This window comes from Polypterus senegalus, chromosome 6 (assembly GCF_016835505.1).
Source record: "Polypterus senegalus isolate Bchr_013 chromosome 6, ASM1683550v1, whole genome shotgun sequence".
NCBI lineage: Eukaryota > Metazoa > Chordata > Cladistia > Polypteriformes > Polypteridae > Polypterus > Polypterus senegalus.
In genome coordinates, this window is record NC_053159.1 from 154,970,610 (window position 1) to 155,042,698 (window position 72,089).

The window sequence follows — 72,089 nt, forward strand, 5'->3', positions numbered from 1 at the left end:
TTCCGTGTTTGTCAATCGCTGTAAAGATGACAGGTTTCATTCATCGATTCGCTTCTTACTGCATCAATAAACAGCTCGCCTTCTTCTTTATCTGAGACCTGACACACTGCATGCACGGTTTTTTACACTGTCTTCCTTTAGCGGACATTGACTTTTTCCAACGTGTGCTTTGTTTTGGATTTATGAATATGCTTGTATGTATCAAACGCTTCATATTTTTTGCTGCCTTTTCAATTGTGTAATTCGGTTTTGTTCAGCTTTGGAACTGTTGCTTTTATCTGTGCACTGCGCCAGTTCACGTGAGCCGCCGCCGTGTACATGCATCGAAGTTTCCCAGCTGTGCTGGTGCCATCTCGCTATGTCCATGGCTGTATTTAATGTTACCTTAGTCCTGGCACTTAAAACTTTCTCTCGCAGTTTCGCTGAGTTTGTACCAAACACCACCCTGACCATCTCATCTTCCTCTGCATAAGCACAGTCCTTAACCCGTGAATATTTAGTGGGAGTTTGCTATTGGATTGCCGCTGACGGACGGCCTTATATGGGCAGGCACTAAATTACAAACGCCAGCGGCAGCCTGTCTATGAACTTAATTTAAAGTGTAGGTTTACATCGTGCTTTGTTTCCGAAGTAGCAGAAGTCATGAATATGGTTGTATATGTCACTCGCTCGCTTCTTATTGTTTCGCTGCCTTCTCAATTATATAATGCATGTTTTCTTCAGCGCTTTTTTAGGTCTTCCTGGTTTTCTATGTACGCGTGATTACGGGAGGCGTGATGATGTCACACGAAACTCCGCCCCACGGCGTTGAAGCTCATCTCCATTACAGTAAATGGAGAAAAACTGCTTCCAGTTATGACCATTACGCGTAGAATTTCGATATAAAACCTGCCCAACTTTTGTAAGGAAGCTGTAAGGAATGAACCTGCCAAATTTCAGCCTTCCACCCACACGGGAAGTTGGAGAATTAGTGATGAGTCAGTGAGTGAGTGAGTCAGTGAGTCAGTGAGTCAGTGAGTCAGTGAGTGAGTGAGTGAGTGAGTGAGTGAGTGAGTGAGGGCTTTGCCTTTTATTAGTATAGATTCCACCGCACAGGGGCATATTTATCATCAGGACCTTCTAGGTGTGCATCCACAAAGAAAATAAGCAAAATGATCAAGGGGACCCCCATGTTTGATGGAATGATGGAGTATCTGTGAGTCAAAATGACCAAGGAGGACCTCCTTGCTTAATGAATCAATTGAGTCTCGCACCAACATCAAAATTAGAAATACCGCTCTGCATTAAGGGACCTGAGGCCTCATGTATAAATGGTGCGTATGCACAGAAATGTTACGTAAGAACGTTTCCACGTTCAAATCATGATGTATAAAACCTAAACTTGCTGTAAAGCGACGCACATTTCCACGGTACCTCACCCTGTCGTACGCAAGTTCTCCACTCGGTTTTTCAGACTGTCGGCACCCAGCGTTAAAGCAGTGCTACTGTTCCTGTGTGGTTATCCTTTATTTCTTAGAACCACATTCCTGACGCGGCTTTATAAATACACTGAAACTAACTGCATATTGTTTATTAGTGTAATGCATCTGATTGTAATTAACTTGTAACAATATAATGGTCCAGGGAATAGCCATAGTATTCCAAATACCATAACTGCTTTAGCGTTGCTACTCTCCCTGTACCTTCTTTTTCGGCTTTCAGCTGCTCCCATTAGGGATTGCCACAGCAGATCATCTTTTTTCATATTACTCTCACTGCACCACTCAGAGTATTTATATCACTGTATCTGAGTGGGGAATCACAGCAGCAGCTGATTGGAAAGAGAATTATCGGGAAACAGCATCAAGCACACACTGCCTCAGCCACGGCAAAACGCTACAGAGTCTATCCTGTACGGACCTCGTGGTTCAGAAACAGTTTCATCCCAAGAACTTTAAACAGAGTCAATCAGTCCATCAAGTGCTCTTTGTAGAACTGTTTGTACTTATAAGTACGATTACCTCACTATAAAACATGCACTTCAGTTATAATATTGCACAACCTGAGGCACTTTATAAAGCACGTATTTACATATGATGACGATATCCTTTTTAAGATGAAATTCAGCAATATATGTTGATTATACTATACAGATAAAACTAACTTCATTTAAATAATCTGTATTGTTAATAATTAAACATGTGAGGACACGGTGCCACAACGCTAGCTAGTTAACAGATTGATCCTGATTGATTGTTATATGCTGGAAGGATAGAGGGATAGAATAATTAAACATGTACTACGAAAATATGTCAATGTTCCTTAAAAGTTTTGAAGAATCGCCATTGTAACCTTACAGATGGCCTAACATCTATTGCAGAGCTGACTGTGTGGCGATTGGGTATTTGGAGAAAGAAAAGTAAGGACAGGAATTGGGGGTTAGTACCATGTTTAATCACATGCTTTCATTCCTATTATCATGAAAAAGATATCATGTATACACCTCAGTATTTTAATTATTCAGATAGCTGTAATATCACGAATGTTCTGGAATCTGTGTCCTGTCGGAGGAAGAGAAAGCCGGTTTAAGAACACACAGAGCACAAAGAAGGTCAAATACAAAAGAAGGCATTTGACGTGTTACTTTAGTTACGATGGGATTTGAGAAACTAGTAAGTTAATCGATTTTAAGATGAAGTACTGTATATGATGTTCTACTTTAATGACAAAATAAACTAAAGTGGAAATTTTGAGATTAAAGTTGAAATTTCCTGCTTTTTTCCCCACTGTGTGCCTATTTTTTTTTTCTCTGTACCCTAATAAGCTTTCATACGACACTCAGACGTTGGGCTATGACTCGCCTTTTCACGGCGACTTGGATATGTGACAACTTCTTTTTTAGTGTGCGACTTTGTGGACTTGAGCTTTTGAGTTTCTCTGACACTCTGTCGCTGGATCAACTTCCTTTTGTTGATTATACCACTGTTTAAACCAACAAATAGTAAGTTTTTTCTTGTCTCCACTTGGTATTCAATGAAATTCTTATATTTTCCCCCGTGCTTTTCCTATTGTTTTTTCAAAGAAGGCTGAGCTTAAGGGCTATTTATATTGATTTGCATATTCATAGAGGCGTAATTCTGGGAGGAGTTGGGGCGGGACAGAAGGCGTGTGCACGAGCGTTACTTTTCACCCTGAATGGGATTTATGTAGCGGAAGAACGTGGAAGTTGGAGTACGCATAGATTCCTGCATCTAGATTTTTCTGTGCGTAAGCACATTCCGGTTTTTGAGCTTGCATCATGTTAGTGCAAATTCTACGCACAGCGTTATGCATGAGGCCCCTGGTGTCTACATGCTGCACTATTTAAAGTATGATCAGCTGTCTATTAAGGAGTGAAGTCATCCACTGTGGGGGCCTGTGCGGGGGTCCCTTAATCCAGTGGCATAAACAGAATTGATTATATAGGTGTGCGATGGATGAAATGTATTACACAGCTTCAGAAAAAAAACACACAATTAAGAAAGAGCAGGTTCGGGGCTTAAATTGGCCCAACGAACTAGCAAAGATGGGCCACTGAAAATGTTAAGAGAAACAAACATTTCTAATAAACCAAAGATTAACTACAATTTAAATATATTTCATTTTAATGCACATCAATATTAAAACCATTCAGTTGCCTGGAACTTACAGGTGCATTTAGTAATTCTTTGGGGACAATGCTTCTAGAACTCTGGCATTTTAACTGAGAAGCAAAATGTTTTACTAACTCTCTGAAAGGAGCAGTTTTACACTCGGCGCTGTGCTTAGAGGAACACCCGTGGAGTTTTGGGGTCAGTTTCCTCCATGGAGTTTTCACACTGACTTTTACAGGCAGTAGACAACCCTGACTGGACTTGTTGCTACTCAATTTGGACTGGATACCTGATTTGAAGCATGCAACAACAAAATGCGCAGAAAAGCATTCTGGGATATTACTGGAAGTTTTCAGAGCCTAGAAACACCTCTTTATACTGACAACCAGCCATAGATCTCAGAGGCCAGCATCATAAAAGGTCTCATTCAAATAAAGGCTGTTCTGTTAGTTGGCACAAAAGTTCAAAAACGTGAATGGTCCTTCCTGTTGAGGGTGCTTTGAGAAGGTTCACTCGTTAAAAATCAGCAGCAGGTTTTTTTCAAACGAACAAAGACGAAGAATAATCAATGGAGCATGTAAGAGCTTCATTTACTTTGTACAAATAACAATCACTCAATAATTAAATGGGGAAAACAGGTCAACCACTTTGCAACATGCAGGTATGCGAGATCTGTTGGGCCTGCTGCTTGACTATATATTTTTTTCAACCAACTACATATCAGTGTTTAATGGACAGACTGCTAATGCGTGAAGTAAACATTTTCCCTCCCAGTATTGTATTAAAGGAGTACTGTATGCATTTTGTTTTTCAGATTTAAGTTGCGTTTCATGGTTCACATCACCAAAACAGTCATTCACCTGAAAGGTAATTCTACACTGACACAAGCAAGCACCCATGGATATTATACAGTAACACTTTCATACGCTGAGACAAAATATTTTTCAAATTTTTATATAATTGCATAACAAAGACCACATCAGGAAGCCACTACTAAATTAACATTTTGATAATTTCTCATTCAGATCCAGAACCACTAGTGCTACCACGAACACCAGGTAAGTACTGTAGCTTGTGACTGATGTAGCCATAATAATAATAATGTCCTCTCTATGGAAATATACTGATGTATACTTTTGGGAAATTTACTTTCACTTTATTATAATCGTCAATTAACGTTTGTGATATCAATTGCTAAGATATGTATTGTGGCTTTAACAGTTTGTGGTAGGTCTGGACCATGAGGGATCCTAGCAGAACCTGCCTGAGCAGAATGCACTTGACAATTTTTTACCCATAATAAATAATAGATAGAGTAGCAATCTATTTGTACTTTAATCATTTTTGATATATTTCTTTTTTCATTACAGATTACTTCAGAACAACACTGATATTAGTGTAGAAAGGACAGGAGGAGCTTATAATTAAACTCCCTAATATCACACAGTAACTGTGCAACATAAAAATGTGCAAAACATTTACAGTATTATTAATATTATTATTACTTTTATTACTATTCATATTTTGCATTGTACATAGGACTGTAAATGAACATATTTTGTTGTATTTTTGTTTCAACCAGATTCAAAAGAAGTGATAATAACTGAGAATAACTGATCTTATTTAGTTTGCTGGTCTTTTATTTCATCCATCCATTTTCCAACCCGCTGAATCCGAACACAGGGTCACGGGGGTCTTCTGGAGCCAATCCCAGCCAACACAGGGCACAAGGCAGGAACCAATCCTGGGCAGGGTGCCAACCCACCGTAGTGGTCTTTTATTTTTCTTCTCTTATTCTGTATTCAGAAAAGTACAGCAGTATGATTTTTACATTATAAGACATTTAGAACTATTTCTGTTTCTTGCTATAGCTTTAAATGTTTAATTATTTTTGTTGTTTTCCTATTATTTTTCCTTTATTCTGTGTAGTTTGCTCCCTTCGTTGTATCCTAATAGTGACAATTAAAAACAAGCAAACAGACACCCTGGCAAACAACACTAAATAATGAAAGGCTGCCATTGCTTCAGCATCAAACTAATTAGTCAATAATTGAAAGGGAGAATGGAAATAAGGATGAACATAAATAAAAAGTTTTAAAAAATTATCTACATCCATCCATCCATTTTCTAACCCGCTGAATCCGAATACAGGGTCACGGGGGTCTGCTGGAGCCAATCCCAGACAACACAGGGCACAAGGCAGGAACCAATCCTGGGCAGGGTGCCAACCCACCGCAGGACACACACAAACACACCCACACACCAAGCACACACTAGGGCCAATTTAGAATCGCCAATCCACCTAACCTGCATGTCTTTGGATTGTGGGAGGAAACTGGAGCACCCGGAGGAAACCCACGCAGACACGGGGAGAACATGCGAACTCCATTATCTACATATAACTGCTTATTTTTTATTAAAATGTATAAACAAGCTTTACTTTTGTAATTTCATCTGTGGCACCAGCCGGGACGCCCAGGAGGACCAGAGGAGGGCTTGTACCTCCTCCAGACCGCGAGGGGGCATCCGTCCTAGTTACGCTGGTGGCCTCGGGTAGAGGGCATGGAAGCCCAGCCCTGTAGGGGCCCGTGGTCACCACCAGGCGGCGCCCCACTTCCAGACCATCATCTGCCACATCTGACCGAGGCAGGAGCCTGGCCAGGACGCCCAGGAGGACCGGAGGAGGGCCTGTACCTCCACCAGACCACGAGGTGGTGTCCGCCCTGGTTATGTTGGTGGCCTCGGGTAAGGGGCATGGAAGCCCAGCCCTGTAGGGGCCCGTGGCCACCGCCAGGCGCCGCCCCGCTGCCTGAACAGCCCTGGAGCCCAGCACTTCCGCCACACCAGGAAGTGCTGGGGAAGACGACAGGGGACACCCGGACGGCTTCCGGGTGCACAGCCGGCACTTCCGCCACACAAGGGCGTGTCTGCGGAGGAGCACCGGGAAGCAGCTGGAGCCCATCCGGGTTCCCATAAAAGGGGCCGCCTCCCAGCAGTCGTAGCGGAAGTCGGGTGGAAGAGGACGGAGCTGGAGTGAGGACTGGAGGCGGCCAGGAGAAAGAGAGGCACAGGACTGTGTGGCCTGGACATTGGGGGAATCGGTGCTGGAGGCACTGGGGTTTGTGAGTGCACTGAACTGTAAATATTGTGTACAATAAACGTGTGTTGGGTGGAACTATGTTGTCCGTCTGTGTGTGTCCGGGCCAGCGTTCACACATCATTTACCCCAAAACACTAATTAGGCTAGGAATCCAATTAAAAACAGAAGTTGGGGGTCCCCAGGACTGAGTTTGGGAACCACTGGCTTAAAACATTAATGTTAATGTCCTGGAGTGAAGTGGCTAAGTCAGAGTCCTGATCTTAATTCAGTTGAAATCTGTGGCTGGACCTGAAAAAGGCTGTTCACTCATAATCTCCATGACACCTGGCAAAGCCTGAGCAGTTTTGTAAAGCAGAATGAAGAAAAACTGCAGCAAGCAGATGTGCAAAGTTGATGCCAAAGGTGCATCTACTAAATACTGACTGGAGTGAGGGTGAATTCTTGTGTGATCAATTAATTTGTGTTTTATACCTGTAATTAATTAAGAACAGTTTGCAGAGATCTCTTTTCACTTCGACATTAAACATTCTTTTTCAGTTCATCAGTGTCAAAAAAAGCCAAATTAAATGTACTGTGTTTCAATATAGTTTAATAATAAAATGTGTAACTTTTAGTACTATAGTTATATATAACTATACAATGTATATAAACATAAATTGCATATTTTATATAAATAAATATAAAATAAAATGAATATAAAAAGCACACCAAAATGTGTGCCAACAGAACCAAACGGTCACAAATATATGCTGGGAAAAATGTATGCATCTTGTAGTTTACTCTTTCGTTCATAGACAGTCATTGTTGAGGAAATTGTTGGAATTTAATTTAGTGGACTCTTACAAAAACCAAAAAAGCTTCTCCTGCATGTTTAAATACTATTAGTTTTAAGATTCATGCCCAGTGATGACTTGCATGCTGTTTTTGAACATTGTCCAAAGTGATGTACAATTTAACCTGATTAGTGAGTTAATCCTGGCTCCAGTCCACCATGATGGGTTTGATGATGTATGCATATTTAAAGCCAGTCATCTGAAACAGGATAAAGAACAGGAAGAGTCGTGTGTATATACAGTATACAACATGTGTACATTATACTGTATATTTTCTGTCAAGATAATCTGATTTATCTTACAGAAATTATGTATCTATCTGCTTCCTTCACAACTCTAAAGTCACCAACCCAGAGTAAGAACCATGACCCCAAACGGCTCACCCCATCTCTCTATCTTCTGTCACTCCTGCCACTTGCATTGAAAGAACAATGTGAAGAAGATCATTCTCATCACTAGTGCTGTGACACACCTCATTATTATTTTAAAACAGCTATCTCAGCAATAAATAAGGAGCATAAAGAAAACCCTTGGGACATGTAGAGGGGCTCTAGATATCTTCAAGCATGTTCTCCCAATTCTTCATGTGGGGACAGTAGAAGCAGCTTTCCCCAGGTGGGTCAAAAAGACAGGATGCTTGAATAAGAGAAAGAACTGGAAGAGGGTTGGATAGTTCCTGCTTTCAACAAAAGAGGAATTACACCTTTCACAGACTGCACAATATACTTACAGTCTGATTTATCTCACAGTCAAAAAGAGTCAAAGACATTGACTGAATGATAGACATGAGCCAGTAAAGGTTAAAAGTGACACTTAAAGAAATCTTGAAAACCATTAATAGTTGCTGGTCGTTGCCTAATTGCAATAAATGTAATCCGTTTTCCAGTGCTTGAAGTTACAAAGTCACAACTTTGAATTTCAACACAGACTACCAGCACCTTTCTATGAATCTTCATGGGAACCCCCCCTTGATCTTCAATACGACATTGATACATCCTGACAGTCTCTCGGTCCCGCTCTTCGATCAACTTTTGCTGTTTTATGACAGTAGATGTCTCATTGTCCTTGTACTTGTTTTTTGTGTATTGTGAACACCAAGTCTACAACAGCAACCCTCCCATGTCCTGGTGTTTACGAGGGACCGCCAACTCTTTAATTGAATGGCACTGTAAGGCCATAAAATGAGAACCACACTTCAAGCACTGCTTTTAATAATTTGATAATATGGCTTAGTGGTGGGGTGGTCATTATATAATAAATTAATATACTGTGTATTGCAGGGAAAATAAGACAAGATGTACTAAAGTTTTAGGGTCTCCTGGAGATTCTTGTTTATGTGACTTAGTAATAATAATACTACTAATAATAATAATAATATAACCACTGTTAGGTCTATTTTCCCAAATTAAAATTGCTCTTCCTGTAAATAACTGACTGCACCCAACCATGCCTGTACGGCAGCCAGACCTTAAACTAATTCAACAACATTTCAGTCCCTGACATAATTCAGTGGGTGGATTTCCTGATCTATTGCTAACAGCAAAATATGCTAACAAATGTGATTTTTTTTTTACTTGCTCTGTGCAACAGTACACTAATATTGTGATTTACAAGCCCCTTACATCTGTGTGCAAACAAATCTAATAATCTGATTGGCAAGCTACAACACAGAGTGTGAAACTAACATTTTGCAAAGCTGATTGCTGATACAAAATACATAAAACTGTATGAAATCGCCAGTTTCCATCGATATGTAGATGACAATTCCTAAAGTAGCATTATGGTTTTCAAATTAAATGTCTTTGAGTGACACACATCCAGTCCAAGGTTAGACCCTGATCATGGCTTACTGTATATCATCCCTGTATTAGCTTAAGCAGCTACAGAAAACAAATGGATCTCAAATATTAATAAGCTTAGACATTTGACATTTTCCTTCTGTAATTTTAGAAAACTATGACAGCAATGTACATCGTATACTGCATAAACATAACAAAGGTTGTTCCATCACATATGATTTGCACAGGACCTTTCGAACCTGTAATATAAATTAAGGTATAAAACAACTGAATTTCAAATTTCTATAGTATGTAATTTATAATTATTTGTTATGAATGCCTGGAATTTTTTGCAGTCAAAAAAATCTACATGTTAATAATGTCATAAAGCTTACAGTAAACCATTTATAAGATCATTACAGGTTTTTATTTGAGTTAATTTAGAATGCACACATTACCCATTGTATTCAATGGCATTACCTTTTCTAAAATGCAGAAACTCTTTTTGCTCTGTTTTTTGTTCAATAGATCATACAAACATAAGTCTTTTATGACAAATAATTTAAAGAGGTTAATTGGAAAATGGATGGATGGATAATATTATCTCATGTGATGGAGTGCCGCTCTGTCCAGGGTTTGTTCCTGCCTTGTGCCCTGTGTTGGGCGGCATAGACTTGGCACCCCCCACCGTGACGCTGTTCAGGACTAAGCGGGTAAGAAAACAGCTAATATTTCATCAAATGGAAAAGGAATCTCATATTTTGCTGGATATTGACTGTGCAGATTACTAACTGGACATTTTTTACACTGTCAATATTTTCAAGTTATTTTCAGAGCCATTTAACCCAGCCATGGAGCCAATCCTAGCAGCACTGAATATAAAGGAGGACCAAACTTTCGACGGGGCATCACAAGAGACCATAACTCACCGGGCCAGTTCAGAGTCACTGATTCTGCTTATGCACATACTCTACGAATATGCAAAGAACTCCAAGGCATCTGAAGAAAACCCCATTAAGATACAAGAAGAGCATTTAGTTAATTTGGTCCCAGTCCCCTGGACCTGCTATGGCAGAATATAATCTCTCCAGAGCAGACTGTATACTTCATAAGGAGACACAGCTCTTCAGATGCATACAGCAAACTGCTGAAAATGTTCTACCAGTCCATTGTACTTGCTCTGTACAACAGTGTGTTGTGCTATGCTGTGGTCTCCTGGGGAAGCAAGTCGTTTACATAAGACACACAATGCCTGAAAAAAAAATTATTAGGACAGCCTGCTCCATCACAAGGTGAATGCTGGACACGCTGGAAGCTGTTGTGGAAAAGAGAATGGTGGCCAAATTGGGTGCCATCATAAAAAAATCCCCTTCTGAAGGTGCTGTCTTGGAGCTCTTTTAGCTACAGGCTCATTCCACCATGGTGTGCAAAGAAGAGCTGTTATCAGGCAATTCAGTGCTTCATTCCAATGTCCCAAACTAAATGCTGGTCCTCTTTACATTCTTTATACAATTGCTGTATAATATACATTATTTACTTATTTGTTGATTGATTATGTTATTTGTCCTTCGCGCCTGCATCTTCGTTTTTATGTTTCTGTTACCATATGTGTCTAAATTTCCCCTTAGGATTAATAAAATGTTCTGTAATCTAATATAAATATTTTGCCACCGTGCCACTAGATTGCTATAGCATATAGAATTATCATCAAGTATTATACAATTACGAAAATATAATTAGACCTACCTACAAAAGAGAAAGAAAAGAATCTAATTTACCTTCAAGACATTAACATAATTCTACATTTTACAATAATGTCTAGCTAGTACTTAAAATGTGAAAAATGTTTTATACAATGTACCATATTTGATTTTTCACAAATCAGTTTTTTTGGCGGTGCACCACATAATAATTTGGATGAAGTGTTTGCTGGATAAACACCATTTTTGCATATGTTGTATTACTCATATTAATTATATTGAGCCCTGTTTGATTCATTAAGATAATTAGTTATATGTTTTAAAGTCATTCTTATTCAGTATAATTTATGATCATATTCTGAGAAGCTATTATATAAAGAGTTCTTTATTAAACAACACATAGATCTGTTTTTCATTAAAGGGTGTGCAGCAGCACAAAATGTTTACAGTGTTAGCCATTCGGAAGTGTCTGAAATATTTGCTGTGAAAGAAAGAAAGAAAGAAAGATTAGAGACTGTATGAATTAAGGATAGATAGATAGATAGATAGATAGATAGATAGATAGATAGATAGATAGATAGATAGATAGATAGATAGGAAAGGCACTATATATTAGATAGATAGATAGATAGATAGATAGATAGATAGATAGATAGATAGATAGATAGATAGATAGATAGATAGATAGATATCGTTGTTCATGAAATTTGCATAGGTGAAAAAATACAAAAAAATAAAACAACCTTACAGGTTTTTGAGTCAAACACATACATAAGATGTAGTTCTATGATTTACTTCTGCATATTTGGGTTTTGGAAATAACTTGCAGACAATTGGTGTACCAAACAATGTAAATGTATAAAGAACGTACACTTTACTGTGATATTATATTGGGGTGGCATTTACATTTCATGATTGTGTTTTAATAATCAATGCCTATGTCACACTTTCATTAAAAAGGTAAAATAGTGTGTGTTATAAAGTTATAAAAACCATAATTTTTCTTGTTTTATTTGCTTATTTTAATTTGTTTCTTTTTCACCTGTGTTGAAAGGTATTAGTTTGTGGTCTCTTGTTCAAGGAAAAGGGGTGTTTAAGTCAAAAAAAGTTTAAATATCCAATGCAAAAATGCCAGTTCCAAAAAAAAAACAAACAAAAAAAAAACAACAGAAATCTAAAATTGCAATATAAAGTATCACAGGCACACCACACACACACACACACACACATACATACATATATATATATATATATATACTTCATAGATGCAATTTATACATAGTTTATATATAACAGCAATCTATCTGTATATATATATATATATATATATATATATATATATATATATATATATATATATATATATATATATGTATATATATATATATATATGTATATATATATAGGATGAAAAGCATCATTTAAAAAACAATCTTTATGTTTATAAACAATGTTTATATACGTATATCGTAAGAGCACATTTAAAAAAGAAAATTATTCATAACGTGTAGCAGATTTTTTACATTATTACCGAGTTCTGCCTCATTGCTGTTAATTTGGTCATGAAGCCAGTGCTTGAGGAAGATGATAATGAACCCCATATGCAAGTTTTTCAGACAATAAAAACTGTTTACAGGTCGATATGTTTAGCTAGGAGTACTAATTCTCAGTAATTTCTTTGGAAGACCTTTTACTAAATGCTTTTAAATGAATTATTCCTTTTTGTTCTCATACATTTTAAGAAAGTGGAAATCTATAACTGACTCGGGATCAATCATGAGTTTTTGTCATAAGAAATAAGGTTACAAATAATGTAAACCTTTTATTGTGATCTTTTATTTCAACCGTCTTCTTAAAAGCTGAACACCAGAGCTCCTGCCCATCTATCCAGCCCATTACATCCAAAGTCAGAAAATTTTGCATTTGTAACTTATACTCCCCACGACTCAGTAGTTAGGATATAGCGGGTTGAATAATGGATGGATAACTTATACTCCTTATGAATAAAAATATTGGTTTATATTGTCAACAACAAAAACTTTCCAGATAGGAGAGGTGGGGAGAGGTAGGGAGCATGCACTGACCTACTTAGTTAACTAACCAACTCGGAAAGAATAAAAGTTGATCATTTTTATTAACTTAAATGGAAGTAGCCCCAATACACACTGATGCTAGTTAGTTTCATTCCAACTGAACCCCTTTATTGCTAAAATGGCTATTCCTACCGTAATCATACCTATCACGTCTTCAACAAGACAAAGAAAGCAGTTAGCAACACGGCTCTTAACGTTGAGACTTCATTTAACAAAATTTTGAATGTTCTTGTAAAACGGGAAAGAGCCAACGGAAATATCTGAAACTACGTGACAGAACTGTTGGTAAAATCTGAGCAGGTTCTTTAGAACAAGAAACAAAGCAAACTCGAATAATGTTAAATCTGTGCACATAATAATTTGATTTCGGATAGACTATGAAACAATCGAGGAATGAAATGCAGACGAAATGTTTCGAGGCCAGCATTATTAGTGTTGCCGTCTAACGGTTTGCACATTTTTTTGTTGGCTAAAAGCTGCACAATGCAACACATTGCATGTCTTTACATCTAAACATCCACACATGCATTAAATAGCTAGTTATAAAAAAAATGTTACATATGTGACGGAAAGTAAACCCAGAAATATGAACTGGCATGTGCACTGTGGCTGCTTATCTGGAGAAATCTAAAGAAGCAGGTGCTTCGAGCGCCCCACGCACGCACAGCAGGCAGCCTGTACTCACCTTCTGCGTATAATTCAGCGTAATTAACGTTAACTGTCTCGTATTTTGCCGCAGTGCTGTCTGATGACATGTATTAAGCGATCCGTCATCTTTTCAGGTATTTTTTTTCTCCTGTGAAGTAGAAATGGCCGCTAACTGCGTGACTAAGTGATCAGCTTCACAAGGAGCCTCATGGGACGGGATGAATAATACTAGTGCGGGCAATTCCCGCTAAATAACATGCAGCAACAAACACACACACAGACATATATTTGTGAACCTAGAAATTATCTTAATTGAAGCCACATGGAATCGTTCAATGTTTCTTTACCCGAGCACAAGTCATGCTTTTTTTCATGAATCATCGCTCTTACTGTTATCATTTTCAATACCAGAAGGACTGTTTGCGTGGGTTTCTGCCTCTTTTGAAAATTAGACAAACGGGTAAATCACGGCAACGGAAAGCGGCTCAGCCATGAGTAACGCTTACTGTATAATTTCGAAATTGTATAAAAGTTTTATTGCCTCTGTGTCTCTGCAGCGTTATCAGATGAAGAAGCGTTCATTTTTTTTAGATTTGTTTTTTCTTTAATTCAAGTGTGGATCCCTCAGCTTTCTAGTTTCTAATATAAGATTTCCCACACAGATCAAAAATCAACCACATCAGTCAGTCGCCGCTGTCAGTTCTCACACATCTGGCATATCACAGTAAAGTGTACAGCTTGTGGTTTCATCTGTTTCAAAGCAAATTTACTTCAAAATATTTCAGCAGTAAATGCCATAAAGCAACGAAGCACAAGACCAATTTGTACATCATACTGCTGTGCATTTTTACTCTAAATTAATAATAACAATAATGTATACTGCTTTCCAGAACAAGATCAGCATACCTGATATGAAAAGCGGACGCATGCGTGAAGATAAAAAGAAAGGTGCAAAAGGATCGCATATATCGTTCTAAAGTATTGAATCAAACTTCCTTTACTTTACATAGCGTCTTTGAAATTAGGCAAAATGCACTCTTTCCGCAGAAATAATTGTATACCGTTAGCCCAAAATGTTGGTAGTGTTAGCCAACTGAAATGTCTGTTCTGAAGGATTGGGATGGGGAGGGAGATTGGTGGAAGGTTTAACTGATTGATTGATTGATTGGGTGTGGTGATTAAGGCTTTGGACCTCATACCCTGAGTTTGTGGGTTCAAATCCCGTTACTGACACTTTATGACCATGAGCAAAACTTTTCACCTGCTTTTGATCTAATTGGAAAAACGAAATAGATGTAACCAATTGTATTTCATTAGTGCAAGTCGCCTTGGTTAAAGGCATCAGCTAAAGAAATAAATACTGAAAGACGGATTTGTGTGGCCGTTAAAAAAGACCATGACCGTACATTCTCTTTTCAAAGTCACTGAAACCTTCTGCAGTTTCCAGATGATGTAACCCGTTTCGATAAGTATATGATGACTACAAATTAGTTCACTGCATTCATTATAACCTTTACATTTACATTTTTATCAAAAGAGTCAATATTCATCTAATGAAACTAAAAATTACAAGTGCACGTACACAACTATTACCGAAACTATACCAATACTAAGCAACTCTCCCTGATTGAATGTTTACATATTTTTAGCAGATCCGTTATTTATGAATTTTGCGTCTAATTCTGTTCCTGAGTATACTTTGTATTGAAATAATTACATCCAGACAGGCATAACGATACGTATGATGGATATTATAAATTCCCGCTGTAGACGCTGCAGACGAGCTGTATTAGATAGATAGATAGATAGATAGATAGATAGATAGATAGATAGATAGATAGATAGATAGATAGATAGATAGATAGATAGACTCCGCATAACATATATGCATAAGTAAGTCAATAATCTTTTTGTGTGGATTTTTGCAGTAGAAATAGGGACGTAGAAATTATGAAAAAATGAACGAGGCTGTTAAACTGAACGGAGACTTCGCTATATTTTACTACCTTTTCTGTTCTTTTTATTAAACCAAGCAATTACAAAAAACAAACAGGTTACATCGATGCAATGTAAAGTTGAAAAGCTGACGAACAATCAAGAGATCGGAATAAATGTATGTCAGTGTTTTTTAAAGACTTGTTTTAAAGTCGTTAAAGAGTATGCATCTCATTCTAATGTCTTTAATTTTAAAACTGTTGACCTGACAGGTCTCAGGGAAAGACGGCACAGCCCACTTTCGGCAACTGTGTGGCCGCCTGAGTCCATCCAACCCAGATCTTAAGCATCTTGTGCGAATCGCTTATCTATAGCTGCTCGTACTTTTTTACTTTTTTATTTTGTAGTCGGAGTTTCCTCGGCGCGCGTGACGTCACGTGTGGGCTGGGAATCTGCTTAAACCGTGTAGTTTTCGCACAATCACTGTAAGGAAAAAAATCAGTGAGATAGGGAATCAGTTAAAGAGTGAGTGAGACAGGGCTGAACAACGTTAAACCCAGTCCGGATACAGCTGAATGTAAATACAACAGAGCGTCTCGTATCACAGAGGGGACCGAAACAGAGAGGCAGAGAGACTTTGATGAGAGGACCTACTTTCAGTTTAAAGTTTCAATGACACTGATGTGCAAAATATCTTTTCGTATTTTTAAAAGGGAAGCACTGAAATGCATTGTGTGGTTTGCTTTTAAACATCAGTACTGGAAAAATTGCAAGTTACTGTGGATCTGTACCCGTGGATTGACTTTTAATTGCAACACGTCGGTTGGTGTCCTGTGCGCTATATATAAACGGAGGTTATACTGAAAATCAAAGCATTTACGTCTTCTTGGTAAAATTTGATTTTTAGTGAATTCTACAAAATTGTCAGCCCACGAGAGTTTGTTAACAACCAAAAAAGAGGGCAAAACTAGCATATCTAAAAATGGAACTTTGGAATATACGCCTCTGTCGCTTATTGGTTGTTATTGTTCTTCTAATTCAAAGGTAAGGCGTTTGTTTTATTTGCATAGAAGACTGCACGTTAGGGTGCACATTTTAGAGAGTTGAGGGCTTTATGTAACCACTATGTGTCTTTAACGTCATGATATCAGTACATTAATTTAGTAGTAAATTCAGACACTCCAATCAAACTAGCAGCATTTTAATACATTCCTGAATGGGGTGATCTGTACTGCAGCTTAAATTGTCAATCTGCATTCAGTTTTAGTTATTTTTATTTGCAGCTTATTAATATGAACTGTTTAAAGGTTTCAATTCTATAGTAAAATCAAGATTATGAACCGATTTGCAACTGCTTTGCACAGTACAGTTCCTGTACTCCCATTAATTACAATACTTGAGAATTCCAGTGCAGCTCGATGAATTTAAGGTCTTGAATGGATATAGATGATCAATTAGTTATACAGTTTTGTAACCTGGTAATCAGGTAACCGTAAATAAAACGTACCGATTGCATTAGGTGGCTCACCCTTTAGACTGAAACGGGACAGAAGAGCAGGGAAGGCTCTGCCACATCGAACACAAAGTGATGCGCCCGGTTGTTAAGCCCAGCGAAGCACTTTCAACACGAACACAAGCAGTAGTGGGAGGCGCTGATTTTTGACATCCATTGCTTAAGTTGACTTTAAACGAGTCACAATACGGGTGATCGCATCATGGCTTAATTAGAATGAACTCTCTGTATAAAAAAACCTAAAAATAACACAAAAAAAAAACAAACAAAAAAAAAACAATACACTTGTTAGGTACTTGAAAAAGTACAGAATTGTCAAATCCGATATTGAAATTAGATTTTTAAGCCACCCGTAGGAGACGAATTCGCAGCGGATTCTTGATTTCTTTCACACTGTGCGCGCTGTACGTCTTGTAAACCGATGTTTTATTGGCTAAGATATCTGCACTTATCAGTACGGAAGTCTCGCCAGTGCCTGGTTTGAGTCGGTGTCCCTGTCCCACCTGGAGGTATGGCGCAAAAAGAATAAATGCAAAACTAGAAAGACTCTTGTATTATATTACAAAGGCGTAGAATATTGTCAACGATACCATTTTGGCGTTGATGTCCACTGAAGATTTGAGTAACTCGATTGCAGTTATACACAATATACAGGCGCAATGTGTAATGTCTGTTCATGTCTTATTTGAAATTAGTCAACTTATAATAAATATCTTAAAGAACTGCAGTCCTGTTGTTTTGGTCTGGTAAAATTGGAATATGTTTTAATATACATGTTTAATATAAATTGTACCATTGTTTATATTTCAGCATAGATTCCAATGAAATCCTAGGGCTGAAAATCCCAACGGACCCTGTACTGAACGCCAATACCGTCTGTCTGACTCTCCCCGGTTTGACACGGCGACAGCTGGAGGTCTGCATGCGAAATCCAGATGTGACGGCTTCGGCCATTCAGGGGATTCAAATTGCCATTCATGAGTGCCAGAATCAGTTCCGGGGCCACAGGTGGAACTGCTCGAGTCTAGAGACGAGGAACAAGATCCCCTATGAAAGTGTGGTGTTCAGCAGAGGTGAGCATGTTCAGCGCTCCGTCTTCCATGAAGTCACCTGTCCTTAAAGTGCTGGCTGGGGGGCAAGGCGGACATCCGATTTTAAACTCATTGCTATAGTTTACTCAAATCTGAATCTTGGACTGTCTAGAGACAAAACAATCGGCGAGGGAAAGACTAACATGTAACCCAGTAACTCTAATTTCATGGTCACTCATACACGTCTGACACGGACCAAGATGTGCACTGGCAAGTTACAGAAGGCACTTTGCATTCAGTTGACTAATGCTTTTTATTTGCTTTCAGCACTTCAAACATCTTTCTTCCAAAGATTAAAAAATCGCTTTGTAGACACCGAGTGACACATTTCTTTAAACTTTCATTCATTTTCCCACTTCCTAAGCCATCAGCTCAGCCGTGCGTGTCTCACTCTAAATAATTTCTTAGTGTGATATGTTACTGGTCTCTCTTACTCAGTCTCACATTAAATCTGAAACAGCATTTTCATGTCAGAGTCTCTCGGAGACTTCTAAGTGCCACCAGCATCCATCAGAGCTCTGAATTTAAAGTGGAGGAGCGAGTCGATTGTAACAATGCGGTGGCACATTCAGACAGACAGACAGACAGATAGATAGATAGATAGATAGATAGATAGATAGATAGATAGATAGATAGATAGATAGATAGATAGATAGATAGATGTGGAAGGCACTATATAATTAATAGATAGATAGATAGATAGATGTGGAAGGCACTATATAATTAATAAACAGGTAGAGACATAGATGTGAAAGGCACTATATAATAGATATATAGATAGATAGATAAATAGATAGATAGACAGATAAATAAACAGGTAGATACATAGATGTGAAAGGCACTATATAATAGATAGATAGATACATAGATGTGAAAGGCACTATATAATATATAGATAGATAGATAGACAGATAGATGTGAAAGGCACTATATAATAGATAGATACATAGATGTGAAAGGCACTATATAATAGATAGATAGATAGATGTGAAAGGCACTATATAATAGATAGATAGATAGATAGATAGATAGATAGATAGATAGATAGATAGATAGATAGATAGATAGACCTTTTTATAAATGTGTCAATCGGTACTTGCAAACAGAATTTTCAAAATAAATGAATACATTTACGCACATTGAGTTGTACTACTATAACCCTTTGAAATGTATATTTTGCTACAGAAATTCAGAAGTTCTAATGGAACATATATTAATATTACCATTACCTTAAGCCATTTTCTTCTCCACAATTTATTGATTTGAAATCCATTTGCACAAATTATTCAGTTGAAATTATTCTGTACTTAAAATAACTGTTTTGTGAAGCATACACTCAAGAGATGCTAAGAGATATTTCCTTAACATGATGTATTCTATCTATCTATCTATCTATCTATCTATCTATCTATCTATCTATCTATCTATCTCATTCTGCATAAAATAGAGAAAGGATTTTAAATGGTGAAAATTATTTAGATTTGTTTAAAACTGACATTAACTTGTGAAATGTGATAATACCAGAACTATGAACACATAAAACTAAATTGCTAGAAAGTATTGTTCACTTCAGACTGTGCAATCAATCAAGTCTGCAATTAACATTTTTCTTAAAAACCTTGCGTTTTATTGTAAAAGGGGCTAATTATCATCAAGACAACAACTATGCTTGAAAAAGCATAGCTAAAACTTTAAAAAAAATGTGCCGCATAAGAAAATGTTTAGCGGGCAATTTAATACACGCAGTGCACTGTAAACCACAGCTACAGTTCAAAAGGCGATGAGTAATTTGACAAATAGTGCTTGATTTTTCAGATAGGCAGCTGTAATTTAAATTTTCAGGTAAATACTGGCTTCATGGGCAATTCAGATGCTTTGGTCTTGTTTAAGGAACAACATCAGAGAGATGCAGTGACATTGTTGATTCTACAACCTAGAAGTATAACATGTAATTTTTAGTTACAGAGAAGGCAGCTGGGATTGTTACAATAAAATGTTACACCATGTGTACTGCTCGTGCAGTACTGTCCTAGGACAAACATTACAGAGATCGTAGGGTTAAAGTTCTTAGATCAACAGACTTATAAATCATGCGGAGGATTTGGGTCTTACTTCACGATACATGCATACAAAAACACCAAGTATAAGAATGGTGAGTAAATATATTGACACGAAGAAAAAAGAATGACAACTTCAAAAATTAAGCAGGCCCTAAAGTGTCCACGACACCTCAACTAGCCATTATTGTTAGCACATATTTTTGTGATTGTATCTTGCTGTGTAATAAAATTGGTCCTCAGAGGCAATATTTTTCACATATTTCCCACTACTATTCTTTCAGTAGATCATAATGTAAAACACTTTTTCCACATGCAATATGGATATCATAGACATCTGCAAAAGGAAGTCTTCAGGTTCGACTAGTGAAATCACTTTCACCTGCTGTGCATAAAGTCAGAAAGAGATCCACAGTCCCATCAGCACCAGAAAACGTACACTTCATGTATGTGATAAGGAAAAGCAGGCCAAGTGAATTCTGAAATGGATTTGCAACAGAAAGGAATTCATTTGGGCCGCTCTTCCTTATTCACATACATGAAGTGTACGTTTTAAGCCCATTTTTTCTCCAGCACTTTGTTCTCTGCAGTTGGATGTACTTGGATGCTTCCTTATGCTTACTACTGGTTGTGAATTTGAAGATAACCCAAAAATCAGAGAACTGCTCCATGTTATTATTTAAATTTGTGATCTCTAAAGTTTTTGTCACACCATTGAAAGGGATAAAAATGATATCTTTGAATTATATAAAAATATGTAGCTATTTTCATTGAAACTTATGACATATTTTTTAAAATAAATTAGATGCAATTAGGGTATACTTTTTATTGCATTTCTTTTATTTTAAATCCAAAATAATATTATTTTAAACCAAATTTAATTTCCACATTTTAGGTTTTAGGGAGAGTGCCTTTGCATATGCGATAGCAGCTGCCGGAGTGGTCCACGCTGTGTCCAACGCATGCTCTATGGGGAAACTGAAAGCTTGTGGCTGTGATGAGAAAAGAAGAGGCGACGAAGAGGCATTTCGCATCAAACTAAACCGACTTCAACTAGAAGCAATAAATAAAGGGAAAGGCATGGTGCATGGTGTCATGGAGCAAATTCCTGCTGATACTCTCGGTCCTCAGGACTCATGGGAATGGGGAGGATGTAGCCCTGATGTGGAATATGGAGAAAAGTTTTCAAGGGACTTTCTGGATTCAAGAGAAACTTACAAGGACATCCATGCAAGAATGAGACTGCATAACAACAGAGTTGGTCGGCAGGTAAGAAATTCACTATCTGTGTACGCACATTGCTTCAAGTATTTAAGTACTTCAGCCTGATTGTACTGTAATATCTATCTATCTATCTATCTATCTATCTATCTATCTATCTATCTATCTATCTATCTATCTATCTATACTGCCTGTTATATAGTGCCTTTCATATCTATCTATCTATCTATCTATCTATCTATCTATCTATCTATCTATACTGCCTATTATATAGTGCCTTTCATATCTATCTATCTATCGTGTCTATTATATAGTGCCTTTCACATCTATCTATCTATCTATCTATCTATCTATCTATCTATCTATCTATCTATCTATCTATCTATCTATCTATCTAGTGACATTCCTGTGTCTTTATCTATATCTCTGTCTGTCAGATTTCAAATGTGTGCACTTGCATGCTTTTCCAAATGTCATATAAAGCTGACGGAGTTTCTTTCTCAAACAGCCTTAACACGGCTTCATAATAAAATGAGTAAGAGCAGAGTGAACTATCACATAAAAATGAGATTCGGCAGAATTTCGTTCCAGCTCTATATTTATCCTCGGGGCTGTACACAATATTCCCAACTTTCTTCTCATACAATGGCGTATAGTAAGCCGTTTAGATGATTTTTTTTTCAGCCACTGGCAGAGTTTTGCACTACCTGACTTTTAATCACGTTTAGTCTTGTCTTCATTCCATTTGTTCCTATTCAGTAAGGATGAATACGTCTATTTTGTGACTCACAGGAAGAGTTTGCGTTGTTTTCAGAAGTCAAGTTTATATTTGTTTTGGTCCCATTAGCCAAGCCCACTTGTATACATCATTTCCTGTACTAGAATATAAGAAGAGTGGAGGCGGCTGTTGATTTTTCAGTTTCTTCATAATGGTCCGAGGCATTAAACCTGATGGAAATTTATGTGACATTAACAAAAAAACAAAAAAACAAAAAACTAAAATATTACGCTGCTTTGCTAATATCATTGTAAGGGATTATAGGCTATATTTCTTCAGAAAATGAATTTAACACACGGCCTTTGCTTGACACACACTGGTGACACTGGAGTTGCTGGCACCTGCCATTCTGGATGGATGTTGAGGTTTCACCAGGCTGTTAGCATTTTCCACGTATAATATTAACACCTTGTAAAAGGATGTTTACTACGGTACATTGACATTCCAGGGCTTTATGTAAACTCTCAAGATTGAAAGATGAACACATCACAAGGCTAGCTAAAAATAGTCACCTACAGCAAAACAGAACGCTGCTCATCATTTTCAAAAATGAGCCACAGCAGTGATAATCACAAGTTTGGTTAGCCACTAGTCTTCAGTGTAAATGTGAAGATGATGCCAGTGGGTAAATTGCTCATTGTTCACGGCTTCCTTTTGTGTACTTAAGAGTTGTATCTTTTCATCAACGTTTATTTCTGGTTTCCGTGAAAAGAAATCAGTTGGTGATTGTTTAGACAAAATAAAAATACTGACTTATTTAGTTAATTTAGGGAAGCTAAATGACAATAATGCCAATGTAAATATGCTAATCAACTAGATATGATTAAAAAAAAAAAAAACCATAAAAGCTTTGCACAGTATCATAATGCCAGCAGGCAGAGTGAATATCTGCAATACCAGACTCCTTTGCGTTTGCAAAATTCATTTTTTCGTTGCAATTGTTGCAAAGATGAGCTTATATTAAGTACTATAGCTGGTTGTTGATTTAAAGGAATGTTAAAACTCAACAGTAATTTAAGAAAGAGACGTCAAATAAGCAGAAATAGAGTATTAAACAGTGAAATATACTTGCACAAGAACAGAGTGAGTTGTCTTCCCATCGAGTAAAGAGCACCTAATAAAACCTGAAGGAAATGCTTCCTCCACTTCCACCCTTGATTTTTTTTTTTTCAGAACGGCTTACGTCACTTATGCAATATGCCTCCCTGTTAGGAACCTGCTTTTATCACCTCATGTTGAAAACCACCAGTAATTGGCGTTTCCTATTAAGGGCAGCAAAGGAGGAGACAGAAGTTACATTTTATCCTAAAGTATAGTTTCAGATCTTTCATGTAAAAAAATGTATATGCGCTGTGTCAGTGAATTTATATGTTCAAACTAAAAGTCATCAATTGAAAAAAAAAGTTTCAAATTGCTTACTTTACTTTAGTTTGTTCAGGCCACTTAAACTGCATAAAAATGATATTGCTGCCCCAAACTGAAAATTCAAGTGAAAGAAATTTAAAAAGATATATATTCCAAAAACAACAAGTATATAGATCTGTAGACTTTCTATAAATGCTGAAATGAACCACACAGGTGAGATCTGAAATTGTTTCTTGTTTTCCCCCCCAAAAAATCCCCTCTTGTACACGAGAATGTGGTGCTTTGAGAGGGGTATACATGTTTTTTCATGCCCACCCTCTCGTTCTCACGATGTCGAGTCTTGTTAAAAGCACTAATTAGTGGCTGCTGGCTGTTTGGAAACAGATGTTTAAACTGAGCACAAGATTTGAAACATCAAACAAGGCGGAAAGTAGAAAGAGATTCGCCCTTCCTTCCCTGAATTTAGCTTTAAGACTGGCTTTTCAGACTACAGTGAAAGGGATAGACAGTTAGAAAATGGGGAATTCCACCTAAAATTCATAAATGAGACTAATTTTTCAAGCTCCTATCAGCATGGAGATTTAGAATTGAAAACTAATAATGTATGGGGCCTAAACATAATAAGCCAGATATCATTAAAAGGTACGTGAGCTGTTTTGGTAGACCTCACCTCTGTACACGGTGTATCCCATCTTAGGCATAAATGACAATCTAGAGTCGACATTCAGGAAGATGCCTACTTATATTTTCAAGAAATTTTGATGTAATTCAGATTTGTAGGTAGCTGAGGGTAGAACACGACTTTGAACGTGGGTCAGGTTCATTACAGGGCCCGCTTCTGTCAACATCCGCATAGGACCACCGCTTATAACCTTTAAGTACACAGCTTTGGGGAGCACCTGCAGTAAAATCAATGTAGATACCAGGAGAACATCCAGACTCTACACAGAGAGGGGAATTTGAGCCCAGGACACGGTACATGTGAGGTGGCACTCTTGATGATCTATTGGTCATATAATAGTCGTGTTCAAACAGTTCATCAATAGACTGCCTTACAATAGAGTATCACTGACGCACTCACATAGTCTCACCTCCCCACACACACAAATAGTTTATATTATCCAAGAAATAATTTAAAGATTTGCAAAACACCACCTTCTGTCATCTGTTTCCATTTACAAAAAATGTAGATGTCTTTTGTTTCCCTCTTTCGTCAACTTGAAGGTGATAAGCGACCACCCAACTTCAGTCTCCTGAGGCTTATGCACAATCTGATAGCAGTACTTGCTTGACCAAGGTGGGGAATTTTCTGCATCTTTAGAAAAAGAAAAAAAAAAATTCTTCTTCTTCACAAGACCTGAATTTTTCTTTGCTTCTGTAACATTTCCCTCTGAAAACAATTGCACGTCTGTGCGCTTCATTCAATTAGCATTTATGTCTATTTGAGAAGGGACGAACTGTTTGTAAGCTTTACTCTGCCCAACTCTGGCAATCTGACACAGAATCTAAGACGTTCTTATCCTACTATCGATTTCAGGAGCAGGCCTGTCGCTGTTCAGGCTGGGCACAGAGGCTTTTCTTGTGAGCCCCTCTGGCGGGATTCACCGAGTGCTGCTTCTGTCATCTGAGGCGTGCTAGAATATTTATTATTTGAAAATGACAGAATGTCACTTCCTCCTTTGATTAAAATCTTGCATGGTAAAGAGGGGCACTTCATTGCCAAAAGAAACATGTCCTACAGTAATCAAAACAGAGAGGTGATGACTATCAGTTCATGCAACAGTTTATTCCAACATCTTAAATAGTCTCCAGTCCCATAAATTACCTAAAAATAATCTGCTACCAACAGGCCCGTTATGAATGTCTATTAATGTCCATTTGTTGGCTTTTGCGTTTTATAGCACTGCATCTGGAAACAACCAGATGTTGCAAATTTGTAACAGGTCCCTAAGATCTGGTTTTAAAGTAATTGCTTCAAATTATATTTGTTCCACAACTATTGGTGACCTACATACCCTAGAAGCCACATCAAACATTTTGTGCTCTTTGCCCCGCCTGGCATTGCAAAGCATTACCTCCATTTTCATTTGGAGCAAGTCACATTTCCCACATCATGCTGGGTGCATAGTGACAGCACAGGGCATGGTCAAAATAACATTTTTGCAGATTAGTTCAATAAAAAAGTCAAATATAATGAAGGAGTGGCACTGTGGCACAGTGCTTTGTGCAGGAACCGGGATTTGATTTGTATATGGAGTGTACACGTTCCCCCTTTGTCTGCATTTGTCGTGCTCCAGCGTCATTTCACAGCTCAAATATGTGTATATTAGGTTAGTGTCTCCCAGTGTGTCAGTGTACCCTGCAATGGACACACATTCAGATCAGCTTCTACCTTGTACTTAAAAGAGTTGGGACGTGTGCATGTAAAAATCAGCTTTAGAAACTTCAGGGATAAATGTGCAGATAATAGAATGCAGAATTGTATGGTCTAAATCATACAGTATTGTAAGAAGTTGCTCTATAAGTCTCCTAATCTTATAAAGTGTATGGGCTAAAAGCAAGACACATATATAATTTTTACATATGTGAATAATGTGTGAATTTTCATGTATCTCTTTTAGCATCTTTTGTAGTGATCAGAATCCTAAAGGCCTTTACATTCCCATCTCGTTTCAACACAAGAGCAGATTTAAGTAATTTGCCAAGAGCCTTTAATAAGCCAAAACTTGCATTCTGACTCAGTAGCCATTATTTGAGTTTTCTCTTTACCACTTTATGCATTTGATAAAAGCATAGGCACCATGGCGGTGCAGTGGTTGGTGCGCCTCTCTCATATTTTTAAAATCCTGGGTTTGAATTCAGACTTTGCCTGTTGTTTCTGTGGTGTTTTTCTCCAGGTATTCTGATTTTACTTCCACATTCCTAACACTTGCAGATTAGGTTAATTGGCCCAATTTGAGAGCGTATGCAAGCGTGCCCTGTGATTGACCTCCACGCCCTTCAGGGCTCTTTAGTGCCTTGCACCCTGTGTTGCTGGAGCTCAGATCTCAATAAGTGGGTCTAAGAACTGATTATTTGAGGCATTTTGTAGAGTTTCTTCTCCAAGTGTTCCTACACATTTTTCATTCTTGGAAAATCAGAGTAAGATATAACCTGTACTGATGTCGCCTTAAACTGGCAATGAAAAAGGCTCAATGTCCTCCAAAGAGAGCAGAAGGACACTCAGTTTATTCATGTTTCCACCATACTTTACTTTTGGTCATACCAATTAGCCATACACAGTACTTCATACATACTGTAAGCCAAGAACACATAGATGCCCTTTGTTACCCCTATGATTTCAGACTTTACTATCTTATATATAAACGTCTACGTCAGGCCCGGTCTTAGATATTATGGGGCCCTAGGCGAAAGGGGGGTCCAGGGCCCCCCTGGAAGCTCTGTAAAATGCGTGAAAATTACACTCTCTCTGTGGGGGCCTCAGCCTGGGCCTTCATTGCTCTCCATACTGCGACTACCACTGTTACCAGCACCAACTCTCACAAAATTGAGCAAAGCTCCTCTCTGAGACGTAATGAAAGCATCAGTATCGGCTTTTTTCTTTCGCTTAGCTGCTCCAGATTCGTATTTACGCTTTGAGGACATACTGACAGACAGGGGTTTCGTTCGTTCTCGCAACTCAGATTGCGGTTCTGCCTTCCCGCTCCCGTGCCACCTGCTGCCACTGACGAGGTGGAAGAATTTATGAGATCTTGACTTCCTCTTTCTTCTTCGACGAATGATGATGAGGGCTGATTCACTGATGTGAACGTTCGACCCATAGAGATCTTGACTCAAACCGCTCCGCTTTTATAGATAGCTGCCCACGCGGACATGCCCCCGCTGGCCCACGTGATTTAAACATGCGAGGGGAGGGGCGGGCCAGGGGCCTGGCCGCCATCGATCTGGGGCCCTCCGGATGCCGGGGCCCTAGGCGGTCGCCTACTTCGCCTATGCCTAAGGCCGGGCCTGTCTATGTCTGAAAGTGTTTGTGTCTGTCTGTCTGGCCCAGAAGTACGAGGCGGCCCAGAAGTACGAGGCTACAGCATGAAGCTGAAAGAAAGCGACTCCGTTGCCAAAGTGAAACCCGCCGACAAAAGACAAACTTGCTTAGCCGCTAATACACAAGTGAGGCGAGCACATCGGCAAAACGAAACCTTCAAGGAGAGAGAAACTCGCTTAGTCACTGATAAAGAAGGGGGGTGAGCACGTCCGCAAAATGAAGCCACCTACTCTGCATGTCAGTTTTGTTTTTTTCTGACAATTTCAATAGTTTCTAGGAGCCTGGGCTTTTTACAGCAAAGGCTTTCACAACTACTAAAGTATATGTATATATGCAACAAAATATAAGAATTAATTTAATACTATTAGGGTTGATTTAATACTGGAGATTTTACTACATATGAATCATATATAAACATATGTATATACACTATATATACACTGTATCTACTGTATCTATAGTATATCAAGTACAATATAATATACTACAGTATATCTCTATCTATAATAATGTATCTACTATAAATAAACTACTCAAAAAAATTAAGGGAACACTTAATCATCACAGTCCAACAAGTCAGTTAAGCTTCAAGGATATCAAGCTGTCCAATTAGGAAGCCTAAGTGACTGTGAATCAGCATCACCTGCTTTGGTGCAAATGAAAGTGACAACAGGTGCACTGGAGAGACACCAGCAAGACAAACCCTAAAAAGAGAGTGGTTTTGCAGGTGCCGGCCACAGATTATTCAACTCTAGTTTGTCACTACTGGTAGCATGAGGTGGTACCTACAGCCAATTCAGGTGGCAGAGGTAGTCCAGCTCCTCCAGAATGGCACATCCATACATGCCATCGCAAGAAGGTCTGCTGCGTCTCCCAGCACAGTCTCACAAGCATGGAGGAGATACCAGGACATGGACCGTTACATGAGGAGAGCTGGACAGGGCCGTAGAACGGCATCAACCCAGCAGCAGGACTGGTATCTGCTCCTTTCTGCAAGGAGGAACAGGAGGAGCTCTGTGATAATTAAGTGTTCCCTTAATTTTTTGTGCAGTGTATATTGTAATAAACAAGAAGGAACAGTTTTGGGGCACCCATGGCCAAACTCTATATAACTGATATCTCAAAAAGAGAAATAAAAAACATGGGTAAAAGCATTGAGATGTGTCTTTTCAAATGGGAGTCTGGATAGGAGTACCAAAGATGGAGGATCTTCTGGCTGTGAGGGAATCCAGCAGAAAGAGGCATGTCCAGGTGGATGGACACCAGAAGTGATGTCAGCAGTGGAAAAGCCATCAATCCTCTGGTCTGCAGAGGGTTAGAAAAAAAGATGGCATTATCTCAAAGTGCCAAACCCTGGAGCAGCGGAGAAATACCATCACCAGAACCCTTAACCGGTCCCCTATACGCACGTGTGTGTGTGCATGTCCAGTTCCTACAAACAATCTGATTGGGCAATTTGGCTTTGATGTGATTGGTCAGTTTGGCTTTGGTGATGCGTTTGAAAGAGAAAGCGCAAGTGTGAGACGCACGAGACAAGAGACGCCTTCAAAGATGGAAAGTATAAAAATGAAGAGGAGGTCAACAAGGCGCCTCAATATCACAGAGTCTGAGAAGCTGGTTTTATGGGACAGCACCCGACAGAGAGAGGGCCGGTTAAGAGAGGTTCAAACACACAAGTATATTGAAGAAAGGATCTGAAGGCACATGCTGTAGGCAAGAGATATCAAATATTTTTAAATTTATACTGTTACCTGTTTCTGTCATGTAATGCGGCTAGTGTGTCTACACTGTATAAATATTTATGTAATAATATACGTATATAGCAGGCGTATATTACCTGCCTTTGCCTGAGGTAAAAAGGAATTACAATTTATACGTAGTTAGCTGGTGATCATATTGATTTTGTTGTGAGTCTAGCAAGACATCACAGAGCTGTAGCAACCAAAGTTGGATGGGACAGCCCCCCAAATGTATAATGTTGATCCTACTGGTGAGCGGAAAATTAGTGGAAAACCTGAAAATACATAAAACGTGTATGCAGAGGAAAATTGAAAATGTGTCGGTGTATTTGTGTCTCTTAGTATGTACTTTTAAGTTACCTGTGTGTGATACATAAGCCTTCCCTTTAATAATATTACTCAAAGTGCTGTGCAGTTGATGCAAACAGGAAGTTGTGAAGAATCAAAGAGCTTTAGTGTTCTGCTTATTTGTTAGCAGTGGCAGTGAATGAGCCAAGGTGTCAAAAAAAGAAAATAGTTTTTTTTTGAAAGAAGTGTGTACCTGCTACGAATGTGTGGGGGGAAAGCTTTAGTGAATTCATGCTTATTGTCTGCCAGTGTCTGAAAGAAATTTTACTCTTTTGGTAATTAATTCTGTGAATTTTATGTCAGGGAGGCATAGTGGCACAGTGGTTAGCACTGCTGCCTCAAAACTCAGGTCACATTTTTGGGTCCAGCATGGTTGGCAGACACTTCCTTAGCCTTCTGAGACACTTAAAAAAACACTGCACCAATATCATCCAAACGTTGACTTAAATGTGTTTTGCTGAGTTGATGAGTTGAATGAGCTGCCCGAACATTTACATTCTAAATAGTTTTTCGAATAATTACTTTTTGTTGAATCTGATTCAACACTAAGATAACCAGGACATGCATAGGGAGGAGGATGACACACACTACCACGTAACCGCCACATCACCTGACCAACAACCAGTGAACAACATAACTGCTGCCATGCAAAAACACTACAAAATATTGACAAATGCCATACAGACCTATTCAAAGTGGTGCACATTTAATATAATTTCCAAAATGTTACAATTATTAAAGAATGGAAATAATTGGTATAAATTTCTGAAAAAATCAAACAAAACAATCCTGCACATATAAAAACACAATGATTCATCATAAGCATTAGAAACCTTCTTTGCAAAGAGTATTCTTCAATTTTTTTTCTGGTGCAAACCTACCCAAGCAGCAGTAATTAAATCCACAGGCAACATGACTTCACCTGCTTGAGAGCATGCAAAATAGGGAAATTCCTAAATGAAGGAAAAGTTAAATGTAAAGGATTGGGAATCAAATCAACATTTCTGGGTTAAAAGGTAAGTGTGCTAAGCATTGCACTGCACCGCCTTCACAACCTATGTAGTACCATTTCTGTGTCGACGGATCACACTGTAGTATTTCATATCACGCACTCTGACCCCACCTGCTTCGGCCATCCCTGAAGCGGCAAGCATGAAATCATATGACAAAATATTGACTTACGGTGAGAAATACCTGTGTTGTGCATGATCAGACCACATCGGACAGAGTATACAGCACAACTCTCAAACCCACTTATCCAGTTCGGAAAATTTGGTCTTGTCACATATGGCATATGGACTACTCAACTCTCTGCTGTTGGGAGTACTGGCATGTGTCACTATGCTGATGCAGATGATTTAAAATACAGAAGTACGTCTGGTGATCAACTAGCTAGACAGGCGCATGTCACTCCTCTTTTCACATGCCTACATTGGTTTGCATTAGGTTAAAAGTCTTGATGCTTATCTTCAGAGTAAGTACTGTACTGGGTTAGCACCAGCTATATATATATATTCAAGCTATGTAAGCCCGTGCTGTAAAAAGCCCGGGCTCCTAGAAACTGGAAATGTCAGAAAAAAAATTGAAATGTAGAGATGTCAGGTAATTAAAAGGAACTATTCTGGGCATCTCTCACCTAGGAGGTTTCGTTTTCCCGATGTGCTCACCTCGCTTGTGTATTAGCAGTGGGATGAAAAGTAAAAGGGATACCGTTTTTGTCGATGTGTTCGCTTTGCTTGTGTATTAGCGGCTAAGAGAGTTTTTCTTTCTTTGGAGGTTTTGTTTTTTCGAAGCGTTCGCGTCACTTGTGTATTGGAGGCTAAGCAAGTTTCTCTTTCTTCGTAGGTTTTGTTTTGTCGATGTGTTCGCCTCGCTTGTGTATTAGCAGCTAAGTGAGTTTCTCTTTCTTTGGAGGTTTTGTTTTGTTGATGTGTTCGCCTCGGTTGTGTATTAGCGGCTAAGTGAGTTTCTCTTTCTTCGTAGATTTTGTTTTGTCGATGTGTTCGCCTCCCTTGTGTATTAGCGGCTAAGCAAGTTTCTCTTTCTTCTGAGGTTTTGTTTTGTTGATGCATTTGCCTCGCTTGTGTATTTGCAGCTAAGTAAGTTTCTGTATCCTCGGAGGTGGAGCCCTTACCCCGACTCCACCTCTCACTTCCGGGCCGGACAGACAGACACATACACTTCCATGCACAGACATTTATATATAAGACAAGCTGTGTAAGTCCATGCTGTAAAAAGTCTGGGAAATTAGAAACTATTGAAATCGGCAGAAAAAAATTAGAAATGCAGAGTTGGCAGTTTCGTTTTTCAGATGTACTCGACCCCCCTTGTTTATCAACAGCTAAGCGAGTTTCTTTCCTGTTTGTCTTTCCTTGGTGGTTTCACTTTGGTGACGGAGTCACTTTCTTTGAGCTTCATGCTGTAGCCTCGTACTTCTTTCTTCTTCTGACTCATTAACTTGGGGCCACCTTGCCGGCTCTTTGAGCTTTTATGCTGTAGCCTCGCCGGACAGACAGACACACACACACACACACTTCCACGCATAAACGTTTATATATAAGGTATATATGTAGGGTCAGAATCAAAATTATGTTAATACTAATCGTACTGCTATGATTATACTTATATACAATTTTTGTGGACAATTTATGTGCCACATATGGTACATGTGTTGAACATGATGGTGAACAGGTTGAGACATTCCTGTAAATCATCTTGCACATATGAAGTATGCTTTGTGAATAAATTGTTTCCGACCACAATTGTTTCAAATGTTAACATAATTTTTACTCACCCTGTACATATATATACAGTATATATATATATATATAGTAAATATATATATATAAAGCAAACCCCAAACACACATGTAGATGTAGATAGCAACTTTCATAAGCTATCTTAGATAATTTTGGACTTATCAAAATGTAAAATAACAACCTGTTCAATAACATAGAAGTGTTTATTTCAATGACAAAACACAAAGTGATCATTTGAAGCTGGCACAGTATAGCCACTAGCTCTTGTTAAAGCATGCAATCATCTTTAAAGTTAAAATAAAATCCATTGTCCTCTCCACGGAATTTGTATGTTCTGCACTGGCCCATGAAAGTTTTGTCTTGTTATTCTTGTTTCCTCCCATATCCCAAATGTGAGTTTTTTGTTTGACTAGTAAATGTAATCAGGCGTGATTGCGGTTGCGTGCATGAGTGTGCCCTGAGACGGACTGGTGTCCCATTGACAGCTTCCACCTAGCTCTGCAATGATCAGTTATGCTTCAACTCAACTTTACAATGTAAAGATAGGTTCAGCAAATAGAAGGCCATTTTAATATTGACTTGAGCTGCACAAATGCCTTTTCTAGATGTAGTACATATTTAAAGAGAACATTATAACTTTAAAGAATTCATGTGAATTGAGCCAGTTTGAATGATTTTAAAATGTACTGTTTAGTGACAGAAAGGTTTTCACCTTCACATATTAAATAACAATGAAAGAGACATGTTGTTAAATGAGATGGCATATTGTTTATTGCTGCTGCCTTATAACTCCAGAATCCTGGGTTCGCCTCACACTTCCTGTGTGGATTTTATATGTTCTTGTGTCTGCTTGGGTTTTTGTTTGTAATTTCTTCCCACATCCTAGCGACATGTGAGTGTTAAGCTAATGGTGACTGTAAATGGGACTGGTGTGACAGAGTATGTATCAAATACATTCAGGACTTTAGGGGAAAAAAGGCATTTTGTGTAATACTAGATACTGCAAAATCTGGATTGGAGTTCAAATCTTGATCAAGAGAGTTTAGGTAGAAAATGTATTAGAGTAGAAACTCCACTGCTATATGCCTGACTTCTAATTAGCTCAGCCCCTACTAAACAGTGCAGTATCTCATACGATTCAACATCTCATTTCCATTCATAACTTAAACATTCTGACAGTTAAAAAGATTATATCTGAAAAAAAAAAAATGGAATCAGACTTATAAGAAGTATGCATTTATTCATTAGATATATGTCACTGCTGCTGTCGGAGTCATTTATGTTACTGAGCTACAAGTATTAACCTGTACTAGCTAAGCACTTACTGACTCTGATCTTTTGCAGCAAGGTAGACTCATCAGTTTCAGTTTTTCTGTGGCACTTTCGATTTAAAATTCCTTCCTTAATTTGTTCCCATAAAAATGTTAGTTGTGTCTATTAAATACCACTGCAAATGTGGCAGACATAGAGTTTTGTTTGTTTGTTTCACTGGGAGAAAAGACGACACATGGAAACAATTACTTCAGACGTATAAATGATCTCAAAACCTTGAGGCGTTCTTATAGTCCATCTCCACCCTAGTTCTGCCGTCCCACCTCTAACCATATCTATCAATTCATTCAGTTTATAGGGTAACAGGGGACCACTGCTGATTTGAGAAGCATTGGGTCTAAGTCAGGAATCTTCAGTGGGAGTTACACCAGTCAACTTATTTTTATGCCAAGTATATCATTAGTGGGACATAAGAAGACATTCCAAAATTATGTTCTGGGCATAGTATATTGTTCAGTACTCAAGCATTTACATAATTCATTAATTCAATAAAATAATTATTTATATAGTTCTAAAAATCAATACTTCACTCTATTAAATAATGAATCATTTACTCCATAAGCTGGCCAATCCATTGATCTGTTTTCTGATTCTACTTTTCATCCCATTCAGGATTTCTGAGAGCAAGAGATGATCCACATGTACATGCATTACATTTACTTATTTGGCCGACACCTTTATCCAAGGCGACTTACAACCTTTGAGATACCATTTGGTTTTCCAAGTGGAGCCCAGGCAGATCAAGTGACTTGCTCACACAGAGTCAGTAGGGGGATTTGAACCCATAACCTCAGGGTTTGAAGTCCCAAGCCTTAACTACTATGCCACACTGCCCGATTAAACAAAATGCTGGTGCAGCACACACATGATGGCCACTTTTGGGCACCAAAGGAAGTTATCAGGTTCATTAGATGAGAAGAGATGATCCAAAGTCTACAGAATCTACTCCAGTTTGGAAATAAAATAAGGATCAGGTGCAGTTTCACGTTGTTCTGCTTTTAAGCTTTCAAAGCTACCAAGTAGTGTGGTAGACAGTAAGACGTTAGGGACTTTCAAAACTCGACTTGATGTTTTCTTGAAGGAAACAAGTGGATAGGACTGGCGAGCTTTGTTGGGCTGAATGGCCTGTTCTCGTCTAGATTGTTCTAATGTTCTAATGTTCTAAAGTAAGCACTATCATAAAATTCTTTATTTAGTCATTAACATTAAAAGTAGAATTATTTGTTTACTTCACAAATCAAGTACAGTATATGGAGGATATATAGCATTCTATTTATATGTCTTGCTTCCCTGCCATGGTCATTGAGAGCTGGTACCTGCCATGATAGCATTGGGTGGAAAAGCTGGCCTATCCCACGGTATACACACTTGCACATGCATCCTCACTTATACACGTCAAACTCAGAGATAGCAACAAACCAGTCAAATCAGAGCAGCTGAGCAAAACATTGGTTGTGTATGTAAACTCACGACAAAGAGAGGGGCCAAGTGTGAATTAAAGCATTAAGGCAAGAGGACTCCAATATACCACATACACTATGTATGTGCAAAGTACAAATAAACAGCAAACATTTAGGAACTCATTTACATTCATTGTCATTCTGACCATAAACGTGTGTTTCATAAGCATGGAATCCTAGCAGACGTCCCCCCGCCCTGCCACACTTGTATTTTACCAGCATGTCTTGCATTCTGAGGTATGAAAGTCTAAAATCCTTTTTCAAGTCAAAACAGGTACAGCTGAGCTAATAATTGTAAGCTCCAGGCACCTCAACAAATCTTCCCTCTCGCTGACTTTTGTCAGTTATGTCATACAATTATCTTTCTGTGTCAAAAATAAATGATTTCATTTTCAGTAGGCCCATAACTTTGCCTCCGTGGTTGTTATACTTTTCTTTCAACTCCAAAAGGTACTTTTATATGTCATAAAATCTGATTTTAGCTGGCTGCAGAGTAATAACTACCAGTATGCAAATGCAAGCTTTTTAATTTTTTTTTTTAAAGAGGGCATTTTTTTACTGATTGAAAAATCACTAAATATGCATAATAGCTTAATAAATATTAAATATTAGTCATCCCTAATGGCATAGGGTGGAGTGGTGGCTCTGAGGCTAGGGATCTGCACTGGCAATCGGAAAGTTGTCGGTTCAAATGCCGTAAATGCCAAAAGGGACTCTGATCTGTTGGACCCTTGAGCAATACCCTTAACCTGCAATTGCTCCATCCTGGGTATGACGTTAATCTGCATTCATCCCTGCATGTAGGCCCTCCAACCTGCAGGGAAAAACTTGGGGGTTGGTGGCAGAATTGGCACTCCAGCCACCATAAAAACTTCACACTGTTCTACTCCATCTGAGCTAGTGTGGTGCTGAGGTATCACCCATTGCATGGCTGCACTTGGGTCCTAATCTGGGATCCTGAGTTGGTCAGCGTGTGCTCCTGACCTCTAATGGCATGACAAACTGATAGCCACACCAATGACAAGCAGCTTTGAAACCCCAGCTACTCCATGTAGCGAAACATTATTCAGTATTTTCTCAATCTACTGTATATATATATATATATAAAAGCCAAATACCACTGACTCACTCATCACAAAATCTCCCGAACCATGAGGACTTGGGACTTGAAATTTGGAGTGTAGGTTACCCTTGGCCCATAGGTGCTCGCTAAGAAACGGTTTTAAAAATTTCATGGTCCAAGTGCATTCTGTCTGTATGTCTGTCCGCTTTTCACGAGAGAATTACTTAATGGATTTAGATCTAGTTGTTTTCTATAAGTTGCTTCAACTTTCTGGTTAATTTTGCGACTTCTCTCATCGCGCTAAGTACCAGAGTTCGCGTGCGGTACCGATGTATTTATGCAAATCCAACAGAGTGGCTGTGGGCCGAGAGCAGGGGGGCGGGGCCTTCCTCATTCACTCGACAGCCTCTGTTGGCTAATCCAGCATCCGTTAAATAGCAATATGATGTGCGTTTCAAGTCTTACAGCACTTATCTCTTTAAAATGTCTAGGAACACTAACCTGCTGTTATTGGCTACGCAGCTAAAACTCAGCACTTAATTGAGTGAAGAGACGTTGGCCAACACCAGGAATTTGTTCGTTTATTTCTTACTTTAAACTCTTTTCAGGAATCTCGATCATTAACTCTTAAACTGGCCCGCATTTGACTGCACTCCAAAGCCACACATTTCCTACATACTCTACTCCTCCTGGTGCAACAAAACAGCCACACACAAATATTAAGGTTCTCTTTAATGCAGTTGGTCTATGTCTCACCACGTGTTGGAATGCACCTTGCCTCCACTTAGCTAGCGATACCTGTTTGTTCAACAGACATTATCATCTACAGATTGTTAAAGAGTAATGTTTGACGTTGTTTGAGAGAGAGATCAGAGCTCCATGTGTTTTAGAGGGTAGCTGCTGATTGCCAGAGATATCATGGCCATGTGCTTTTCTCCCCACACGGGGAACACTCTCCCGTCAGAGCTGAACACGATCAGATATAGTGCCAGCGTCTATTGATTTTTAAAGTTTGTCCTGTTTCATTACTATGTTGGCGCAGTGCTGCCAGAATTACCTCCAGCCCTGCAACCCAAACTAAAATAAGTGGTCTTGATAATGAATGAATGTATGGCTCTCTGAACTTCCAGTAATAAGCATTTCAAGATGTTTTAGAAGTTAAACAAATATTATCTGTTGCCAGCATGCACACCCAAAGTCCCCTTATTTCACATTTGTAACGTCTGTAAGCAGACAGGGTTTGAGAGTGAGCAAAGAGAATAATGAAAGCCAAAAAGGGGTGAAAAACTGGGAGATCAAAATGAGGGTCCAGTCCAAAGTTGTAGTATAAACATTAAAAACAAGAACAAGAAGTAGTTACCCCCCCCTCAAAAAAAAAACAAAGAAAAAGAAGGGGTATATGAGCATGAAAGAGTATGAAAGGGCGATTTGGAGGACCTTTTACCTTGTCGCATCAAGTCACGACTGCAGTGGGCAGGCCCCTAACAAACAAACGTGCTTACCCTATGACAGCAAAAGAGAAATCCCAAAATAGCAGACAAAACGATTCAGAAAATTCGAAAAAGAAAGGAAAATCTCCACTAAAAGAGGTCAGAATCAAACACAGAAAGCAGAATTGATGCAGAAACGCTTACAAAAATTCAGAAAAAGGAACCAATCCTTACAATATTGTTATTATTGAGATGAAAGGCTAAGAGTGCAACACTAACCCGTTTTCATGTGTGTATTTTGAGTTATTTAATTAATTTTTTTATTATGGAGATGTCATTGTTTTTTAACCATTTTGGTTTATTTTGATGAAATTCATTTTTATTTTTGTTACATCCAATTCTTTGCTTACACATCAAGACAAGATGCATAATGTGACCATGATGGTGACATCACTAGACCAGACAGTATAAATATCGCAGTGTTTTTCCTTTGGTAAGCTAAATAGCAAAATTTTTAGCAGTAGTTTCCTGAATAAGTAATCCTTTTTTGTCTCAGAATCAAATTTCCATTTTGCCCTCATGTTTTGGTTGCTTTATTGTCTTTTTTAACTCTGACCCAGAATTTTCTTTGAACCATGATTCATATTATGCATTGCCATCCCCTTGTTGTTCTTGGTGGTTTCTACTTGAATGTCTGTTCTTAACCCTAAACCTTGGCTTTTCATTCCAACCAATGGTTCAGTTAGTTGCCAATACATTTAGTTAATTGATTTAGTGTTTTAAAATGGTGGCTTGTTTCACCTCTCTATCTACAAATTGATAATGTAGTTTTCACTTTTTTATTAATACTCAAACTTTTTACAGCCCAGCAGTCTCTGCTCAGTCTCTTCCTCTTTGCTTACTTTTTTTAAGCTTCTAAGTCCAATGGTTTCTCTTTTTAACCAGCACCTAATGGACAAATAACAAGGTCATCAATACCAGTCATGGTATCATAGTGCCATCTACACCCGTGTCTCCATCTTAATCAAATTAGAAACAGAAAACAGAGATATATTGTTGAAGAATCTAATGGGTACTACTGCACATACTGGGACACACAATATCTCATTGAAGCGAAAAATACCTACCAGATCAGGAACAGTCCATCTCATTAAACAATAGATAGATAAATATGTTCTACTGAGTAGAAAAAGTGTCCATTAGTTAAGGAAGACCCTCAGGACTAAAAATAAAAACAACTATAGGAGATGATAAAATGAAAAGGTGCACTTAGCTTATTACTCACAATTTTCAGACACAAGTAGTTGTGAGGTGTAAGATCGAGCCTCTTCTAAGATATGCTCTTGATATAAAACATAGGTGAAGACATATCACTGGTAATAACAGGAGCGGACAGCCATAGTCCTTTAGAAAGTCAAAAGCTTGCTTTACTGAGGGATACTGTGTATGCCACCTGTGGGTCCTGCTCATCCCCAAGTCTCTGGTTTTCCATTACCTAGAGATGATTATTCTGCCATAACCTCAAGCCTATTTATGTGTTGACTGTCTGTGATTATCAATAATTGAGTTTCTGACAAATAGAAGACCTGATTAAACTAAACTCAGTATTTCTTTTTTTGCACACTTTTGATTGTTCTCATGCATTTTTCGAGTTTTTTTAGTTTTTGGCTTTGACTTTGCTGTGCCTTCATGTTTATGGTCTTTATTTTTCTTTAGAATTCTTTCCCCGATGTTGAAAATGTTTTCACATCATCCGTGATATGACCAGTTACTGACTTTATTTCCTCCTTATCTACATTCTTTAATTGTCTGACTCACGGACTAACGGTCATCTCTGTCTTCCCTGTGCTGGTCGTTTCATTCCTTTTCTGTCCTTCCTGTAGTATAAAACAAACCATCTAATGTAAAGTACATAGACGGAGCTTAGAGGTGGCTAAGATCAAACATTACTATTATTGCATTGTAAATGCATTCTTTGCTGTTTTTCCCATTTTTTTTACATTGGCAGTTTCCTAATCTTTAAATGGGGGGAAAGCTCATTTAATTGTAAGTGCAGATATTTTGGGAGTATTATCATGAAAACATACATTATACGTTATCTTTGCCATGAAGCATAAATAATATTTATGTATACAGACATAGTGAGAAGCAAAATGACACCTTTTATTGGCTAACTAGAAAGATTATAATATGCAAGCTTTAGAAGCAACTCAGGTCCCTTCTTCAGGCAAGATCTTGCCTGAGTTGCCTTCAAAGCTTGCATATTGTAATCTTTCTAGTTAGCCAATAAAAGGTGTCATTTTGCTTAACTTCTAACTACATCCATAATGGCTAACAAGGTACAACACCCTATTACTATATACAAACATATAACTATCTAAGCAATGTGGAATCAAGTTATGGTTTGTGAAGAGTCAGATGAGTTGGATGCATGACAGAAACCAAACCATGAACATTACCCTAGTCCATCACAGAACACAGTCACTTACTCATAGCAGGCAACATACAGTTGTCACTAAACTAACATGCACGTGTTTCAGAAAGGGGAGGAAAGCCCTAGTATACAGTATGGGAAAACCACACACAGCTTGCTTACTCCACCCAGACTATGACCAGGCTGAAATTTGAACCCAGCATCCTAAAAGGAGTGGGTACCAGAAGTGATGTCAGGCTTCTATGTGTGTGTGTGTCTTCCTCAGTTCTGCAGATGAATGGGAAGAAGGAATTGACCACCACACTAACTCGCCCTGGTAGGGTGTTGTAACCTCATTAGAGCCTTGTAGTTGTTCATTATATTCTTGTATGTTACTATATACTGTGGATAGGTGTGTGTGTGTGTGTGTATATATATATACATACACATATTCACAGATCAGCCACAACATTAAAACCACTGACAGGTCAAGTGAATAACATTGATAGTCTTGTTACAATGGCTCTAGTCAAAGGGTCAGATCTTGGGATCTGCCAGTTCTTGAAGGTGGTGTGTTGGAAGCAGGAAAATGAGCAGGTGTAGGGATCTGAGTGACTTTGTCAAGGGCCAAATTGTGATGGCTAGATGACTGGGCCAGAGAATTTCCAACATGTCAGATTTTGTGGGGTGTACCTGGTATGCAGTGGCTAATATCTTCCAAAAGTGGTCCTAGGAAGGACAACCAGTGAACCCAAGACTTATTGTATATGCAAGGGGAGTGAAGGCTATCCTGTCTGGTCCAAACCAACAGAAGAGCTACTGTAGCACTTAATACTGGCCATGTGAGATACAGTAGGTGTCATTACAAAAAGTGTCTTGCGAGCTTGCTGCTTGTGGGGCTCCATAGCAGCAGATTGGTCAGAGTGCCCAGGTTGACCCCTACAATGGGCACATAAGCTTTAGAACGGGACCAATGGAGCAATAGATAAAGGTGGCCTGGTCTGATGAATCACATTTTCTTATAGATCGTGTGGACAGCTGGGATTGTGTGTGTCATTTACCTGGGGAAGACATGGAAGCAGGATGTTCTATGGTAAGATGTCAAGCAGGTGGAGGCAGAGTGATGCTCTGGGAAATGTCCTGCTGAGAAACCTTTGGTTCTGGCATTTATGTGGGTGTTACTTTGACATGTACCATCTACCTAAAGGTTGTTGCAGACCACGTGTTCTCCTTCATGGCAACAATATTCCCTGATGGCAGTGGCTAATGTACCCTGCCACACTGCAAAAATTATTCAGCAATGTTTTGAGGAACATGAAAAAGAGTTCAAGGTGTTGAAAATATCCAGATCTCAATCTGATTAAACATCTGTGGGATATAAGACTGATGCATGGAGGCCCCACCTCACAACGTACAGGATTTAATGGATCTGTTGCTAACATCTTAGCAGGCAGGTAGTGTGGTGTAGTGGTTAAGTCTTTGGAATTCAAACGTTGAGGTTGTGGGTTCAAATCCCATCATTGACATTGTGTGACCTTGAGCAAATCACTTCACTTGTGGAGTCCACACCTAAATGGACCAGAGCTGCCTTGGCAGCACAAGGAGCACTGACACAATAGTAGGCAAGTGGTTTTAATGTTGTGGTTGACTGATGTATGTATATGTAAAAATATATGAGGGGGTACCCAAAAATAACCAGAATCTGTACCTGACGCACAATTTAGACTTTGCTGTGAATTTTGCCACTAGGTGTAGCATACTTACAGTATTCTGTGCCAGTCTGCCAAGTGGTGTTGCTCTGTATTGTTCATATGCCATTCCATGTTGGTTTTCCTTGGTGCTTATCCTGTGATTTTTGTGATGGGTGATCATAAAGAACAGTGTGTCTGCGTTAAATTTTGTTTTCTCTTGGGGAAAACAGCTGCTGAAACTGTAATGATGCTTTAAACTGCTTTTAAAGAGGAAGCTTTAAGTAAAACACAGGCCTACAAGTGGGTTTCGCATTTCAAATGAAAAGTCACTTGAAGACCAACCGACATCTGGCTGACTTTCCACAATTAGGAATAATGAAAATCTTCAAAAAGGTCACAATGCAATTTATGAAGATTGTCGTCAGACTATTGAAGAAATTTTTGAATTGATTTGTGTGTCTTGAAGTTCTTGCCATCTTTCCTACTCGCCTGATCTTGCACCGTGCAACTTTTTCTTGTTCCTGCATATGAAAAACGAAGAACTCAAAGGAAAACGTTTTTGTACCGTGGAGGAAGTCAAAGAAAAATTGCTGCAGACACTGGACAACGTTCCTTTTCAGCAATTCCAAAAATATTTCCATTAGTGGGAAAACCGTAGGGACAAGCGCATTCATTCACATGGGGAGTACTTTGAAGGAGACTAAAGTTTCAGTACGTAAATTATGAAAACAATTTTTTTTTTCAATTCTAGTTTTTTTAAACATATATATAAGGGACAAAGCCAAATGCCTGAGATGCCTTATTTACTTCCAACAATAAAAAATAAAACTGTAACGAAAAACACACACTTGTAGGCGCTTTTAATGAGGGGCAATTTCCGTGAATAAGTGCTCACTCTGAGTCACACTTTCTCTCCTTCGCTCTCTCTTTTAGCAATCGCTGTTGTGGTAAGATCCAAAATGAAGCACCACCTTCTGGGTGTGTCTCTCTTCTATATCATGAGAACCAGGAGGGGCGGGGCTTCCTTTCCTTTATGCCCTCAAGGGGTGGGTCTCAAGGCTGTAAGGGAAAAAGGAGACAGCACCCATCCCAGGGTGGTACCACATACCTTAAGTGAGCCTGGAAGGAGACCCTCTGGTGCGCATGCGTGGCAACATACAGAAACTGTATGCTTGTAGAATGTGAACTGCAGATTACTAAACTAAGAATAGAGAATAATGAAAGTCACTTTAGCATACTTTGTCATGGGTTGTCATGCTTTCAGTGAGCATAGCTGATGTGATCTGTTCAACTGTGTTAATGATGAATTAATTAATTATTTTAAAGGCATTCTGTGGTACCTTAGAATTTAAAATACTTTAAGTGAAAGCAGGAGGCTAGTGTTAAAAACCTAAGCATGAAGCTACTCTACAAAACACTGAAAAATACATTTGTAGTAGCACAGAAACAGAAAATAAATGTTTTACTCAGATAATGGTCAAGTTTTTCACCACTTTTTCGGCAATTAATTCTCTGCATTTCCCATTGAAAACTATTTTGCTCGCTATTTGTAAAGTTGTGCACTATGTCCAGTATGTATCAGATCTGAAGGTTTAATTTTTTTTTTTTAGTTTAGAGAAAATTATATATATATTTTTTTAATTTTCCGCTCACAACTTGTGTAATCTACTCTGACTGTTCACGAATACCAGCATGCAGCTTGTTAACGACAGTCTCCTTGTTGTTAAATATAATAAATCTCCAAAGCAAGACACCCAGTGTGGGCAATGCAGTATCCGAAGATCTGAAGTGTTTATTGCATGCTGAGGCGCATAATGTATAAGTGACAGCTTAGGTAATATGAAACTATCAGTATCTTATCAAGCAATGTTTATTTTATATGGCGCATCTGAAATATGACACAATCAAATATCAAAACAAAAGACAGAAAACGGTGGCTCCCGATTTACAGACGTGCATATGCTTGCTAATTGGAGGGCAGGCAGGTTAAATGGTTTGCTTAGGGTCAGAATGTGAGCCAGTGTGGGATATTAACCTCTGACCTGAGGATTTCAGGTCCATCTCCTTGCCTGACTTGGATGTACAGTAAAGTACAAAAGCAAAGAGTGACAAACGTAAGGTGCAAACACATAAACGGTGAACTGGTCCAAATAACAAACTGGTGATTCATTTAAGTAACAACATACATAAATTTCATATGCTTTCTTCTTCTGCATTTTATGCTCTACTATTTTAAAACAGATAAGGGAGGCAGGGCAATGCTCAGCAAAATTCAATGAAATTTAAGGCTCACTCTAAGATACAGTACATTTCCAAAGCAGTTACCCTGGAATAGATTATCCGGATGACTGTACGGTTGTTTCTAATTTCAGCATTATAATTCTTTTCACATACTTATAAATAGCATAAGCGCTCTCAAAGTATCACATAATTAAGGATAATTAAGGCACTGTTTATATTATAAAAGATAGGCCCCTTTAAAATGACCATTAAGTCACAGAGCCTCTGCACTGTGCTGTGGCGTCATGCCACAGTCTCTAAAAACTTTCTTATAAACATAGTGTTCCCTAACCGCTTTAACCGCTAGCGGGCATCTGGGAACTTAAACAACACAGCGATCGAGTGCATGGGGTTCAATTAACTAAACTGTAATCAAACAGCTCCCAGTGTTCCATAATGCTTCTCTGCTATAAGATGAAGAACTTTCTTTTTCAGTTTATCAAATATGAAACTACAGCAACAGAAGATTCCTGGTCCACTCCCTTTAGATCCTCAAATTCAAACATCATGATCACTCAGCTGTGTTTACCTGTTGCGTCTGGAACACAAGTATTTCTTTGACTACATTGAAGGTGCAAGTGTCTTTTCATTTAGTCCAAACAGTTCATTCCCACCACTGTCATCAATGACTACCTCATAATCACATTCTATAAATGTGTATAGATAGATAGATAGATAGATAGACAGACAGACAGAGAGATAGATACTTTATTAATCCCAAAAGGAAATTCACATACTCCAGCTGCAGCATACTGATAAAGAACAATATCAAATTAAAGAGTGATAACAATGAAGGTATAACAGACAGACAATAACTTTGTATAATATTAACGTTTCTTCCCCCGGCTGGAACTGAAGAGTTGCATAGTGTGGGGGATGAACGATCTCCTCAGTCTGTCAGTGGAGCAGGACCATGACAGCAGTCTGTCGCTGAAGCTTCTCCTCTGTCTGGAGATGATCCTGTTCAGTAGATGCAGTGGATTCTCCATGATTGACAGGAGCCTCCTCAGCGCCCGTCGCTCTGCCACAGATGTCAAACTGTCCAGCTCCGTGTCTACAATAGAGCCTGCCTTCCTCACCAGTTTAAATGTGTTTCACTTCACTTCTGTTGATACCTTTACTGATTTTGTCAGATATGTCATCCATTATGACTTTCTCAAACACAAAACAAAACCATACTTTGCTGGCTTTTACTCAACCAGACTCCATATGCCTGAGTGTTTTTCCTCACCTTCAAACACCTCCTCTTTTCTTCAATTGCCTTTGCTAGATCAGTGTTCTTACCAGAACACCCCCTTGTGCCCCCAGAATTCTTTTGTTCAATCACCTTCTGTTATTATTTTCAACAAGATTTTTTTTAATTTGTTTTCACCCACCATTCACTTCTTGTTGAACATTTAACTGCTCTTTCTACCAACGTCTACATTTCTCATACTTCCCGGCACTAGCTTCCAAACCGTCAGCATAGACACATAATGTTTCTGACTTCTCCTCATGGCTCAGACTGAAAAATTCCTCACCAATAAGCAATACAAGCCACTCCTTAAGAAGCGCCTTTACAGTTTCTTAGGTTGTTGACACATTAAAGTGAAATTAAGAAATGTAAGGATATTAGATGTACAGTACCTAACGTGCTTAGACTAGTGAGACTATTGGCCTTGGAGTTATACCAAAACATTTTATGGAGCAGATGTCACACATTGTATAGGCTACTTAAGAAAGATCTCCTAATCAACCAAATTACACTTTCTTTTCAAATCCATCAACATCACATAAACCAAAACTTTGTAGACCCCATGTTTTTTTAAGAAAACAGAAGAATAAATGATTGTAAATGATGGCAGCAGGTATTGCAGTAGTTACAGCTGCCTGGTTATTGTCTTGGTCACTCTGGGTGTGAAGTTTGGCCATGTTGATTTCTGCAGGCACTCACAGAGTCTGCTAGATCTGACATGTGTGCTATGGTGACTCTGATTAACCTGTATGTGCAGCTGTCCTGGCAGGATATGCTCCAACTCTCAGAACCCTGGAAAGGAACAGACCAGCATATCACCATTAGAGATCACTGTCATAAGAACATACACTTGTGAGGCTGGGTAAAGACCTTCTGTCAACTCTCAAACACTAGTCAATGGAACAGTCGAATCATCCATCCATCCATCTTCCAACTACAGGGTCACGGGGGTCTGCTGGAGCCAATCCCAGCTAACACAGGGCATAAGGCAGGAAACAAACCCTGGGCAGGGCGCCAGCCCACCGCAACAGTTGAATCATTTCACTTGAAATAATGGAGATTAGGAGGTGACCTGACTAAGTGTTTTCAATTATCAATAGAGTTAGTAGGGTGGATGCCACCCATTACCTTAAAGTGAGCTTTTTAGCTAGAAAATAGAGCAGGATTATTAAGAGACTCATTTTGCACAAATGTTAGAGAAGATTTCATCACGTAGAGTATCATTGATACGTGGAATAAGTTGTCACGTAATGTATTAGTTAGTAGGCCCTCGGGGTCCTTCAAATCTTGACAATAGTTTTGAAAAAGTTAAGGGAGTAGAGACTGGTGAGCTACTGTGTATTAAGCTAAATTGCCTCTTCGTGTCAAAACGTTTCTTAGATTCTTGTAATCCTTAAGAAGGGACATATGAAAAAGGAGAAAATGTCAATTTCATATAACTGACAACTTACATAATTAACAGATAAAAGATAAGTATCATTTATTGCTTAGTAAAAAATGCTTTACACTGCACATGACAACAATGTACAGTGCAAGATGAAAATAACTGTTTTAGTCATTTTTATTTATTATTTTTCAAAAACAACCAAAGAAATAAAGTTTTGCTCAAAGTCGGATGTAGTGTTTTGTCTACAGAGTGAGGTCAACAGTAAGTCTAATGATGAGAGTTGGAGCTGTGTCTAGTCATGCAGTCACTGGAGTGTAGTGGTACAGCGGTGGGCTCAGCCCTTACTACTCAAATGTGTGCCATTGTTAATGATCTGCCCAGAATCCCAGTGCAAAGGGTGGCACTAAATGCCTAGCTGAGGTGATTTGTGGCCAGCATTTGTTAAATGCTGAGCTGTTTTGACATAGCACTTTTTTTAATATTCAGACATGTCAGAATTACATGAAGTACAAGGAATATGGCATGCTCTGAAGGTAAGCTGAAGTATCTGGAATATCCCATTTAATCTGTTAGCAGTTCAAGCCTCTCCAAGGATTTCATCACAGTGGGAGTGAGTTCTGCTGTAATCATTGAGCACTCAAGTATTGGTTTCTTTGCCTGAGGGGTGATCGTTGTCTTTCTGAAGTGGGTGGGGACCACATATTACAGATGTCACTAAAAACACTGGCTAACTGGTCACTACAAGCTTTTCAAACCTGAAATTCTGTTGGGTTCTTATTTTCTATCTATCTATCTATCTATCTATCTATCTATCTATCTATCTATCTATCTATCTATCTATCTATCTACTTATAAATGGATGGTTTAATAATTCTCCTTACAACTTCACCAACAACAGACAAGGATGAGTTCTGATGGTTCAGGCAACCATATGTAGGGCATTTTGTAATCATGATCAAAGCAGGCTAAAAAAGCTTAGTAATTTCATCAAAGAGAAGAAAAGTAAATGAGACTGGACTGGGCTTCAGTTTCTCTTATACAAAAACGTCTACGCATGGAAGTGTGTGGTCTGTTTATCCGGCCCGGAAGTGCGAGGCTACAGCATTAAGCTCACAGAAATTGACTCTGTTGCCAAAGTGAAACCACTAGCAAAAGACAAACCAGTTTAGCTGCTAATGCACAACCGATGCGATTGATTGATTGAAGTGTTAGATTCCATGATTTCTAGGAGCCTGCACTAATTACAGCACAGGCTTACACAGCTAGTAATCTATAAGTATCTGTCAACCCTGTCATAGTTCATGTGCATCAAGATGCTGCTATACGTTCTTGGCTGCTTGTACTAGCAGTGATGGATATCAACACAAATTTCTTTCCTGGCCTCATAACACCATTTAATATGTGTTTCCATACTGCCATCCCAAAATACACTGCTGTGAATGTTCACTAAATTTCAGTGAATTTGGGGATACAAGGCATTTTATTAGGAAATGTGAGAAATTTAATACATGCTTTATTTGGAAAATTGAATGAATTTATATAAAGGTGACAATTGTTGAGCAGCGCTTATTGCTTGTACTTCACTGCTTCTGGGATCTATCTATCTATCTATCTATCTATCTATCTATCTATCTATCTATCCCCTCAGGTTAAGAGTTTGGGGGTTATCTTTGATAGTACTCTGTCTTTTGAATCTCATGTCTATAATGTTACACGGTCATCTTTTTTTCATCAGTGTAGCCTTGCATGCCTGTGACCCTCCCTTACACTAAAAGTACCACCATCCTTACTCATGCATTGTTTACCCCCCACATTGATTATTGTAATTCTGTTCTCTTTGGTCTCCCACATAAGCTTCTCCATAAACTCCAGCTTGTTCAGAATTCAGCTGCCCATATTATAACTCAGACCTCAGACACATTACCCCATTTCTTAAACAGCTTCATTGGCTTCCTGTAAAATTTGATTTTAAAATTCACTTCACAGCCTTGCTCCATTATACCTCTCTGACCTCGTACATGTTTATATACCTTTGGTCCTCTACTTCTGGTCTTCTCATCACCCCCCCTGCACACCTGATCATGATGGGTTCCAGGATATTTCTTCGTAGTGCTCCTCGTCTTCAGAACTCTCTCGGGACACAGATTCCCTACCTATTTTCAGATCTCGTCTTAAGACTTATCTATTTAGATTAGCTTACACTACATGACCTTAGGCTGTACTCTTATTGCTATATTTTCAGTTCCATAGATATACAGTAGGTATACGAGGTGTGGCACAAAAGTAATGAGACTGGCAACACTGCAAGCGATCTGGCAACGCTGCACTGTTGTCCTTGATAGAGCACGTGTATCAGTACCCTCCCATAGCTCAGTGCGAGTTTCAACTCCTTCTGTTAACTACGTGATTTTTGTGACTGCTATTACTGAAGTTTTGTTTTTGGTTGTGCGTCACGCAAAATGGAACAGCGGAATTTGGAGCAACGTTGTGCCATTAAACGGCAAGTGTGACGTTTGAAAAGTTAAAACAGGGCTATGGGGAACATTCTTTATCCTGAGCTCAAGTTTTTCGCTGGCACAAATCATTTTTGGAAGGCAGAAAACACGTTGAAGATGAACACCGTTCAGGGAGGACTTCAACTTCGAAAACCAATGAAAACATCGACCGTGTGAACACTCTTGTGAGATCAGACCGTCGTTTAACATTAAGAATGTTGAGTGAACAATTAAATTTGAACAGATTTACCGTTCATCAAATTTTGACTGAACATTTGCACATGCGAAAGGTCTGTGCCAAAATGGTGCCGAAAAACTGCCCTCTCTATAACAGAATTTTTGACCTCAAAAGGCATTCCTGTAGTTCCCCAGCCCCCTTAGTCACCTGACCTCAGTCCGTGTGACTTTTTCCTTTTTCCTAAACTGAAAAATGTCCTCAAAGGACGTCATTTCGGGACTTTAGAAAACATCCAATAGAGTGTAACGGACATGCTGAAGACCATAACGGTTGAAGACTTCCAGCGCTGCTACCAACAGTGGGAACAACGTCTCCATCGGTGTGTAGCTGCCCAAGGGAACTACTTTGAAGGGGATAACATTGATGTTTGAAAAAAATAAAAACTTTGGTAAATAAAAACTCTCTCTAATTACTTTTCTGCCACACCTCGTATGTGTATGTGGACATGCATGTTTCTGTTGGTTTTATGATTTAATTATGTGTACGGTATCCTTGGGTGTTTGGAAAGGTACCTTGAAATAAAATATACTATAATCATTATTATTATGGATTGTGTACATTTATTTGCTGTCTGTATGCATTTTCCATCTGAGTTGTCTGATTTTTTTTCCCTAAAGACATTTAAATTAGATTAACTGCCAACTCTTAATTGGCCTGATAAGACTGATTGTGGCCTGTTATAAACTGTTGCCCCATTCAGAGTTTATTCTGGTTCTACACATGATGCTGCCATGATAGGCTCTGCTTTCTCAAGAACCAGAAGAGTATTAGAAGGGTATGAAAATGGACGGATCGATACAGATCACAAATGTTTTATGACATATAAAAGAAATATCTGTTTAAACCAGGGGTCTCCAACATGTTGCTCGCAAGCTACCGGTAGCTCACAACCCTTTTCCAAGTAGCTCGCCAAAGGGTTAATGAATCCTACATAAATTTGAAAACTTGATTAGTCAAATTAGGGGTGGGTGATCTTTCCAAAAAATCATATCGTGATCCTTTTAACACAAAATCATGATCACAATCTGAATTGCAATCCATCTTTTCAATGTGGCATACACGTAAGAGAATATCCGGACTCAAATTCATTAAGACCTAAGTAACACTTTATTTTAAATATCAAACAAATTTGAATTCACGTTCGAAAACATGAATAGCTCTCGGCCATTTTCATTTTCCCTCTCAGGGGAAAAAAGGTTGGAGACCCCTGGTTTAAACCATGCAACCTTTTTGTCAAAAGGCGTTAGATCATACTCTTTAATAAAAAAAAGTATCTTAGTCTTAGTCCATCTGGTGTAGGTGTAGACTTCTTCTTTACCTTGACCTTAATAGATTAAACAGCTTTGAAAATGGACAAATACCCGAAAAGAAAATAAATAAACTTCAAGAAACTTAAAATTATGAACTGAAAACAGCTCTAAAGAACAAAAAAAAGACATTTGAAAGGTACATAAAAGACAATGAAAACATACATATGAGGAAGTAAAAGAAAAATCATTAAAGTTTTTATATTTTTCATTAGTATGTCTGTAGTAGTAGACTGTTGTACTGTGTTAGCCATTATGGATGCAATGAGAAGTCAAGCAAAATGACACCTTTTATTGGATAAATGAACTGATTACCATATGCAAGGTTTCGAGGCAACCGAGGCTCCTTTAATTCAACCATACCTGATTACAACCTGTCCAAAGAAGGGGCTTCAGTTGCCTCGATTGAGTACAACCTGTCCAAAGAAGGGGCTTCCGTTGCCTCGATTGATTACAACCAGTCTGAAGAAGGGGCTTCAGTTGTCTCGATTGATTACAACCAGTCCGAAGAAGGAGCTTCAGTTGCCTCGATTGAGTACAACCTGTCCGAAGAAGGGGCTTCCGTTGCCTCGATTGAGTACAACCTGTCCGAAGAAGGGGCTTCAGTTGCTTCGATTGATTACAACCTGTCTGAAGAAGGGGCTTCAGTTGTCTCGATTGAGTACAACCTGTCCAAAGAAGGGGCTTCCGTTGCCTCGATTGATTACAACCTGTCCGAAGAAGGGGCTTCAGTTGCCTCGATTGATTACAACCTGTCCGAAGAAGGGGCTTCAGTTGTCTCGATTGATTACAACCTGTCCGAAGAAGGGGCTTCAGTTGCTTGACTTCTCATTGATATGTGAAACAATTTCAGAAGTGGATGGATAGAATGGAAGTGGATGTGCTGTTTGGTGTTCAACAGAGGATTGAAGCATAGAAAAATAAAACACCACGGACAAGCAAGTTGGAAGTTTTTCCAATCATTTAATTTTTACTTCTGAGAATGAACTTAAAGATCAGAGTACCTCACCGTTTTACTGTAACGTTCCTGCACTCCTAAACCTGGTTATTTTTAACCATGAAAATATTAACACTGTTCAGCTCGAAACATCTTTATTAGTTCTTTTCTTGAACATGTTGATATTTATGTATATAACAAGAGTAGGAATACTTCTTTTATGTTAACAAAACTGCAGTTGCATTATGTGCTTTTGGCAGTCTTAAATCTGAGCATCTGGCTTGCAGCACATTTCGATCGCCCTGAAAGTCAGCATCTGTGTGAAAACCGTAGCCGTCAAGGTCGTGATCACTGTAAAGGAGCACTTTAAGGCTGCTGCCTCATGTATTTAAAGGGTACTTCCCCACTTAATAAGGGTGGATAAACTGTGATCTGTCAGTAGTTTGGGAGGCCCTCTTTCCCACTGGAAACAAGATCTGGAGTGTTTATTGTAGGTGCTGACAGATAGCAGTAATGTACACAGAGCTGCAGTTTTCAAGACATGTAGGAAATTTTGAGAATTTGTTGAAGCATGTCAGAAACAAAAATAAACAAGCAAAATTGATAATTCATATTTTTTGACTTCATGGCATAGAATAATTCATGTACTTAATTTTTCAAAGGAGGAATGTGCAAATAAGACTAATGAAACATAGCATAAGTTTAACAGTTAATTTCAGGAAACAGCACCTTGAAAATGAGATAAACACAAGAAGATTTCTTTCTGAGATTTACTTATACAACTGATTTTGTTTGTATGAGAAACTTAACATAAATAGAAAATTAATATAAAGCATTCTGCCATGAAAATCAAGGGATGAGGTCAAGCTCTTCTTTAGAAATGTTCTTCTTTGAACAAGAAATATCACTTACTCTTTTCCTTTTAGGAGGACAATATCTTGCATTTAACGTATTTTATTGGTTTTGCATGCAGCTTACTATGAAAGGTCCAGCCATCTAACTTCTGGCCCAGACAGGCATCCCCTCTATGAAATATAATGTAGAAAATGGAGATTATTTAAAAGACCTTTACATAATTAAATAATAATGACTATCACTAAAAATGAAATTAAGAAACAAACCACGATCAGAAGCAAGACCTATAAATAATGTAGAGTCAATATTCAACATTTGCTACAAATATTTTTGTGATCTCTTTTGTACTTTGCCACTAGCAACCTCACACATTTGCAAGGTTCATGGCTATGCACAATAGAGAAAAAAATGAGAGGAGCAAAAAATGAGAGGAGCAAAAAATGAGAGGAGCAATGTGCACAAGGTTTTGCGTATCATATTAGATGCTTCACCGGTCTTGTTCACCCTACTGTAGAGCAAAGAGCTCCCCATTCATTAGTGGCAAGTTTTAATTGTTTTGTTTAACTCTTTGAGGGCTGAATATTTTTTACAAAAAACAGTTTCTGAAAAGCAATGGTTTTACACAGAAATCTACGTAAAATGTCTGTTGCTGTTGCTGTGGCTGCCAGTTTGTCAAGAATGTGCGGCAGGCTTGCTGCCAGGCTGTCTTCACGTGGCTGGGAAAGCAGCAGCGGTCACGGTCACAGTGCATTACAATCTGGTTTCTATCTCTTATCATTGTTAAGTGGCAGTCCTCCCTGGCGAACATTGTCAGTACAACGATTAGCTGGGGACCAATCAGCTGAAGCTGGAACCTCATATTGGTTTTCGATCATCTGTATCAAAATCAAAGTCCGACAAGTCATAGTCCAGTTCAGAGATAATAGGCAAAATGTCGTCAATGGAGTATTTTGCTTTACGCATTCGCTTTGATCTCTCGCTAGACGTCAGTCCCATTTTTGCTGTTGTTTGTGCCTTGCTACTCATGTCAGTGCAGGAAATCGCGATCAAATCAATGAATCTAACATTCCTTCAGTCAACGAGAGTCCAACTAAGACATAACACTTGGTTTTGTCACCGTTTACAGTTGATTACCATCATCAACTCCTCCTTTTGACAAAAGTCGACATCAGCCCTGAAAGAGTTAAACTATCAAGATTTGTGTTGCAATTATGCTTCCACAGCATATTAAAAGTACTTCAGGCTCTAAGCTCAAGCGTTCAAAGTTAGCAATGTGACTTAGCGAGACAATAAAGGTGTTAGATAAACCTCTTGCCAGAATGTCAGCTGCTACTGTTGGCCGTGAGTTTGACGTTGACAAATCGACCAGCTGGCTAGAGACTTTGAGATCGCAGCCTCAATGTTAAACATCATCTCACATCGGCTATGCTCACATAACGCCAGTATCTTTAAGGATCTCAAATGGCGCACAAAGCAGATGTCACTGAGGGATTATTTCAAGCCGATGAGTCTCATGGTAGTCTTGGCATCCTCCGACAGTAGATTTTTTTGTTTTTTTTTATTTTTTATTAAGATGTTGGCACTGAAGGTCCCCAGAATTTTAAGTGCTCTGTGTCTGTCAGGCTTTTAAATAATAAAGGGTTTGTTGTTTTTCAGGGTTCTTGCTGAAATTGTGTTTATCTCTATACATTTGTTAACAACGCCAGTATTTGGGCCATGAATTGTATTATCATAATTTGCTATTTTTGTTTGATTAACTTTCTACAGTGTGGTACTGGTTTGGATTATTGGTGATATCTGTAGCACTTTGAATTAATTGTATTTATGTACTCTTGATTGTTACATGAATATACTTTTATTATTTGCGTCATCCTATCTAATGTATATCATCCCCAAAAAGTCAGTAGGGTGACCCTAAACATACTGGAGACATCCATCGTTTTTCCTAAATCCCAGTCACTAGCAATCAAAGTAGTTTAACACGGCAGTTCTCAACCTGTGGGGCGCGCCACCCCTAGTAACAAAAAGTGGGTGCAAAGATATGAAAAAAAGAAAACAAGAATCAAAAATATGAAAAATACATCAATTGAAACCAAAACAAATTAACTTAAACTACATTCTGATCCTAGAAAAATAAATATAGAGTTAGATTAATGTTGATAAAAGTTAAGTAGGTATAATAAAACTTGTAGCGGTGTATCAGCAGCAAAAAATATAGGAATAAATTCTATTAGGGTTTCAAAAAAAACGTTAGGGGGGTGCGATTAAAACTGTTATGAAAACTTGGCTCACAAATACTTAAAGGTTGAGAAACACTGGTTTATTAATATGACCTATGGTTGGAAGAGGACTGAGCCAGGCTGATGCTGTCTTGCTTCAGGATGTGGTTTAATCATTGAAGTTTGAACTTATCGTAATCCAACTGACTCATGCCAAAAATCTCCACTTCTCTGGTAAATACATACTAATGCCTATATCTTTATGTTATGGCGGAGATGTAGGATGTATTTATTTTTGCACAAGTGACTTTTGTTGCTTGTAGACCTAAAGTTTTAATATAGGGTTTCACTCTAACTCTATCCAGTACTTGGTGGTGAAATAAAATACTTTTTCTATTTCTTCTCCTCCTTCGTTTTTTACTTTTTGGTTTTGATATCGAATACTTATTCTCTTGTACTGTGCCTTCAGCGACTTGTATCCCTGGCTACTAGATAACAAGTTTTGGCTGCAACACTTGCTAGCTTGTTTTGGAACTGCTTTTGACTTATATACTGATCTCTTTAGGAATCTCGATTTCCAAAGGCCTAATGTTTCGTTAGATCAATGTGTTTGACCGCTTTCCTGAAAAAACATTTTCTTATATTACCTTTAATGTTGGATCCATGTTGAAACCTCGGTCTCTATGACAATGTTTCTGCTCTCTCCTGTAACCTATTACTATAAAAAATTCACTCTTAACACTTCAGTAAAGTCTAGCTGACTGTCCATTGAGATCCAAGCAGTTTCACCATCTAATTGGCTAAAGCAATGGCATCAGGTCAGTTTCTCTGGCAGAATAATGCATATAAGTTGAGTCTTAGAAGAAGACTACTTAACGTATTAGTTACACATCAATGTTTACTCTTCTTGCTATGAGCAGCTAACTAATTGATTAGATTTTTAAATGTAATGAGAGTCAGAGTGTATAAATGCTAGAAGCTGATTAATCTTCTAGGCTGCTGAATACAAAAGGCAGCAAAGAAAAGGGCTACTGCTAATACAATACAGTGTTATTTTTATCATTTCATGTATTGATTAGTCTGAAACTTCACTGCACTTGTTTAATATACATATCTATAGTGTGGGGAAGGAAACTGGAGTAACTGAACAAAACCCCACTGGCCAGGTTATGAATCTACCATACTCTATTCACTTTCCACATTACCATCCACGATCTGAAATATACTTGAGTTAATTAAGAAAATGAAATCCGCTGAAATGTTCCGAAATTAGTAGGTTTGGCAGACAGATAAAGCCAACAGTTTTGTGATCATAAACCATAAATAGTGATTTACAGAATTTCTTTCTGCAGGAAGTATTCTTGCCACAAAAAATGGTCTCTAATCAGAGAAGAATGGTATCTAGTATGTCTTCTGTTGGGTGCTCCTATTAAGTAAGGAACAATGAATAGCAGATGGGTGAGCAGCTGCGGTGGACTGGCGCCCTGCCCGGGGTTTGTTTCCTGCCTTGCGCCCTGTGTTGGCTGGGATTGGCTCCAGCAGATGCCTGTGACCCTGTAGTTAGGATATAGCGGGTTGGATAATGAATGAATGAATGGGTGAGCAGGGTTGGTCTTCATCTATGCATTGTATACCGTGATACCTCTTCCCTGTTGCAAACATATGAGACCCACAAGATGGAAGCCAGACCATAAACCATGTCCTAATTGCCAGATGAGGTTAGGAGTTTAGTATATACCATGCTTGACATCGCTGAACTTGTGAGTACAGGTCAATAAAAGTTTATGGTAGTATGAGGCAGGTGAAACTATACTATATGGTAGAACAAATAACCAAAAAGAGAAAATTACTAAAAGATAAGATGGTGATACAATGAAGCAGGTACAATGCTCAGGATGTATCCCGGATGATAAGAAGTAAGATGGCTAAAATATGAGGTCTCATAGGTTTATACAAAAGGTTAACGTTTTATGCAAATTCATTTATGCAAACTTTTTGAATTTTAATAAAGAATCTTGTTTTTTATATTATGGATAACTTTCATCTTATTCAGAACAACATTATCTACAAATTTATTAGAAACATTCAGCAGTATATCTTACTTTTGTCTTGTTTACAGGCAGTAATGGATAATATGAAGAGGAAGTGCAAATGCCATGGGACGTCAGGAAGCTGTCAACTGAAAACCTGCTGGCAGGTGACTCCAGAATTCCGAGCTGTAGGTTCGATGCTCAAGGAAAGGTTTCACATCGCCACTTTAATCAAGGCCCATAATCGCAACACTGGCCAAGTGGAACATGCCCATCCACCACACCGGAGGCGAGCTAACCACAATGAGCTCATCTACTTCGAGAAGTCACCCGATTTCTGTGAGCGGGAACCTGGGTCTGATTCAGCAGGCACACAAGGAAGGATCTGTAACAAAACAAGTCCTGGCATGGATAACTGTGAAAGTCTGTGTTGTGGAAGAGGACACAATATTCTGCAGCAGACCAGGAGCGAAAGATGCAACTGCAAATTCCACTGGTGTTGTTACGTAGTTTGTGATGAATGCCGAATAACGGAGTGGGTCAGTGTATGTAAATAAACTTGGTTTACATGTACACGTACAGTATTTAAATGAATAAGACTTGGAAGGAGAATTCATTTAACAACCTGGACATACAATCTCCATGGTATCTGAAAACTGTGCGCACCCTGGAATTCAGTATTGTGTGCACAAAGTGAACACTGCACAAGTTAAATCACTCGGACTGATTTTTAAATCAGCACTGCTTTTATTTCAAAAGTCATATTTAAGTTAAATAATTTGAAGACATAATTATATTAAAGACTTTACAGTAAGCAATATTTAATGGAAATGGACTGTGCTTTTATGCAGTTTGTGCTTTTAGAATCTACAGGTTTTGACAAAGTAAATGTACAAATGGGGAAAACAAACCACTCTGACCCTGTATAAGCCATATTAAAGTCTTGTCTTGCAAATGAAATCCACATAAATTAATACAATTAAATACAAGAACAAAAAAAAAACAACAAAAAAGTGCACTGCCACAAGGATTTACTTTCTATAATAATGTGGACTATCTGCTCACACTGAATGATAATATAAAGCTAAGCCACTTGTTGTTTTTGGTCATTTTCTGGAAAACCAATGGACTTACTGACTGCTTGCTTGGTTGTGAGTGCGTGGGTGGGAGTCTGTGTGTGTGTGTGTGTGTGTGTGTGTGTGTGTGTGTCTATGTGTGTGTTGGGGGGAGGGAGGGCGATACAAAAAATGCTAAGATGCCTCAAAGTAAGATTTATTTTAAAATTTAATGTCATTTTGTTGATTTATTTTAAATTATTTTTGTGAATAACTATTTGTAAACTTGTCATGAAATTGACAATACTAAATATTAAAGGGATTTAAACGGTGCACAAATGTGTCATTTTGTGAACTTGTTACACAACAATAAAATGTCCATTTTACTTAATTTATTAAATGCCTTGTAAATATTTATTCCATTTTCTCTGTTCATTCTGCTAGAGGTCTTGGGGGGCTGCAGTCTACTGTGGCATTAATGGGCACAAGGCAGTATCCAACCCTGGACAGGGACATATAAAGAGTGTTAAAAATATATAAGATAGATAGATAGAAAGATAGTGTTTCATTATCTATCTATCTACCTATGTGATAGATAGATAGATAGATAGATAGATAGATAGATAGATAGATAGATAGATAGATAGATAGAACTGTATAATGATAGATAGATAGATAGATAGAACTGTATAATGATAGATAGATAGATAGATAGATAGATAGATAGATAGATAGATAGATAACGAAACAATATGTTACAGATAGATAGATAGATAGATAGATAGATAGACTCCAAAGGGAGACTTCAGTTTTACAGAAGCCTGAGCACACAGAGTGACAGTACGTGGAATGCATTCGGGTTAAAACCGTAAGATATATAAATAAACAAAATAAATAAAATTCAGTAGTTCCCACTGTTTTATTTGGGCTAATGTTCTGTGCCTCTCTGCGGATGAGTGGAATCCGCAGATAATACGGAACCCTATGTATACAGTCAATCTGCAGGGGTTACACGGAAATGGAAATTGCAGATAGTGAAGAAGTATTGATCCTATGGGGAAAAATGGGGTTAGATTCCAGCAGAACTCCACCTTGGGGGGTATATGCGCTAGCCCTCTGCTCTCCTCACTCGAGGCCCAGTAATGATCCTTCTACAGGTTCACCTACGGAAAACTTGTTACAACTTTTACTTCCTCTATAGTCGAGTTTGATTGTCTTCTAGGCATTTACCAGAGGCCATGATTAACCATGGGAGGGCTGATCCAAGAACCTTAGTAAACAATCCAATCGGTATTAGCGATAGGTGGTGTGTGTAGGAAGGGCAAGGACTTAATCAATGTAAGCACTCTTAGGAATATCTCAGTCATGCGGAACAATGGCAAGCCCTGGTCCCTATCACGAATGGGATTCCATGGTTTACCCATGCCTCTTGGCAGACAATGTTGATCCATTCAGTACAACACACATGCAGTGCAAAAAGATCTAAAAGCAACAACCTGTTGTTGCTGTGTGATAGGCCTCTCAGAATTCTCTTCTACTGTGCATGGTTACGAATAGGCATGAGTAAACCGCAGGTAAAATGGGTTACACTTTTGTAGACACGGATAAGCAGTTCCACAGTTAATGTATCCATGGACAGTGAGGTTTTGCTGTATACGCTTAATCTATTTTAAATTAAGATAATAAAGTGCCAGAAAAAACACAGTCTATCTAGAGCATTTATTACAGTATAAAATGGTAAATGTGTGTGTGTGTGTGTATTCATTCTTTATACAGTTCCACAATCTTGGTCCAATCTCAGTAAAATTTTACAGACATATCCCACTTTTTCAGGAACAGACAAGAGATGGCTTTGAAACCTAAGGTTAGAAACGCCATTTATTGAAGTTAGATTACATAGTTCGGCTTTAAAATTACCTGAATGGGCAATGCTGGATGCTGCTTTTAGTGTGCTATAAAATCTAGTACCAGTCATAAAGATCTCTGATAGGTGGCAATTACCTTATACTTAACATATTTAACAGGTAGACGCAGATAGCATATAAAAAGTTATTGTCCATAATAACAAACAACGAAACTAACATCAATCCCCAGCCCAAAGGCAGTCGTTCTGATTAAACACTTGGCATCTCATGATCTCATTCTACTGTGCCAACACACCACTGCATTATAGAGCATGCCTGCCATAGCTGACTATCACAACGCATACAGAAATGTTCCACCCTCACCTATAGACCTGAGCCTGCTCAAGAAATACTGTTTAGTTAACTCTGGCTCTTTTTCTTTATGACTTCAGTGCTTGTAACTCAGGACAGATTTCTGTCTAGGTTCATCCACAAGTGCTGAAATGTATATACCGTATGCTGTATACCAGAACACCTCAATGTCAACTCCAGTAATGGAGGCAAGAAACCTTCATCATCCTGAGCAGCACAACCATATCATTGGTTCCTAAGACTAAGCTGCTCATACAGTACACCAATAATCAAAGATACTCACATGTCCTCTATATTACTCCTCTAGTTCTGCATTTTTATATAAATCCCCCTGTTGTGTTATAGGGTGTCATGAATGGATGGAAGTTGCTTTTCTGTAAACTGTTTTTAAATATCACTCAACCATTAAACATTGTGGCTTTTTGACAATCAAACAAAAGTGCATTTATACCTACTTGCTACATTTTATTTCGTAAAGCTCCACAAAATTCAAACAACAGGCTAGTAGGCAAACTGTAAATCTACACATGTACTGTACTTTAGAGCTCCCTAAATCCAATTCAATGTTGTAGATCAGATGTTCTTGACTCTCTGGGGGGATTGGGCTGCAGTCCATTGGGGGGCCTCAGTAAACTTTCAAAGGGGCTGAAATATGAATGAAAATAATAAAATAAACAGCAAAATTCAAATCATTAAAAGTCAACCTACAGCATGTTGTCTTTTTAAAGTGGACTGCATTATTAACATCTAAGATATTGTAACGTCTTGACCGGCTGTGTGGCGGTGAAGAAGAGTTGTATCAGGCAAGGGAGGCAGAGAGCACCATGGAGAGCTACCTGTAGTAAATCAGGGTAATATGCAAAACACTGACACTGAGAAGAAAATATCGTGAGAGGTCTCCCCTAGACTTTCTCGTATACTCAGATATGGGGATGGATATTTGAGGAGTAAACTGCAAGACAATGATTATATTTTTATATCATGTACAATAAAGAACCATAAACAACAAATCAAATCAATTAATAATATATTGAACAATTATTATAAAATTAAAGTTCAATACATCAAACTCTGTAGCTGCATGAATAAAAGGGAAAGTACCACTTCCAGTTAATGGAAATAGCCCAAGAGTTGATAGAAATCTATGTTTTGTACCTTATACTTGTATGCAAAATTTGGTTGACCTGAGTGAAAGCGTACTCAAGTTATCATGTTTACATACACATACACACACACACATACATAATTACAAAAATGGTATTTTCGGACTCAGGGAGGTCTAAAACGTCAAAATTCATCAAAATCTCGAAATTAAATTTTTGGAGCATTCCAATACTTTCCCAAGACTTCGTATATGAGAAAGTCAGGGAGGTCTAAAATGTCGAGATTCATTAAAATCTCGACATTGATTCTTTGGACGATTACAATACTTTACCTATACTTCGTATACGAGAAAGTAAAAAAAGGTTGTCGCACTGTGATTGGGTGAAATAAAAAGGGCTGGGCTAGCTTTTCTTTCGGAAGGGTTGGTAGGTGGTAGGCTCATCAATCAAATTGAAAACGCATGTAGTTCAGTTGATTTTTTGTCTGTAGAGAAAAGAGTAGTGGTGTGAAAACCATAGTGAGTTTAAAAGTGAGGCCTGTACTTCAAGATGAAGGACAAAGGTAGAGTAGCAAGTGAAGATGGTAATTCATTAGCTTAGGCATCCCTCACAGCCAGAAACATAAGGGGTTTACAATTAGGTGTAAGCAGACCCCAGTTCAGTTCCTTTTGTAATTGGCCTTATACTGCAGCTGACCCCTGTGACCGTGTTACGATGGGCTGCTGAATGACTGACTGACTTAGTTATTTTGCAATTGTTAATAAATTGTAAATAAAACACTTTTAGCAGCTTTGTCTTTGTTCTGCTTTGCCTTCTCAAACCCTTTCCTGGGTTACATATGATGAGCACTGAAAGTCGGCTTTCTCAAAGACCCCCTTACAACATAGAACATAAAAACATAAGAAATCTGACAAACAAGAAGAAAGCCATTCAGTCCATCAAGCCCATTTGTTTACTTTATAGCTAAGCTCTCCCAATATCTCCTTCAGATTTTTCTTCAACATTTGTTTCATATATAGACTGCATCCAAATATAATTTTGTCAGATTACATCTGCACCGGCCATCAAAGTTCATCTCTGATGTTCACTCCGTGCAGCAGAGTGAAGTTAAGGTGACACACTACACTGCCATAAAGAAATGTAGTGTTTTGGTGACAGTCTTACAAAGCAGATGAAGGTCAACACCTGATGCCACTGCCACTCCGCTCAATTTTGAAAGCCACACATGTGTCAGGCCTGGCCAACCTACCATGGTTTACCTGACTGTTGCCGCCATCCCACACAATTCTTTGGTCAATCCCACTGACTTGATTGTTGTATGTGGATAGAAAATGCATTTGGATATTATTTGAGTTAAGTTGGGTCATCACTGATGGAAATGTTTCAGTGCTAAATCCAGAGGATGAAGAGGATGCTTCTGTAATGAAGTTAAGAAATGTCTGCAGAGATTGATTTTACATTTAAAAAAATGTTTTTTTATTTTCAGAAGTACATACAAATGTTATGCATATATTGAAATGTAACACATAAGTCAGGTTGAGTAGTGAGCTGCTGCTGTTTAGATCAAAAAAATCCATAGTGAGAAATTCTATGTTAGTATTACTGATTATTATTGATCCTTAAAAATGCCAAATAATTATGTTATGATTAGAAAACTCTGGCACAGGTAAAGTAAACTTTCTTCTTATATAATATGCTATTGTGGCTGTTTGTTTGCCTGCCCATGATTTTAAATCATCTGTAGCTCGCAAACAGGCTTGACTTATTGACCTGAAATTTGGTACACATATACTACGTGACGTCTACTATCCACTTGTGAGGTGATGATTGGCCTCCAGGGTTATTCCTCTCTTTATTTTTATTTTATTGTAGAATCAACTCTCGGCAGTGGCCAGCAGGGCGGCCGTGCAGTGCAGCTCATCAGTATGGGCGCCGTTCTCATCCCTGCCACCTTCTCTGTCACTTCCCCTACCCTCTTCATATCTTAAGTCATTCTTGAGGCAGATTGAAGACTTAAGTGCCAGCTTAAGTGAAAAATTAAGGAAACATACTAAGTAATTGCAACACAAACACTGACTTAATCAGTTTTATCGCAAAAAGATGCCAATGAAAGAAGAGAATAAGCGGGCCGCTAGGGTGGAGAAAACAAAAGCTGCTCAGAAAGCAGCTTTTGAATTGAAGACAGGACTCTTGACCAGCGATTGAAGGGGACAGGAGGGTCTTCAATTCAAAAGCGTGATCTCGTGTGAATGGGCTTCTTGTTTGAAGACAACTTTAATTTTCCAAAATTATTTATTTAAAAATAATTTTGACAACAATGCATACTTTTAGATGTTGTGAGAGTATGATTGGATGACTTCCCGTATGAATTATACAACAAAGTTAACATTTTTTATGGACATTTTGGACATTGTTTGCTTTTGTCAAGCCTTCTTCACCATTATGTCCTATTCTATCAGAAAGTCTGTGATTTTGGTCCTCCATGAAAACATGAGATTAAAAATTTATAGGGTAAAGAACGTATTTTTAAAAAATCAACATTTGGATGGAGTATTTCTTTAAAGAACAGTTTAGAGACGTCTCTTTTCCAGGGGTTTTGTTCAGTGTTTAGGCTTTCAGTGCACGATTTAGTCTTCCTTTATTTTACTATTTCTTGATTTATTGACAAAGTTTTCACCTCCCAATCTCTAAACCTCTTGAAAAATCTTTAACAAGATCAACAAGATATGTTTCTTCAGTTAAATTCCATTTAAAGAAATATTAGCCTGCAATGTTTTACTAATAAAATCCCATCCTTAAATATTGAACGTAAGAGGGAGATAAAAAGCAGTGGGCAGAAAACTTGATAAGCAAAAATGCTTCTAGGTATTAGGAATAAAGAAGTACTACAGTTTGGGGAAAATATTACATTGCTTGGGATAACACCAGGTCATGTCACTTGCAGAAATTCTCAGATGATTCTGCATTTCTGGGATGTATTGATAAAGGGAATGAGACAGAGGAGAGGAGTCTGGTAAAGACCTTTATTTCTTGATGCAAACAATATTGACTGCAAGTTAACATCATACTAATATCAAGAACTGGTTATGGACTTTCACCACAACAAATAGCCTCTATGTCCGGTCACTATTCAGGGAGTTGATGTGGAGGTGGTCCATGCCTACAAGTATTTGGAAGGCCACATTAACGACAGGTTGGACTGGTCTTGTAGCACAGAGGAACTGTACAGGAAAGGGCTGAGCAGACTCTTTTTCCTTAGGAGACTGCGTTCCTTTAATGTGTCATCCTTCACATCTTCTAGAACTCTGTGATGGCCAGTGTAGTTTTCAGTGCTGTGGTGTGCTGAGATTGGCCTTCAAGAGAGGCCCACTGAATTAACAAGTTCATTAAAAAGGACAGGCTCAGTTATGGACTCCCTGGAGGTAAAGGACATAATTAATTTAAAACTGAGTGCCATTATGAACAATGCTACTCAACCTCTCTCTGTCTGACACACTAATACTAATACTGAGGACATTCTACCAATGAATTATTCAGACGAAATGTATCAAGAAACGCTACTGGGGTGTTCTTTATATCAACAGCAATACACCCACATAATGCCTCACTGTGTCTGGGATGTAAAAATCAGAAGTTTTCTTTCTTTTTAAAGTTTCCTTCCTTTTCAGTCATTCTGGTGCATGTCAAGGCCATAGTGTGTGTGTGTGTGTGTGTGTTTATTTATTTAAAGACCTTCTATAAATCTAAATTTCCATCTGAGGACAAATAAAGTTCTATGTATCTAATTAACTTTATGTTCAATTCAATGTTCAATCTTAGTTAAATTATTTGAGTCATATTCTTATCTGTAATTATTGTTTAAGTATATACTGTTTTGTGTTTGTTGCTGTGAAGATTTATCCAGAGCTCTCTAAGTTGCTGTGCTCAAATCATATGAATAAGTCACCCATAAAAGTGTTCCCTTACAGATACTTCAGTAATTAAAGCTTCATAATCGCCACACAGAATTGCTTATACATTTCTGCTAATCTGCTCTTTCAATTTCTAAAGCAGTGTTTTATCTGAAGCATTTCCAAAATGTATGTAACATATTTGTGTCCAGCACACCATTAGAGGAAGGCTCACATTTTTCATTTTTGTGTTTTTAAAGTGAACAATTAGGGCAGCCTCAAATATGAGTAGCATACCCAGCAAATTATATTAGAAATATTAAAGGAAAATGTCATATCAGTAAATGGGGATTTTGTAAAAAGCGACCACAGGAAATCATAAAAAATGATCACTACTTTGCAATTGCTGATAAGAATTACACATGTATATTTAAAATGTAATATTTTCCCAACTCGTTTTTTCCCCACATTTATACTCCTATATTAACCAGTTCAGTTGGTTGTCACCCATTGGTAGAGCAACTGCTTATTAACTCCAGACAGCCCATGGACAGCAGGATTTCAGATTCGATGCAGTCCATTTAATAACATGGAGGAAAAACAAGTCATTATGCACATTGAAATACTTCTTTGACTACAGTATCCCATTTTCATGCAGCCATCTGGTCACTGTTGTCTTACAGGACTGAGAATTAGGGAGTAGGCTGGCAAAAGAAAATGTGAGATAGTCTGCAAAACATTATCATATATTACCGGTCTGGCATATGCTGTCATTGTCTTTTTAAAGAATATTATTCATATCCTGGTCACAAAGCACTAGTGAAGTATAAGCCTGAAATGACAAACTAATCATGGGAAACTGAGTGCAGTGAGAATGTTTAAGCCAAAATGACGCCTATAAACAATTCCTCTGAGATTTCAGATGCTACAACAACATCCTAAAATGGCTCCTGAAAATCAGAAATCTGCCATCTTTTTATAGTAAATCACATTTTTGCAACTATCCCTTCTTTTGAGTTCTTGTTACTATTTCCTTTTTCGTTTATTACACCTACTGAGAATTACATTAAACAATGAAAGGATTTTGTATTTCACCATTTCAGCTACCAGTTAATCCAGGTTTCTGTCCATTTTTTGAGTGACACTACTCAAAATTTTACGTTTCGGCAGCACTGGGCACAAGAAAAACGCAAATAAAACTTTAACTAAGCAAACACAATAATCAAATGGTGACACAAGTGAGGGTGACACTGCTATTATTTATTCTTCACCCTAATAAACAGAATTGAAACTAAATAAAACAGTTTTAGAGGAACCAGCCCAGGACAATGCAAAAATTCATCATGGTACACCAACTTTATCCAGCCATCGCTCACACCAGATCTGTGTAGGGTTGCCAATTGACCTGACAGCAGCATTTTATATAAATGAAAAAAACCAGAGTGCATAGGGGAAATTCCAGACAACATTGACAAACTGTTCACAATCCACACAGACAGACTGGGTTGAGTAGGTCTGATAACGACTAGGTAGATAAAAGAACTTGGGATAGCAAAGACTAAGATCTGTTGATTTATACAACTGCAACACAAACTGATCAGCTTGTTTTAGTTTATCCATCACAAGATCGACAATATTAGGGAAATGGGAGAAGAAAGTATTATATGATAGTGTAAAATTCTTCACTGCATTGGCTGCTTTTTTTTTCAATCATAATCTCCACAAAAATGAGTTCCTCAGTGACCAAATGAGGATTTCATCACTTACCCACAAGTAGCTTTAAAATGCACTAAGTGCTGTGAAAGAGATGGCTGCGGCTATCATCAATTTATTTTGACTTGATTTACATTCTGACAGATTTAGTTAGGGAAAATGCATCTGTCTTGCCAATTATATTAGAAAAACATTTGATGAGATCTGTCCCTTCAGTTCAAAACAGCTAGGCATTCCTATCCACTGTCACACATGTGTTTTGGGGGCATCTTAAAGGTTTCCAGAAAGGCCACAATACAGCTCTGAATAGAGCGGAGACACCATTGCTAACTGCTACTCCTTTGTCACCCACAATTTTGAAGTTTGCTCACCTGGGGCATCATGTATAAATGGTGCATACGCACAGAAATGTTGCGTAAGAACGTTTCCACGTTCAAATCGCAATGTATAAAATCTAAACTTGGCGTAAAGCCACACACATTTCCACAGTACCTCACCCTGTCGTACGCAAGTTCTCCGCTCGGTTTTGCAGACTGGTGGTACCCAGCATCAAAGCAGTGCTACTGTTCCTGCGTGGTTTATCATTCTTTTTCAGATCCACATTACTGACGCGGCTTTATAAATACACTGAAATTAACCGCATATTGTTTATTAGTTTAATGCATCTGATCGTAATTAACCAGTAACAATATAATGGTCAACAGAATGGTCAAACTATTCCAAATACCATAACTGCTTTAACGTTGTTACTCTCGCTGCACCTTCTTCTTCTTCTTTCAGCTGCTCCCTTTAAGGGTTGCCACAGTGGATCATCTTTTTCCATATTACTCTCACTGCACCACTCAGAGTATTTATATCATTGTATCTGAGTGGGGAATCATAGCAGCAGCTGATCGGAAAGAGAATTATCGGTATACAGCATCAAGCACATGTTACCTCAGCCATGGCAAAACGTTTCAAAGCCTTTCCTGTACGGACCTCACGGTTCAGAAACAGTTTCATCCCAAGAACTATAAACACACTCAATCAATTGCTCCTTGTAGAACTGTTTGTACTTATAAGTACAATCTCTTCACTGTAAACTTGCACTACAGTTATAATATTGCACAACCTGCGCCACTTTATAAAGCGCGTATTTACATAAGATGACGATATTATTTTTAAGATGAAATGCAGCAAAATATGTTGATTATATTATACAGATAAAACTTCAACTTCATTTAAATAATCTGTATTGTTAATAATTAAACATGTGACACGGTGCCGCAGCGCTAGCTAGTTCACGGATTGATTCTACCTTGTGCTGTATTATTGCTGGGCTGGGCTGGGCAGAGCTGAGTGTGTGGCGATTGGGTATTTGGAGAAAAAAAAGTAAGGACAGGAATTGGAGGTTAGTACGTTTGAAAGAGACAGTACTGCTGCAATAATTTCATCGAAGATCGCGCAGAATCACTGCGTCACTGTGTTCCCATGTTTAATAACATGCTTTCATTCCCACTGTATCATCATGAAAATGATATCACGTATACATCTCAGTATTTTAATTATTCAGAGAGCTGTAATATCATGAATGTAATGTATTCTGTGTCCTGTTGAAGAAAGAGAAAGCCGGTTTAAGAACAACGTAGTGATTCACACACATAGAGCACATAGATCAAATACAAAACAAAGCATTTAATGTGCTACTTTAGTTACGATGGGATTTGAGAAACTAGCAAATTAATCAATTTTAAGATAAAGTTTATGATGTTCTGCTTTAATGACAAAATAAACTATGTGATTTAAGTGGAAATTTCGAGATTAAAGTTTGTGCTTTCGTGCTTTTTTCCCCACTGTGTGCCTATTTTGTTTTTCTCTGTACCCTAATAAGCTTTCATATGACACTCAGACGGTGGGCTACGACTCACCTTTTCACAGCGACTTGGATATGTGACAACTTCTTTTTTATTTTGGGCACTGTGCGACTTTGTGAACTTGAGCTTTCGAGTTTCTCGGACACTCTGTCACTCGATCAACTTCCTTTTGTTGATTATACCACTGTTTAAACCAACAAATAGTACGTTTTTCCTTGCCTCCACTTGGTATTCGCTGAAATTCTTATATTTTCCCCCGTGCTTTTGCCATTGTCTTTTCACAGAAGGCTGAGCTTAAGGGCTATTTATATTGATTTGCATATTCAAAGAGGCGTAATTCTGGGAGGAGTTGGGGCGGGACAGCAGGTGCATGCACGAGCTGTACTTTTCACGCTGATTGGGATTTAGGTAGCGGAAGAATGTAGAAGTTTGCGTATGCACAAATTCCTGCATCTTGATTTTTCTGTGCGTAAGCACATTTCGGCTTTTGTGCTTACATCATGTTATAGTGTGAATTCTACGCACGGCATTATGCATGATGCCCCTGGAATTAGCCTAGTCACTCTTCCCTGGACTTTCTCTAGTACTGCTATATCTTTTTTACACCCCAGTAGCCTGTTATATAACTTAACATAACCTCCCTTATAACGTACCACTCTTTTAGCTTTCTTAATGCCTTCTAAATACTGCTTGGTGATATATACTGATGTGTCCAATGTCATTCCTAGTTACTTTTTGAACTTGTAAATCTATATAAAACTTATTGAATTTGAAACAAGTAATGTTTGTTATTTGCCAGTTTCTTCTTTTTATTGGTAGGTATACCTGATTTTGTACTGTCACTGCTGCAGGACGTTTCAGCTATTTACCCACTAGCTCTTGACTTTTTTTTGCTAGCCTTGGTGCACTATTCTCAAACAAGCCGATGGCGCTACTATTGACCAAGCATGGTGGTGGCTAGATAGATACTTTAATAATCCCCAAGGGGAAATTCACATACTCTAGCAGCAGCATACTGATAAAAACAATATTAATTAAAGAGCAATAAAAAAGCAGTGAAGGTTAAAAAAAAAAGCAAGCTGGAGAGTGCGAGGCAGGCATAACAGTCTATAATCTTGTATAGTGTTAACGTTTACCTCCCCAGGCGGAACTGAAGAGTTGCATAGTGTGAGCGAGGAACGATCTCCTCAATCTGTCAGTGGAGCAGGACCGTGACAGCAGTCTGTCGCTGAAGCTGCTCCTATGTCTGGAGATGATACTGTTCAGTGGATTCTCTATGATTGACATTGACTCACCTCTCGTTGCCGAATTAATTTGCCAAACCAAAATATTCTGAATTCATTAATTATTTATGGTATGACTTTATTCTTAATAGCAATTATATTGAGAGTGAAGCAGCTACATGCACACATTTGTATTTTGTTAATTTAAGGCACCACCCCACCCCGGACCACTTAGAGTACAAGTCTCTTCAGTTGGAAATCACCAGTCTAGAGCACAGGAGCTCCGACTAATCTGGCATATTCACCCTAAAAATCATGGCACCATTTTTATTCCTTTTTGAAAGAACCATTAATTAAATCTAAGGCTGCCAGCTTTTATTTGTTGATGCAATAATTTAACAAGCTTATTATGTCGAAGTTTCTTAAGAAATTATCTCAATTTTGCACTTTTCTCACAGCTTCCATTTCGCCACACATGTAGTTTGTGATTTGAATTGCTAGCTCACAGTCTTGTGGAGATCTTCTTTAATTTTGATGCAGAATCTGAAGACATGCCTGTTCATGTGGTCATTTTTTATATTGCATGCATTGGCTATCATTTAAAGTTTGTGGATATGACTGGCCAAAAGTAGGTATAAAATATTATTATTGGGAGATGTGTATAGTTTTCTCAAGCCAAGAGTTATTTTAATTTACATTATTTTTTTTGATGTGTACAAGTAATTTAAATAAAACATAATTCTGAAACTGTCATATGTAATTTAAAATTGCCTGAAAGTGTGTTTTGTTGGTAAATTATTCATGTTTTCAAGCTGTATGGCCTTCAATTTGAGTTAGTTTGTGTGCTGTCATTTTCTTTTTGATTTATCTTCCAACGTTAAGCTTGTAAATATAGCGAAAAATAATTGAACTGGCAGATTACCAAAATAAATATTTTCAGGTTCTCAGGTGGGTGTAGCTTTGCATTTGCCAGTTCTCTTGTCACTGGCCTTGGCAATACTTTCAAATTTTATTTCATTTCAATTACATTAGTACATGTTGCCTATTTAATTGTATGTATTAACAATATTAAAAGTGGATTCCCTCAGGGGTTATTCCTGGATTCACTGTTCTTTTTAATGTATTTAAATGATAAAAACCAGAATGTAATAGATAATCTGGTTAAGTTTACTGACTACACAAACCTAGGTGGCATAATGATTACCTGGAATCAGCCAAGTTCTTACAGATGGACCTGGATGGAATTTAGACACGGGTCGATATGTGGCATAAAATATTACGTGTATGTAGAAAAAATGTTAGATTTGATTAACAACTGGTGGGCTCTAAAACTTACAGTACACCTTATGGAAAGGACTTTGGAGTACTAGTGGACTTGCCACTGTCTACATCCACACAGTGTACAGAAGGTTAGTAAGATGGTATGTTACCACATGATGTGTTAAGAAGTTCTAGAGACAGTTCTGAGGGAAGCTCTTAGGTCAATTCCTGACCTGTGGAGTATGGGCGATAAGGAAAGATTGAAAGAGCTGAATGTGTTTAGTTAGGCAAAAATATTGTCCAAATTTTAGATGGAATTAATACAGCGAATTGAAACTGTTATTTTGAAGTGATATGTTCAACAAGAAGAGGTGCCACAGATGTTAAGATGTAAATTGGTTAAGGTATAATTTTGAAAAAATGCTGATAGTTTTTCCTTCCTTGGAGGGCCGTAGATATGTGGAAATAAGGTACAAAGTAAGGTGGTAGTTGGGCCACTATTATAAGGCATTATTTGGAAAAACTACTTTTTTTATCAAAAATACCATCAATTGCTTTTTTTTTATTTTATTTGAAATTAATATTTTATTTTTTCTAACATTATCATCACAACACAGTTTTACCTGACAAAAGTTATAGAACTGGAGGCTGTTTTCCGTACATTGCTTAAATCATCCGAGATCAGATGCCTCATCTTGGATGAGTTAATGCCGGTGGATAAGTCTGTTTTTCAAACACAGCTGTCTAGTAGATTAGTTAAGCTGGATCTAATCATCCGAGATGATTGCGTGCGC

General features: G+C 38.2%; 1 protein-coding gene across 1 annotated transcript; it reads left to right on the plus strand.

The window, feature by feature from the left end:
- Window positions 1-16,159: 16,159 nt before the first annotated feature.
- Window positions 16,160-58,428, plus strand: wnt10a (wingless-type MMTV integration site family, member 10a). Its single transcript, XM_039757401.1, has 4 exons — window positions 16,160-16,742; window positions 18,022-18,284; window positions 21,255-21,628; window positions 57,072-58,428. Exons 1-4 carry the CDS (start codon window positions 16,681-16,683, stop codon window positions 57,537-57,539), a joined length of 1,167 nt encoding a protein of 388 aa, XP_039613335.1. The 5' UTR covers window positions 16,160-16,680; the 3' UTR covers window positions 57,540-58,428.
- The last annotated feature ends 13,661 nt before the right edge of the window (window positions 58,429-72,089 follow it).

Bases quoted from the DNA above. Each gene is read 5' to 3' on its own strand.
- wnt10a (XM_039757401.1), top strand. From the start codon at position 16,681: ATGGAACTTTGGAATATACGCCTCTGTCGCTTATTGGTTGTTATTGTT. The intron at 16,743-18,021 runs GTAAGGCGTTTG...TTTATATTTCAG, and splicing joins ATTGTTCTTCTAATTCAAAG to CATAGATTCCAATGAAATCC. The intron at 21,629-57,071 runs GTAAGAAATTCA...TCTTGTTTACAG, and splicing joins ACAACAGAGTTGGTCGGCAG to GCAGTAATGGATAATATGAA.